This window comes from Pipra filicauda, unplaced genomic scaffold, assembly GCF_003945595.2.
Source record: "Pipra filicauda isolate LSUMZ 115617 unplaced genomic scaffold, ASM394559v2 scaffold23_size5868930_pilon, whole genome shotgun sequence".
NCBI classification, from domain to species: Eukaryota; Metazoa; Chordata; class Aves; order Passeriformes; family Pipridae; genus Pipra; species Pipra filicauda.
In genome coordinates, this window is record NW_024104354.1 from 2,639,166 (window position 1) to 2,696,910 (window position 57,745).

Sequence of the window (57,745 nt, forward strand, 5' to 3'; positions counted from 1 at the left end):
ACAAAAAACAGCATGGGGGAAAAAAGGTTTTCAAAATAGGTAGTGAGTTAAGGGCAGAGATTTGAAAAAAATGCATAAGGAATGTAGGAATGCACATACTGCAGCTCCATACAAATTTATATTCCTAAATCATATAAACAGTTTTGAAATCCACTTTTATTTCACCCCTAGAAGTACAACAACTGCTGTATTAAATTAGGATAAACAGCAGTCAGAGGTCTGCATCTAGAAGATTTTTGAGCCAAAGGGAAGGTCTCCTGCTAAGTACCGTTTGAGATAATTTTTCATCCTGTCTAACCACTTTTTGAGCACATGCACACTTTTAGGATCTACTTTATTGTGCAGTAGAAAATTTTGCATTTTAATGTTTGGTGCCTGAAGAAATACCTCTTTAAATTTTAGTACTTTTTGTCCTCATGTAAAATATGTAAGTCAATGTAATTTGAGGAAGTCCTATGTCCTGTTTAGTAGCATTAGCATGTCTCCTTTCCAACAGCTACAGGCATTGACGTTCACCACTTTTTTACTTGATTTGGAAACAAACGCATGGAATACCAAGTTTGTATTTCACTGCTGAAACAACACCTATTTCAAATGAACATACTAAAACGTCATCAAGACAAGATTCTGGAAGAAATCTTTACTTTAGAAAAGTACCTGGAATGATGCTTTAGGTTGGGCTGCACTGAATTATCAAGGAAAAAAAAGTTTGTGATTTTCACAATGCAAGTTGTTTCTTCCGGTGTTTCAACGAACAACAAATGATCCAGGAACTTGTTTCACATTTAAGGAAACATCTGGTATTGTAAAATATGAAATTACTCCATAAAATGCACACAATATTAGAATACTGTGTTCAGGGATAATGAGAGAAGAAACATGTGTTCTTTTCAGGAAAACAAACAAACAAACAAACAAAAGACCTAATGAAGGTATAAGACAGGATTTTAACATTATTAACATTATTATTAACATTAATATTCAAGTATAACATTAATGTTATACTTGACAAGTATAATGTTAAGGCCCGCTGGAAAACTCAAGAGATAAAACTCAAAGATCTCCAGGAGTGAGGGAGGAAGGGACAGATGGAGAGCAGCACCTGGAAGGAAGGAGAGGGGAATTTTTATCTTTGTTTTTTAATGGTACAGATGCTGTTTCTCATTCATCTGAATTTTAATGCCCTGTATGCAAGCATTGTAAGTTTAAGAGGTGATCTGATTAAATAGAACAAAACACCTAATGAAAACATTTTGTTGTTTGAATCAAATTGCCCCTCCACAGAAAGGACATCCATAAAGCCTTCAAGTAATTTGAGTAGTTTGTGGTATTTCTGTGCTTCAGAGTAAAGACAACAATAAATACTTCATGTTTCTGAAATCTTGACTATCACAGCCTTCACTGGACATCTGGTTTTGTAATCCTGAGAGGTCTCTGCATGAGCACTTTTGAAAGCTTGAACACTGTTTAAGAAGAACATCTGTCTATAAATTTTAAATCAACCATGAATTTTAGAGCTAATAATAGCTAAGTGAGCTGACTAGAATCATGTTTTCTCGGGGAGACTAACTTTTCCAGTGGAAACTACCATCTAAATTAGAGTCTTACATGTTGTCACTGTTAGAAGTAAATGCCTGTCCTTGCACTGCCATGTCAGCCTATGCCTGAGTTCTTTGCTGGCACACATCTCTTGCTCATCTGTTCTGCTTCTGTTCTTTTTCTGACTTGATGCACATAAATAAAAAAATCACCAAGCAGGGGAACACGGTCTCCTGGTAGGAAATGTTCACACTCTCATCTCCAAACAGTCTGAGTGAGTGTGGCCAGCACTTGAGCTCATCAGTCCTTGCTCAAAGCTGGAGTCTTCAACTCTGCCTTGTCATCTAGCTAACCTGTGCTGTTTCCTCTCAGACTCTCACAACAGAAAACTACCCAGAGAAATTCTGGGACATTATTGTAGTATTATTCTTTTGGGCTCCATTACTTGCCTCCTCTGCATTTATGAAAATAGATATTTAGAAATATTTATAAAAATACAAGAGGATGCACAATTGCTTCTAGCAAAGCTGTTCCAGAGTGATAAAATTAAGCCATTTTCTGGGATGTGGCCCAGGCAAGAAGCCCACCAAGAAAGGGAAACAATGCACGCTTCAATAAATATATTTGGAGGACCAGTATGAAGTCTCTAGCAGGGTGCCTACTGCTGAATCCCTGCTATTGTATGGCCTGGGCATATTATGCCTGACCTGGGCATCATCAAAAGACTGTCTAGAGAGTCACCAGAGCTAGATGCAAGGAAGAACAGCTGTTTCTGACTGTGGAGCACACCAGGAAGTACATTCTTCCAAGTTTGAAGCAAGGTCTACTCAACAGACCATGGACATGATCTTCAGAAGCCCAGAAGATCACAAGGAAGGAGAGGGGTAAGGCAACCCCTTCCTTAAGATGAAGTAACAATGTGTTTCAACTAAGAGTCAGAAGTCAATGTCCATGTTCTTCTTGCCATCAAAACTCAATCCACTGCTTTACTTTCAGAGCAGAATTTGAGTATGTTGTTATGAATCATAATATTGTTGATGGACAAAGATATGGTGGACAAAGAGAACTGAAGTCTGCAGGTGAGCCTGACAGACCTCATCTAGGGAACACAGGTTAAACCAGTCCTAAAGGGACACATGGTGAGTTAGTCAATACTGACTCCACAATTAGTATAAAGGAATACTAAAACCACAAGGCTTCCAATCTCTACTATTCTCCTTTCATACCTTCCTGTAGCCCATAAGAGAAATGGAAGGCAATACTCTTGCATCTATTGAGGAAGCAGAATAACAAAAGCCAGAATAAACAGAGCAGCCACTCCTCTGCTGACTACAAGCCTGTACTGGGTGTTTCAGGCAGTAAGATCTCAGCCCATTCACTACTCAATCCACTCTTCATTCCAGCTTAATTTGCAAATGAATCTTTTGAGGAGTAGAGTTAAGTATCCTTTATAAAATTCCCAAATAATTTATGTCAACTTTGTTAACAAACTTCTTTTTGCAATTGTCTACATTCAACTAAATCAGCAATTCCTTATGTGGACATGCCACCACCAGATTATCTTCAGGTGTCAGAGACAGATTTGCTCATTCCATATTTGTTTCCCTTGCCAAAACTTGTTTCTCCTCAGTTTCTCAGTAGTCCATCACTTATGAGAGAGCAAATCTTGGCTAAGCGTCACTCACATGTAATGCAGAGTCTGTGCAAGTGTTGCCTTCTCGTATGAGCTTTTCCTACTAGGACTTAGAAGCTGGAAAAAGGAAAATATCTCAAAATGCAGGTGTATGAAATTTACCTGACAAATAACTCCTCGACAGCTAATTTTTATATTATTTTTTCTCTTTGTATTTTTGTAAGAGGGTGTGAAGAAAAAAAAACCCAAACAATTTTATAATCAGCTCTTTTGTAGGAATGCTTCTTTAGACTAATTAAAAACTAATTTAAAAACTAATATGTTCAACCAAACCAAACTATGTATTTGACTTGAGGGAGGTTGAATTGACTCAACCAGGATGTTGGTGATGTCTAAAAGTCATTTTATCCTTAACCCAGAAAGAAACTTAGTGTATTTTTAGTTAATGTTTATTTTTGTCTGGGGTTCCTTTTTTATGGGAAGTTCCAAGAGCTCTATTTACCAGATATTTTGTAAACAAAGTTTACAAGTTATTGGTAAATCAGTTTGTCTCTGAAGAATTGCTTGTCTCCAGAAGGTATCTTTCTGTAACTCTTTTGGGGTGTTAACTAACCATGGGGTAGCTGAACTTAGTTACCCTAGTAGTTACTCTTATCTTCTGAGTTGCAAGATAATTTGCAGAGTAAGCATATGAACAGTAGTGATAGCTGGCATTTTGAAGATGGCAAAACATTTGTGGTAAGGCACTTCTTTGTTAGTTACCCTTTAGACATGCTTAGTATTGATAATCATGGTAGCATTAATTGACAGCAAGTGTGGTGGTTTGAAAAACCTTTTCTCTGAGGTAGTAATGGTTTGCCCCACTGATAATACTGGACCAATCAATAGTCCACATGTGCCCTACGGAAATTACATGCCCACAGAAATGGAAGAGAAGGTAGCGAAGATAGGGTAGTAGGTAGGTAGCCATGATCTGAGCCACGAGGAGGCAGGGGGCCAGTGAGCCCCTCTGGGGACCAAGGGTTCCCAGTCCCAACTGAGGCTACGGGAGACCCGGTATAGCATCAAAGCTGGACCGGGTCCCATAATCAAGAGCTGGAAAAGTTTCCTTACTGTCAGCAGCAGCAGAAGACACTGAAAGCAGCAGTGGAGCAGTCCTGAACAGAGGCAGCGATGGCTAAAAGCCAAAAGATAGCCAGTAGCAGTGAGATAACGTGAAGCCGGCTGAAAGACACAGAGATGTTCCTGCAGGAGGGAGAGCTGGCAACAAAACAGAGGTAAACTCAACAGAGCTGGTTTGGGGTAAGACTGTATTATTTTCCCAAAACCAGAGACTCACTGAAGAGGAGGGGTGGACTTCCAAACCCTTAGGGAGTCCTGAAATGCAGCAGCAGCTAGAGAGAGGGAGAAAGGAGCTGAAAACCCAGAGTTTGTCCTGAGAGCTGAGCCAGAACGGAATGCAGAGGAGGTGACCATGCCCTCTGCTGCTGCTGTTGCTGCTTCTATCGTGCTGGTGAGCCGAGACAGAGCAAAAGAGCTTTGGTAAGACTGAACTGAAAGCTGCCTTCAATGTTCTAATCCAAGAGGAGTGAAGATCTACAAGGAAATCCCCCGAAGGCTCGGGCTCGGGGTTTGGAATTTCCACAAAGTAAGAACAAAAAAATCCTGACTGCCATACTCATACTTAAATCTGCTGCCTCAGGAAAATGAAGGACACTAACCAGTGCCACAAGAAAACTGAAATGCAGGAAGTGTGGCCTGAGAAGTGACAGAAAGACTTTTCTCTTTTTCTTCTTGGACTTTTATTGAAGGAAAAGAGGAATTTAATTCAATGTAGATATATATATATATATGTGTTTTTGTATAAATAAACCTTTGTAAATATTTTCCCCTTCCCCCAATAACGAATGGTTGTGTTTTGTCTGAAAACTCTCCACATGGGGCAAAAAAGATATCAAGTCCATACCATCACTAAACCATAAATCACTATGGGAGGGGGGCTTGAACTCAGAAATTAGATTCTTGGGAGTTTCAAACCACCACAGCAAGTTAACTCATAGTGATGCCTTGTGACACACAGTTAGAACCACTAATCAAAGAGCCAGACAAGATCTTATATTTTGAACTTCAAAATATGTTTTTAATCTACCTTATTTAGGGGAAGGTCAAGAGTATACTTTTAATTGCTCTCCATGGAGGAGAGGGGTAAGGCAACCAATTCCTTAAGATGAAGTAACGATGTGCTTTAATTGAGAGTAGAAGTGACTGACTGGTTTAGCAATCCACCATGCCCCATAGGTTTTCAGATCATGTACAAAGAATTATGAAACAGGGAAAACTCTGGCCATAGCTCCATGTTCTTTCTGGCATTCTTAGAGAGCAATGGGAGTGTCTAAGAGGATTCTGTAAACGCAGATTAACTTTTCCATAGTAACAACACAGACTGTTTCTCCATGTAGACAAACCGTGGTTTCTTTGCCTGATACCTCACAGAGACATTTCCTCTGGCTTTTTTTACAGCCCTCTTTGCTAGCACAATTTATAATACAGGAGCTGCAACCTTCTCACTTTCCACGTTTCTCATCTTTCTAACACGAGGAAATCCAGCTCAAGAACCCTGAAATCAATCAGGAAAACCAATCTCATAAGGAGGCTGACTTATACATGACCAACTCCTGGAGCTCCCACTGTGATGTGTTCTCTTACAAAACTATGAGTTCCAAAAAAAAAAAGAGCTATTCAACTGGCACCAGTAATAAGGTGGGACGAATCTCAAAACTGATGGTCAGTCCCAGCAGTGCTGCTGCCCTTGTACTCCATCCAGCCTGTACTTTGCTTACCAAAGCCTATATGCCAGCAAGTATTATTTTTTGGATTCTCCGTTAATTATTGGAAGATAGATATTAAAGAAAGGAGTTTTGAGGATGCAAGGAAGATATTACTACACTTCCTTCTGTATGTGAGCCTAAAGTCTCAAAGTACATGCCACACATTGATCTTTTTACAAGTTTTATATAGAGAGCAGAGATAAGTAAGCATTGATTGTACCCTATGAAGTACATAAATACTGAATCCTTGCAAGGCTCACATGAAAACTATTTGGAGTAAACTTTTTAAAGGTAAAAGCTACGAGGCAGTAAATTTGCTCGTTATTCTCCTTTATGGTATAAAAATCCAAAGCTCCAGTCTATCGGTTTATCTCATGCATTGGCTTAAGTGTATAAACAAATTTCACTCTGATTTTCTTTCTGAGGTTGCTTATCAGCCACTGGTGTTTATCTTATGCATTGTGTGTCCCCTAGATAATTGAAAGGTGAACAGAAAGGTAGAATTTATTTTTCAACTACTCTGGAAGTCTGCAAACGATAAAACAGGCAGGTCTTTTCTAGCATCCTAGGATAACAGCTGAGTAGTCTTCTGTCCCTAATGAAATAATTATACTGATGAATAGTGATCAACTGCTGCCCCCTGCATCCAAAACAAAAGATGCAGGGATCCAGATATTATGATATTCACTTAATAGTCAGTCATCATCTCTCACATCTAGGTAATTTAATACATTTAATTGCTTTTGGTCTCTTGCATTTCTTCTCTGTCTTCTAACTGACTGCTCTCAGTGGATATAAATGGAAACGACCTGCGAGGCAGCTTCTCTGAAATTAAAGCTTCTGAGCAGACCACATCCTCCATCATGTGTCTGGTCTCCTTTTAGCCAGGCTGCCTTGCCTCAGTCTCTGTATATGTTCCAACAAAAATTCATATATTTTTCTTATGAGAAGCTGGATTAGGATTTTGGCAAAGGAAGCAAGAACAACAGCATGAGTTTTGGATGTGCTGCAGAGGAAAGTCATGGCAGAAATGCTGTGCTGGAAAAAATTTCCTGTCCTCGGGGAATTTTTAGGACTTCAAAAACTCTCACATTCTGCACCAGGTCAGAGCAATCTTTCAGGTGTGGGGACACATCAGACAGAAAAACAACAAAACAAGTAGCAGATTAGTTGTTAAGACACTCAAGTTGTACAAAACCTGGCATCAAGCTTGTGCCTTCGAGCTGCTCCAACTATGGATTTTGTCAGCTCAGCAGGCCATGGAGCAGTGTGGCTGTCAGCCAGGATTCAATGAGTTCAGGTTGTTTGTCAGCTCAGGAGAAGTCTGAAAGAAAAAGTCATGGAGAGGATGTGTTGGCATCTAACCTTGTTCTGAAAATTGTTTGGCTGACAAGGTTGTATTGGGACACCACTGCAAGCAAATTCACACTCTGCAAAATAATTTTAATTTGGTGATATGAGTAATTCATTAAAAAAAAAAACCCAAACCCAAAACACCCACCTAAACCCTGACTTAGTTTTATTAAGTTTTTTCTGACCAGCTCTGTCCATGCCCTTTTTCCCTCTAATTAGTCAAAAACACTTTGTACAAATATTTTCTGACTCAGCATGACATCTCCTGATGTCATTCCAGAGAGGCTGTCTCATACATTTTTGAAGACGGTGTGCAAAACAGTCAGTAAAATCAATACAGGAAGGACATATTGATGAATTGCATTACAACCCCATCTTGGAATAAAGGACTCCTCCATTTCCCCACTGCCTTTTCCTTTAGTCAGTCATCCGCAAACATACTTCCCAACCTCACACACACAGCTGGAAGTAAAGCAAGTAGGGAACAATTTTCCTGTCAACGTATTCAGGAAGATGTTTCACAAGCAGTCAAAGCAGAGCGGGAGATAGGACTGGTGAAATGGCAGCATGAGCAGCGCTCGTACAAATCCTGGCAACACAGGTAGTTTTTATTTAAATTGCAATAAACCCAGGCAAGTTTCTCAAGTTCCTGGTTGTAAGAACTAGAGGTATTAATTTCCATTAAAACATCCCTGAGTACTATCTCAATCAAACAGATCTCGCATTACCTTTCAAAAGTAAAAATACCTTTTTTTTCTTCATTTAATCATTATTCATTGAAGCAAAGAACATAGATCCATTTGAGTCATCAAGGCAGTTGCCTGCTGTCATGGGTAACTGTGTAATTCAGGCTCATTCAGAGGTTGACCAAGCTCTTTACTTTAAAGTATTTTTGTTCATCCCTTGCAATTTTCGTAGAGTAGCTGTTCCAGAAGCTTACTGATGAGAATCTGTCATCACTACTATCAATCCTAGCAATACGGCTAGAAAGAGTGGTTTATCTCCTCTAAGGTTCTGAGTTTGCTCTGCTGAACAAAAACAAGATTTTAAAATCTCTTATTTTTTATGAAGTGATTTAAGTAGATAACCATATAGGGATTTAATTTTCCATGTCATATCAGAGCCTTCCTTTACTCTGGCTCCAAATTGAAATCACCTCTTCTGTGACTGGAATTACAATGTTCGGCTATGTTTTGAAGCCCTTTTCATGTCCTCAACAGCAACAAAAATGTATCATCAGTGTGCATTAGCCAGCCTTACATTAGCTCTACTCTGTCTCTACCTACAACACTCACCTCTGAAGACCGTGTGGACAACTATTTGACCAGCTACTTAGCTACTGACAACTGGCAATCCAAGACGGGGAGGTGTCACCAGTGGTAGTCATACCCTTCTTCACTTTGAAGCAAGTTTTTTGTAAGGTAAGAGTCTTCTGAAGCCCTGGGTGCACTTTTTGCAGGTTTTAGGATGACTAAGACCACTTTCTTGGAAGTTTCATTGCCACTGATGGTCATTCCAGGTCCACTCACAATCCTTGTGCCATCTAGTCTGAGCTGGCCAAACCTGTAAATAGCTATATATAAAACCACTCAAAATTAATATAGGAAGAAGAAATTATGCCATTCTTTATTTCCTCTCCTTTCCTTGGCCGTTAGGGCATCACTGCACTTGTTACTCAGTCCAGCCAAGTCCCCGTGGCTATATAAACACCAATACACATGGAACACCTCGTTTGTGTTCAAAGCAATGAGTACCAGTTGACAGCAGTTCACAAATCACACTGAGCAGTTAAAAAGCAGACAGATTATGAGAGACTAGGAGGAAATCACAGTTTTCTTCAGTCTAACCTCAAACCTCCATAAACAAGCCAAGATGTCACACAGGAAAATCCTTGAGCATAAACAAGACAGTGGTGTGTCATGTCCTGTGTGTCATTATCCCATGCTATAGTTGTCTAGAATGCTGTGCAGCTTGGTTGGACAAGAAGTAGACTGTGGATTCAGTTATTCATAAAGCAGAAGCTTTATCCAGAACAAACTTTGTTCAGTGCTGGTTTACAGTGCAGTTATTCTGCATTAATCACAGTGCAGAAACATATAATAGAAAATATAAAATCAACTCCTATGAAGAAATGTAATCTTTCTTACAGCAGGTTTCATAACATTCCAAAGTTATTCCAGAAATCAGCTTCCCTTTTGACTTTACGTCATGCATCAAATGTGTTTCACAAGGTCCCATTTTTTTACAGCAATTAATCAGCAAATTTGTCAAGCAATACTGCAGCACTATGTCCATGGTTATATTAGGTTATTCATAAAGGAAAAGAGGGAACTTTCCATAACTGCACTCACAGCAGGTAGCAATTTCTCCCTGCTGTTTTGAAATATGCACTGCTTATTATGCAAGATACAAAAAACTTTTATTCTATTTTTATTTCTATATAAAGTTATATAAATCCTTCACATTTCTTTTATGCACTTTTTTTGGTAACAGTTGGTAGCTTTTAGTAGCTAGAACAGTGGGCAGTACAGCTATCAACATCTCCCCCGGATTATTTCTCTTAAACATTTTGCTTGTGAGGAAGACATTAAAAGAAAAACTATATATACAATTCTGTAACCCACCATATGGTTTTTCAGCATTTCTAATGCAATTATGTTACTTAGAAGTTCTCAACAACAAGTTACTCAGACCAACAGAATTTTTCTAGCTAAGGGTCTTTTTTAGGGTACATTAAATTAAATCTGTAGCTCAGAGAACTGTTATGATGTTAAAATTTATGATTAAAAGTTATGATGTTAAAAATTTTTTGTAATTGAAAATGCTTATTTCTGAGCTTCTCATAGCTTATTCTATTTCTTTGGCAGAAGCCATCTGATTTTAATGACTAAATTAATCACTTTTATACTAAACTTTCTGAAAGTCCTGAGTTGCAGAAGTAGTAGGATTTCTGGTCAGAGAAAGCATGGGTGGCAGTGATCACAGTCCGAAAGACTGAGCATGGAGCTAGTTTACATACTGGCTCTATTCCCAATTAATCGTTTAAGGAGTATGGTTGGCATGTGAACAGTTGAGCCAAATGCTAAGGGCCAAGTTGGAGAAAGGAACAGAGACTCTTTTCCTTATAAGTAGCAACTGCTGGAGAAGCCAAAGATCACATTGAGACACAAGCGCTGAGAAGAAACATGACGGGGGCTGTGAAGAGAAGAAGATACACTGGAATAAGAGAAATGATAAGCTGGAACCATGGGAAACAGAAGATGTTAGACAGAAGATACAGCCAGTAACACATTACACAAAAAATAGAAACTCGTGTGGTTGTTTCTTCTACCCAATGTTATGGACCTCTGCAAAGAGAGGTCACTGGGCAATCCTTGCGCCCTCCACAGCCCACAGTCTCCTAGGGAAACATTACCAGTCCTTTTAGAAACACGCCTCACTGCCATCTCCTTTTTTCTCATTCCACAGCATTTCCACCAGACAGCATCCTGTTTGCTATCACTCCATCTGACAGTGCCTTCAGGAACCAGGATTATAGGGAATTATTTGCTGCCAAACCACCAAAAGCAAGTTTGATACACCAAACAGCACACAAAAATTGTTGAAAATGTTCACCAATACAAATCTACTGAAACAAATATGAGCTTCTATCATGTATGTTTCTTAAGCCTATGCAGCTAAACTGTTTCCAAAACTGTGTACTGCTCATGAGATTAAGTCACATACCACATAAAATGTGGTCTAACTCATAACTGATTAAAAGAAATGAGGCAAAAATTCTCATTCTGTGGAAAGAATTACAGTAAGCAACAGCTTGAACTCATTTTTCCCATGGGTTTACAGTTAAGGTCTTAAAAATACGAAGGAACAAAGATTTGAATATTCATTTTTTTTCTGCATTCAGACAGTGCTTTTTTTCTGCCCTTCTTCTTCCTTGTAACTGAACACTGATCTGGAATGCTTAATGGTGCTAGGGAGATATCTAGCATCTGTAATCTGAATAAAAAATTTAAAAGAATAGAAACTGGTGAGATGAAAAGATGTGGACAATGCCTCTTGGGGAAGAGAGAAAAAGTAGGCTGCAAAATAACCTCTTTGGAATATGCTGCTGCATGAAAATGTGTTCCCAGATACAGAAAAGGCATCGTTTTCCCTCAAATGAAGGAGAAATTCGTGAGGAGAAATTAAAACCAACTATCATTTCTGAATCCTGTTTTGCATTCTTGGCTGATGGGAATATCCTCCAAATGCTCTAGAGATGATAGAAATGGTATTCACAGCTGTAGTTTTGATAGTTAGGCACACATCTATCAACTTTTCCCCTGAAAACAAATAGCCATGGAGAAAAGAGGCCAAACCAGTACAGCTGAATAGAAGGAAATTATATTCACTAGCTTTCCTGCAAAGCAAAGGGAGTATTTCTTTTTAAAATGCTTTTTCTCAGTCATTCCCTGTAAGTCCTCTTTTTTCCCCTGGAGACCTGGTTGCTTTTGAGATTTGAGAGAGAATTCTGTGGATGACCTGTCTCTGATAACAAGAGGACAGAAAGATCGTTAGTTACCATAGCTGTAATGAAAATTTTATTTGGTTGATCAAATTGAGTCTTTTGTATTTACAGATGACTGACATAGCTTCCCTCTGTGCTGACGACTGTTAAGCTGCTAATACAAAAAAGTCTGACATCTGAAATACAGGACTTTGAGAAAAAAAATCATCACAATATATAAAACCACTGCCTTCAAAAAGCATTCCAGAAAAAGCACAGATCTTAGCCTTGAAACTTTTGAGGCATTCCCATTGCTGAGTAGTCACTAGAGGTCTATACTGTATCCAGTAGTGTCCAACATCTGGATGATGAGGCAGAGCATACCCTCAGCAAGTTTACTGATGATACTAAACTGGGAGGAGTGAGTGGTAACACCAGACAGCCATGCTGGTGGACCTCGACAGGCTGGAGAAATGGGCTGACAGGAACCTCAAGAAGTTCAACAAGGGGAAGTGCAAAGTTCTGAGCCTGGGTAGGACCAACTCCAGGTACCAGCATATGCTGGGGGCCATCCAGATGGAAAGTAGCTTGGCAGAAAAGGACCTGGGGCTCCTTGTCCACTAAGTTGAACACAGCCAGCAATGTGCTCTTGGGGCAAAGAAGGCTAATGGTACCCTGGGCTGCACTAGGAGTGTTGCCAGCAGGTCAAGAGAGGTGATCCTTCATCTCTACTCTGCAGTAGTGATGCTGCATCTGGAGTTTTGCATTCAGTTCTGGGCTCCTTGGTACAGGAGCCCAGTACAGACATACCAGAGAAAGTCCAGTGAAGGGCTACTACAGTGATTAAGGGACTGGACTGTCTTTTCTGCAAGGAAAGAGACTGGGAGCCCCTGACAGAGAGAGAGAGACAGAGAGAGAGAGAGAGAGAGAGAGAGAGAGAGAGAGGTCATCCTGGAGAAGAGAAGGCTTGGGGTGGGTCTTAATCACTGTGGACAGATACCTAAACAGAGGGTGCAAAAAGGATGGAGCTAGGCTATTTTCAGAGGTGCCCAGTGACAGAACAAGAGGAAATGGGTACAGACTGAAACACAGGTGATTCAGCTTAAACATAAGAAAAAAATTCTTTCACTATGTTTGCACTGATCTATAAAATGCATCTAGACTAACCTTACAGGTCCTTTCAAGTTTTGCCTCCATCTTACCCTGTGGTGCCTTGTAGGCACCCTGCAATCCTCCTGAATTACTGTAGATATCCTTCCTGGATCTGGCTAAGAACACAGGTTACCAAAGGACAGAATGAGGGTTAAAAAGCTGGAAGTTTTAACGAAATGACAGAACTTAACTTTGGCTTATGCTCCCATCAAAATGTGGAGGCAGACCAATAGCTCATTTTTCTTTCAGCTACGTGGCACCACAGGCAGTTATGCAAATGATTAAAAAACCCTCAGTTGTCTTTTTTTGTATGCCTTGCAAGCACAGCTGGAGTTGATATGGTTGGCAAATCTGTTTGTAAACTGTTGATCTCACGGAAGTTACGAAGTGATCAGGATTCACTTGTCCAGCTGTGGCTCTCCTGAGAGTGGTTTCTAAATAATGTCCTGCTGTCACTGTAACTGTGATTCTGGGATCTGTTGCTGAGGTATGACCAGCCAGAGAAATGTCATCCTTACTGCCAAATATCAGATTAGTTGAGCCTCTTCTTTGGTAGGAAGGAAAGCCTGTGCCCACCACCTGCCCAGATGAGGCCGCCCTGCCTCTTGGCTCTATACAGTCCCTAATCTTGTGCGAAACCACACATGCCTTTAGGGAGTTGTTCCATCTGTTAGGCAGCAATCTAACTCACTGATAAGAGCCAAGCTAGGCAGTAAAGCTCTGCAAGTTTGCCTTTCCTTGGAAAGCCTCTGGAAAACTGATGTCTTCTTCCCTCCAACCATGTTTCTCGCACATGGAGTAAGAACTGGAGATCTGCACTTCCTTGGAAGTAGTCTTGGGAAGCACTTTCTCTCCTTCCAGCTTCAAACCATTATAGGCAAAGCACACTGTGGGTGATGTTCCTGGACTGGGGGCACGTTGGTTTATGCAACACATCAGTTGCCAGGTCTCCTTAATATACATTCATAAGCAATTGGTGTCCTTGGCACTTCTCCAACTTTGTGTCTGGTTATCTCAAACACAAAGCTGAAAGCTGTCCCAAGTCTTGACCCTGGATTTTTCATCCTTCAGAGGACAGTCCTGCTCTTTGATTCATGCTTCAGGGTCTGGGAAGGATTTCCTGCTTTCAGACTGTGGTAAAGAAAGTCATTTCAGTAGTCTTCACTTCCTCCTCCCCATGGGAATTGTGATGGGACAGGGAAGTGCTATTTGATTAAGAGGACACTTCTGAACCTAAATTTTTGCCAACACATTGGGTCCAGAGACATGACAGATTTGCCTGCCTCCCTATTGACATCTTTTTAGCCAGAGATAGAAAATTCCCCACTGCAGAGAAATGGCACAGTGAGGATAGAAAACATCTGTACTTTTTATACATCTGTACACAATTGCACATTTTGCATATGAAAATTCCCATCTCCTATGTACAAACATTGTGGGACCAGCGTAGGAGTTAATTAAAAAACCCAGGCCTTTCTATGTATGTCCATTGATACTATTTTCCTTTAAGGGAGGATGTTCAAGGTAGGAGTAAAGGGTATTCCACGACACTTCAATGTCTGCACTCAGCTTTGAGATAGCTGTCAGTGAGGTACTGACAAAAGGCAGCTTTCTCTATAATAAGTATTAAGCAAACAAAAAAAGGTTGTTTTATATGGTAACAGTCTCACAGAGCCAGGGCATGCTGTTAGAGAAACAGCAGCACGTAACAAAAAAACATAAGTTAAGCTTTTCCTTGCTTTGGCTTTTCTGGACCAGGGTAGGCTGTGGTTCCCTTGCCTGCTTTCTTTTGATATTATTCTGCCTTGCTACAGAGAAAAGACCATATATAGGTAGTGCCAAATTTCTGTGTTTGCTTAGAGGTTTGGTTCTAATACTCTAAAACTCAAAAGGACCCAAGCATAAGAGAGGGAAAAAGCAAGGTCCTCCAGAGTTCGGATTTTCAATGTCTACAGGAGCGCTCAGTTTCTCAGCTTCAATAATGGTCTATGGAAAATCACATTTTAGAGAATTTACATTTTTAATTCTCACACGTTGAGTGGCTATAAGAGCTGCGACTCATCAACATCTGCTTTTACAGGCAGCAGATTTAATTTACATCTATTCTACTTCAGGAGTTTCAAAACTGCCATTTTGGGGAAGTTATACCCACATCCCGTAGGAAACAGAAGTTTGAAACTTTCAGAAGCAGCATTTTTTCTTAGTTTTCAGGATAAAGCAGAGCGATTATCGAAGGAAGAGTATGTTTTTAAATCAAATATGGGGGGGTTATTATGTGTTATTGTCTATTTGTTGTTTCTTTATTTTAACTTTTGAATTTCTTAACGTTTCAGAGTTAAAAAAACAATCTATCTTATACCTTCAATCACTGTTCTTTTGTTCTGCTCTCCTATAGTAAGGAACATGTCCCAGGTAAACTTCTTACAATGTCACGTACACTTTTACTGCCTTTGAAATGCAAGAGAGAAGTTATTCCCCTCCTACACTCCTCTACATACCAGAACTTCCATATATTTGGTAAGTTTAATGCATAAATATTCTCTGCTTTTGAAATGCAACCCAGGACCGCTGGTTGAAAATCTTGAAATATAAATGAGTGAAATGTTCCAGGTCATTGTTATTTGAATAAAATATTTTTTTTAAATTCTCAGAATCTTTTGTAGCTTTTGCACGTTTATAGCTTTTCCTCAAACATGAAATCTGTTTGAGGCAGCCATTCATTTCTATCTGCATGCAAATTGCAGAAGTTACTCTATTTCAAAAAAGGAAAAGTTCCATATAAATGTCTTAGAGAACTGCATAAGCTTCAGGCTATATCTCTACCAGTAATGTAACCGTATGTACACAGTATTGGGTGTTTTCTTATGAATGGGAAAGATGTTTTCATTTCTATAAATGGATACATTTATGTTCACATATAAACAAACTGTTCAAGGCTATGAACTTGTTAAAAATTTTAGATAAGGTCACCAAAGCCCAAACACTAGTGAATTTCCCTTGCACAAATCTCCAGGGTTTGGGAGAGGAGCTCCTCCCATAAGCAGCTTTAATTATGTGATGCAAGGGTTGTACACAGATCCAAATCTGTCCCCTAATCAACATTCTATCAACTTCACTAGTAGTTCTCCCAATCTCCAGCACAGGGACTGGCTCATGCAACTAGAGAAGGGAAAATAAGAAAACTTAGCCCACAGTTTTCCACCAAATTAGTCAGAAATTGAGATGTGTTCTAAAGCAGTCAATGACTCGACACCCTAGTTGAACTTAGTAATGATGAGGGAAAGAAAATTTTTAGACAAACAGGATTGTTTGTCTAAGTAACAAAAAATTCATGAGGTTTAAGGAGGCCCAAAGCAGTTTATATCAGAGTTTATGTTATGAGGCATGACAGAAGCTGTATGATACTGAATAGGGAAATGTCACTTGGAGACTCTGCAACATGAAGAAAGTACCCAGCCAGCAGTGCCAAGGGAAGAATAAAGGTTTCTCATAGAAAAATTTCAGTGGGATATTCCTGTGTAATGTCTATACTTTTACCTGTAAATGACCCACTTCACTTTTGAATGCTAGATATTATGACAGCTGAATGAATTGTAGGGGGAAATAAACATGACTACAGCAAAATCACTTTCATATTTGCTTTCTTAGAATAACTGCAGTTTCAGACACCATTACCACAAAAGTTTGTGTAAAACCCAAATATGTGATCAAGAGCCTCTTGTGTTAGATGCTACACAAATACTGAAAATAAGTACAGTTTTTATCAGCCTGATAGGCAGAGACCTTTACACATAGCGCCTCAACTTTTATCAGCAGGATGGGGTTCTTTTGGGGAGAGGCTAGGCATTTTGATATGTAAGAATATTGAAAGAATATTGTGAAGGAGAACAATGAATCAATGTTGCTGCTATGAATTTTGTTGCTAAATCCAGTACCTGTCATGTGTGAGAACACAGATGAAATTAATATTCAGAAGTCTGCACAAAACTTAAAGATATTATTTTATCATGCAGGTACCCAGATATATATATATAATTCAAAAATAAGTGTAACTGTTCACAAAGGCTTATCTCACCAGAAATTTGCTTTCATAATTGAAGTAGAGTATTGTCCTGAAGCTTGTATTGCTGCCATGGTTGGTAATGTAGGGGTTAATTAAAATTTAAATATATCAAGTCACAAGAACATCACATCGTTCAAGCTAGTTCAAATTGCTAATGTAGACATACCAAATATTATACTCTTAAGAAACTGTTTCTTCTTATCTCTGAAATTCATTTTATGATTTAGACTAGTTAATGTACGTGCCTAAGTAAGTATGTGTTGTGTAAATTTATTGATTAGAGTTAGGTATGATTTACTATGCAGTGAAAAATCAGTTGTAGTCTTAATTGGGGCAGTTTAGCATAAGTCTCTGATTTAGATGGGCAGACTTAGATGCTGTAGTGTTATAGGGTGGTGAAAGACAATTCCATGTTCAAGGAGACAGTGTAGTGGCTTAACCAAAGATAAAAATCTTTGATCCCACATCATGATTTAAGATCAATATTGTTAAACTATGTTTGGAATGTGTGGGCATACAATGATCAAGACTTGGGGGGAAAAAATGTCCCGGAGCGGGTTTGGATTTTTTGTGCAGACTTTAAAGTTTCCCTTTTTAAACAGATATACCTCTTCAGTACACAGTTAGTTACAGATTGAAACACTCTTTGACACGGTTCTTTAAAATGCCCCCACTGTACCTACAAATAAGACAAGTGATCAATTATCTGCTGTTATTCATACCTATATTTAGCAGCATTTTCAATGGAGTAAATCAGCTCAACACTATTAATGGGTGACATTTGTATAATAGCAGAGTCTGGGAGTTTCCACTGTCTTGTCCTACTTACCTGCCCTCAGTAATAATCTGTGTACAGCACAGTGTGAGTTACAGAGTCTCTGTGTACAGTCTCTACAGAAAGGAGTACTGATTTTTTTTGTTTGTTTTTGGATGTTACTTGTAATTTTGTGCTCTAATCTCAGGTTTAACTACTTAAAAATAGACACAAACAGTTTGTCACCAGGCATTTGGAAATTACTGAAAATACAGGTAAACATCCAGACAAAATTCTTCTGGCTAGAGCATTTCTTTTACCTCTTCATGTTCAGAATGCTTTAAGATTTCTGAAGGGTACAGAGTATAGCTCATTTACTCCAACTTCACATTACCAGCATAATGAATTAACCCAAGTGGAAAACACAGAGGATGATCACAGAAGACATTTCCACAACATGCAAACTTTTTGTGACTCTGAATATGTTTTCATGTGAATTAATAGGTGAGAAAGAGAACTTCAGAATATTTAAGGGAATCCTAGTATTAGATAACCATAATCTCTGTGATAAACACAAGGGAAAAACCACACATGCTCCTTTCAAACTGTTTCATTTTCCAATTCCATTATAGAAATATTTTCTATACAGTCTAGAATTCTGGCATCTCTCTATTATAACATACGTTCCTTTTGCAGGTTTGGGTTTTTCCCCATGACTAATAAAATATCTATATTAATATTTTATATTGTGTATTTTATATAATGTTGTATATTAATTTTTATATAATAAAAATATAATCTGTATTTTGAAAGCCTGGCTCAACAATGATGATTCAATTCACTTTAGGTAATTTTTATTCATATTTTTTATTCAATTTCTATTGGCACAAAACCCTTGACCAAAAAACACAAATTTAAAAAAAGAAATTATCTCCTCTAAGTGTGTTTTCCTATAGGAGAGCTGGAGTCATGTTTCCTGCATACTTTAGCAAAGAAAAAAGTGAAATCACTTAAATTTTCTTTCTTCTATATGCTGACACTTTTTTCACAGGTACTCAGTCATTTTCAGTCTCAAATATTGGCAAAAATGTCTTTAGCTTTAAGATCTCAGAGATGGGTTCATTTCTTTCCTGGTAAAAGTCAAGCCCAGTTAGCAACTCCACATCCCGAACACGTGCAGAATGAGCCTGAACTCTTTCTTCGACCCATTCGGAAAGTGTCTTATTTTCCTGTCAAAACAAACAAGAACAACGTTATAACACAAAAAAGGCACTCTGTTGTTTGGTGGTGATGCTAGGCAATTACCAGTGTTTGAACTAGTTTGACAGGCTAAAGGCCTTCAGTTGGTAAAACTTCTTTCGGGTTTTCCTAGGCATCTTTACAGCCTTGCTTTTAGGTATCTCATTTAAACAGAATCAAATGGATGTCTCCTCTTCCCACCTCCCCATTTTCAAAACCACAAAGAAGCAAATTGTGCTGAAATGGCAAGTGTACCTTTAACTACTAAGTACATATGAGTCATGTTTTAAACACACAAGTAGGGATAGTTTTAGTTACAGTATACAACAGCTGCAGTGCTCAGGCTAGTCCAACAACAGGCACCTGACAACCTGAACACAGTCCTTACAACAGCTGTCTTGATTGTTGTACAGCAATAATAGTTGCTAGCTAGACGGAGAAAACAATGAAAATGTAACCACTAATCAATCAAAAATGTTACTGTTCAGCTCTTTTACTACAAAGGGGGTTTTTTTGCAAAGAGATGGCAATTTGCTTTTCCATTAATAATATCTGCTTCTAACACAAATGGCTCACAAAATTTATGTTACTGCAAGATACAATGAATATGAAGTGCAACAATTTTGGGGGGGTTTGCTAAACTTTAGAAATAACAAGTAATTTCCAAATTATAAAGGCTAACTAATTAATTCTAATTATTTATTTTGTACAGTTAGTCAACTCTTAACTACCAAAAGGATCACTGGTAAGTTGTGGATTACAAATGAGGAGACACAGAAGTTGTTTCCAAGTAGCACAAACTTGCACCTGTGTTGAGTTATGAGTTCAAAGTTATAAATAAACTAAAAACTGGCTTTAAGAGCCAGTTCAAGTCCATGCAGCTCTATTTTTGTGTCTGGAGACTCTGTAATACACACACTGAGTTTAGGAACCTTCTGCAATCCAGAGTTTGCAGAATAGATACTCAGCTGGCACAACAATACATATTAGACTCAGATAACTTGTTTTGTTTGCTACAAAACATGGGATTTACACTGTTAGTGCTAAACATAGATTTTATTTAATCCAAGTATGAATTTCAACTGCAGAACCATCCATCTAAATGCCTGCTGTCCAATTTCTCATAGAGATGGAACAAATGATTGAAGGAATTCTTCTAGCTACATTGAAGTCCTTTAACACCTCTGGAGTAAGTTTATGCTATAATCTTCCATAAAGCTATCTCATTACCCTGTTGCCTGTACTGCTGTTCTTGGCTGTTCTAGGTGACAGTGTTTCCAATACAAACCTTGTCACACCTTCCTTTCTTCTTCTTTGCTTCCTATTGGCTGATTAGTTTCAGGCTACCTCTACTGGAGCTTCTTGCTCTTCCAGTCATTGTTTTTTGACTCTCAACTCACTCTCAACCCATTTGGAATGAATTAATTAAAAAGACTCTCCTGATGACTGGATTCCAATGGGAATCAGTTCACAAAGCTCATTGGCACACAGGAGCATAGAACTATACTTACAGCACAGCTTTCAGTGTTGTCAGGTCGGTGAGGAATGATAAAAGATGAAGCATCCAAGGACCCTAAACAGTTCAGTGGAGTATAGGACTTGTTCTTGCAGCTAGTCAGAACCACAAAGTAATGGGTTGGGACAGGGATTTCTGTATTGTTTACATACCTACAAAATAAACATCAATTAAGACATTCATTGCACTATCAAGTATTAAAACCACTGATGCCATTAACAATGTATAGACTTTTTCTCAACATAGATCTTTCAATACCATATGACTAAATTTCTTTTATTTATGGCCAGTCTTCGCGAGCGAAGATTTTTGGGAAAGGTCATTAACCCTTCCAGCCTGCGCAGTGGATTTTTAGGTGAGACACAGCGTGCGCTGAACTGAGCCCACCCTTTAGTCCTGAGGTTCATCTGCCGGGGCCGAGCAAAGCTTGGACAGTGGCAGTGAGGTCCCCAGGATGTAGGTTTGTTTAGAGTGACCTTCTCTTAGGTGGATTGCCTTCCACGGCTGACGAGCTCCACCTGCCCAGGGGGCCGGGAATCGAACCCGGGTCGCAGAGGTGAGAGTCAGACACTCTAACCACTAGACCACCAGAGGCCCCAAATTTCTTTTATAGTTGAAAAAAAAAAAAACAAAAAAAAAAAAAATACCTGATGGAATAGGCAGCTTCACTATCTCTATTTCATGAACAGCAAGCACGCATGGATTATTCCTTCTGCTACAAGCAGTCCCACTGAAACCAATAGGACTGCTTACAGGTCAATACTAATTTTTACAAAACCAGGGATATCTACATCTGGAACAGGCAGGATAGAACATCATATTTGCCCTTCATTACACTAAGAATTTCAACCACATGAATTGGAGAAGAGTGATGAGAAAATTAACTTCAGGTTCCTTGCCAGAAATGCCAAGAAATGCCAGAATTATGAGTTGTGGCTATGTGCTATAGAAACCAGCTTAGGATAACCAATTGAAAATGTCTTTGCCACCCTTTTCTGACTATTCTGTGAACATGGTCACTTTTGTGTATAAACTGATGAGGAGCTGAACGCTTCCCAAGCTTTCTGTATATCTTCAGTATTCAACAAAACACCATCCCTGAAATCATTATGCTGCTTTGTATGACTGACTAACCATGCTGAATAAAACATGCTTATTCCAAACTGTAGGCAACATTATGCGGTCAGCTGGGTATTACAGCATTCTGCTTGGAAGGAAGTTGTAGTTTCTCCTCCCTTCCACGCTCCTACTGCATGGTAGAGCTGATTTTCCTGTTCTCAAACCATTTTTAACAGATGTGGTATGAAGTCTAGCCTTGAATAAAACATCTCCAGTGACAGATTCAGCTGTGCAGATTTGTCAGCACCTTTCTACTGCATAAACGCTCTTACTGTCACAAGGCATTTTCCTTAATCTAAGTTGTAGTTCTAATTCTGTTTTTTCTTCCCTTTGTCCTTATCACTAACATAAATAAACAGTCTTTATCTTTTATGTGTACCTCGAACATGTCAGATGTTGAAGTGAGCTGTGTAAGTCATAGCTATGCAAAAGTACCTCTCAGGAATGCTACATTTTGCATTCCCAGTTACACAATTCAGTGAAGGCAAACACAGAAATCTGATCTTTGATAAAACACACCAGTTAGATACAAAGGAAAAAACAACAAATACGTGAGCAAGCACAACATGAAAGTGAGAAAATTACAGTTAAGCATCTCTTCTGCATAATTAGATGCCATATATTCTCCTATATTTCTGTCGCAGAGGCCCAAAATCTAAGGCATAAAACTTGGGAAACTAATTACTGGTCTGTATCTGTGCCTGTGTAGAGAGATACATATGTATCTGCAAAGCTTTTTTACTCTTTACTGGAGCTTCAACTTCCACAGTAGTGTATCTGTTTGCAAGAGTATTTGCTGTTTTATGAGTAATAGTAGATGTAGGATTATAAAGAGAATATTCCATATATATTATATATAAATAATATCTCCATGATATTTCTTTATTTTTACTTTTAAATAATAACTTGCTTAGGTGGAAACACAGTGGAAATAATACAGAATTTGACTTCTGGCTTTTTTGTGTACTTACTGCTTAATTTCATCAAGACTATCAAAATGGCCATCATTATTGTTATCAAACACTGGTCCACTGATAACATTTACACCATTCCTTTCTCTAGCATACTGCTGAAGAAGCACATTATGGAAATAGTCCCATATGTCTGTCATTAAAAGAAAATGAAAGCATAATTAATATAAATTTGAAGTCATTTCACCACTAAAAAAAAAACATATTTCTCTTTTTGCCATAGATTAATGATAAAAAATTCAGAAGTCAACTGCCTGTAAAATCAACTCTTTGTTACACAAAACTTGGATTTCATCAGAAGGGACATATTCTCACTCACCATTGAAAGAGGCACAGTAAATGCTATTCTAGTTCTGCAAGGTAAATTGCACAACTGGAGATATAATGCATTCAATCTGAAATTGAGCTACAATTCTAGAGCTGAGAGGTCATTCATTTCTGCTCTATTTGTTGGTATATTACAATTGGTAGGAACTGAGATAATGGTTTTGTGAGGAAATATTCACCACCTGAGAGTCAGTTTAACTCTACAGAACTCGCATCTAATATCACTAGACAAATTTGGCCTATTTCACAGATGTCATTAGAGAAAACACAGTTTGTAAGATATAAACTAGTGAGGCTAATCAAATATTTATAACTAGCATGGCAAAAAAGAACAAATGTGTTTTGAGGGTTGAGAGCATATCCTACTGATTTTCCTCTTCATGGTCTAGAGAAATTCTCATAGTTCTACTTGGAAAAAATTTTCATAATGAGGTCTGAATGCATTAGAAAGCTAGTTACATCACTGCTTTTTCTCCAGCTTTTGCCTTACACAATTCCTCTTTTTACCTCTTTTCTAAGAAAATGAGTCCAGGCCTAAGAGTAAAACAGGATGACATGTAGTTGTAGAAAATTTCTTATCAGTGATTACAAACAAATGTGAGTCAGGCTTGATTAGAAAAGTTAATGTAGCTTATTACATTTGTATAATTGAAAGATCTATTATAGAAAAACTATTCCAAGATTAATATGATCTGGTTTGAGTTTCTGCTTGATGAAACAGGCACTTTATCAGGACACTGTTTACAAATTGTGTTCTGCCTTCTCTTGAGATTTTGCAAAAGGAAAAAGTGCCATTTTCATTCACCTTGGGCATTTTCCCAAGGGGATATTTTTATGAGAGTTTCCTAGCTATCATTTCATGTTGGTAGATGAAGAGAAAATTGAAAAGTGAACAGGTACACCTAAGCAGAGATCAGACAGGACTGTACACAGAAAAAAAAATAACTCATGTAAGTGTGTTTCAACATTGCAAACATGTTCTTTTCAAAAGTTTTCAAAAGTTTTAAATGTATTTTCACAACATCTGGATATACAGCAGGCCATACATATATGTTTTTAAGTCCTTGTGATAGCTTTATCAAATCCAGAGTTACAGAAAACTAATCATAATTAATATAAATCTTGCAACCTACCTCTGAAAGCTCTATACATGGGAACAATATTGCTGGTAAGTAAGGCATCATACTGTTCAACAGCAGAGGAATTGAAGTCTATATAAAAAGACCAAAGTATAAATGAATGGAATACTATACAAAGGCAATATATCACTAAGAATTGCAGGTATATGTAATTCAATTACATTTTATATTTGAGCATGAGCATATGATCCTACTGCAAACATATCACCTTATTTGTTTGTACAATCTGTTCAATAAATAATAATTATCAACTTTGACAATAGGAAGTTAATATTTATGCAGAGGAAAAGGCATAGCCCTTCCTTCTAACCCTTTACATCTTTCCAACCAGTTTTCATCACGTTCAAGTTGTTCCATTTTTTAAAGAAAAACTTAAATATTCTAAACTGAAAATATTTGGATACAAGTAGCAGTTGTCCTGCTTTTAGTCAGTCTGCAAACACTGGAAACCTTTTTCTGCCCAACATGCTGATCCAAAAGAAGGTTTTTTTGGTGTTTGGGTATATGTTTAAACATAAACCCACATCCAGCTGATTAAGACTTTCTAAGGTCTAGCTATAAAAAGAACCATGCTCACTGGGAGGATAGAGGAAACTGCGGGTGAAGGTCAGCCCTTCTGGGTAGTTGGAACAATTTTGGCTCTGAGCAGCCGGGATTCTAACATCAGCCCGCAGACAGTCTGAAACAGTGGGAGGAAGAGAAGATGTGTTTTCCTGTGAAAAGGAAAAAAATAAAAAGGTATTACACCCACGGCTGTGGCTAAGCCAATGCTTTGTATGGTTTTAATTTTCTAGAATGGACTTCATTGAATCTTCTCCTATTTTCATAGTGAATCAGGTCACTGCAAGTAAGGGATACTAATGTTTTCTGGATAGTGTTTTTCCTCTACTTCTGTTTTTAGGTAATTCAGGGAAATCCTTATGCAGCATGTAAAATTGTAGTAGCAAAATAAGGTTATACCTTAGGCAAAAACAGATGACATTTGACTCATTTGTCACTTTTACATATTTCTGGAAACACAAACTTGATGTCACATCCTCCTGGAAAGCAGCTAGTATACAAAAATGACACTATCATCTCATCTTAGCATCTGAGGATGCTGTCTCCATAAGAATCTGTGCTGCTGAAGAGTTATATCTAAAGAAATTCATAGTAAATTTGGTACATTTTACTGGCTAGTTTCACTAAGTTCACTGAGACATGTTAACATGCGCACTAGATAAGATCTGGCCAAAAGTGATTCTGATGTGTTTAGTTGTTTCTATAACCTTAACTTTTGTTCCTATAACCTTTTCTACAACCTTTTTTTCAGAATTTTGCAATAGCATTAACTAAATAATCTGAATATGCTTTTCCGTGTTTAACTGCATTTTCTTTTTCATCCTGTACATATAGATTTCATATAATTTATTTTAATTTTTGTTAGAATTGAACATATTTATTTGTTTTATACCTTTATAAACAGAATAAACATCTAAATTGATTTTCAGTAGATTGTTTATTTTGACTGGTTAAAACCAAGTAGAAATAAAGAACTAGAATGTTCTTCTTGTGCCTCTTTGTACTCCTGGATTTAAATTTCTTACTTTCTTTGTCAAAATTCTTTCAGATGCCCATATTATGATCAGGTTGTATATTAATGGAAAACATATATATAACATGGAATGAAATATATAATACAAAAGTCTTTCTTTGCCACCTGAGCACATCACATGTCATTGTTAAGCAAATGTATATCCAAGTGCAAATCTGATATCCAATTCATTTGAGCAATTTGTCCTTTATAGTGTCCAAATCAGTAAGGCAAGCTTAATGGATCAGGGTCACAGAAGAAACTAGTATTTTAAACTTAATGATTAAGCTGTGATATTAAACAACAGCTTTAACTTTTTTATGGTCTGTTATTTCCCCATATTTGTGCTGATAAAATAAGATATCTCATAGACATCAGTAACAGACCTCTTCAGACAGGAAAATCAATGTAGAAGTTATTTCCTCAAGACAACTTAGAAAAAGGGTCAAATTATGGGGGAAGATAAGCCCATGAATGTCCACTAGTTTACTGACCCTGAAAACTCAAACCATTTATTCTGGAGCTACATATCCTTGAACCCTGAGAAGTTCATTCAACTATAATCACATTTTTCAGAAATGATATCATGTAACAGAGAGCAAATAAGCAGAACATACAGAAATATGCATTAGTACAAACTGTCTTGAAGAGTTTGGAAAAAGAAATAGGAAATTTTTTCCGAATTTTTTTCCAAATAGGAAAAAGATCACGATACTCTTAGGAAAGCTTAAAAGCTTCTGATTTTGGAAATCACAGCCTGCTTTTCCTCAGGAACTGATGGGCAAGTTGGAGCACTGTGTTGACAGCATATCCCTTTCACGGAACAGGCTGAAGGGAACCAGCTTATCAGCAGCTCTATTCTTCTATACCTAAAAAATGGCCATTCTCACTTTTTTAAAATTATATTTTAAGGTAGCTGAAATTTAAATGATATCAAAGACACTTTTCATTTTCAGACGTAAGGGCCTTAGGCCATCAGTACTTAACCAGGATTCCTGATGAACGGACCCCATTTTCAAACCATTATATCACATATTTAAGAATAGTACAGATATATGATAACCTACAGGCTTATTCACAGTGTATGCAGTCCACAGTGGCATCCAGATATCATAGCTGTATCCACTCACATACTGATGATGGGATAGAAGGCAGTATACATTTTTCTTCTGAAGAACTTTGGGTCTCCCATATGGCAAATGATGTGAGCTTGCCTTCTTTACTAAAATTTAAACAATAATTATTGATTTATTCTTCTCTAACATATTGGATGGCACAAAAGTTTAGGAGAGAAGAGAAAAGAATTTAAATTAAAATTTTAATAAATAGAAATAAAAAACACCAGTAAACATGGATATATGTTTCTTTAAGCTTTTAGTTTATGAGTGGAATAAAAAATGTAGAAAATAGTTTTCTTATTATGTTTAATGTACAAAAGCCACTGTACTAGATTTTTAAATTCTTGTTTCTTTGAAATCTCATACCAATATATATATATTGAACTTATCTTGGAGTGCAGTGAAAATGACATCTTATTTGGCTAAGAAGCATTACAATGTTTCCTAAAATTTCCAGAAACCACAAAAAAGCACACAGAAATATCTATGGGAATTTTTGATTAGAGAAAGACAAAGTTACGGATACAAGGTAGGAAACAAGAGTTACAACGTATAGGCTGGAGGTACTCAGATTTTCTCCAAAGACCACTGGAACCTGTATAATTTTTTCCAAGATTTTAATGGAATTCAGATCCTATTCTTATATATATATGTTGCTATAACAGTATCCTTTGGCATTCTTTAAAGAAACACAAAGGAAAAAGGAAAAAAGGTATGCTTCTGACTTGGCTTTCCTACTTCACTCCCAACTGTAATTAACATTGCAAAAATCCCCACTGATACCAACTACATAAAATATAAACCAAGTATAGATTTAAAAGTACTGATGTACTTTTCAATTTTGTTACTTACTTTCCTCTGTAGTGAGATTTAACCTCTCATTTAGTGTTTCTTCTGGCATCTGTAAAGTATAAGAGAATCATTCAGAATTAATCCACAGTTTAGGAAAAAACAAAGAAAGCAGAACACACTTGAAAATGATACCAGAAGTCCCTATTTACATGCATGCATGTGCATCCCAGTGTATCTTCAGGAATCAAACTGGAAACTTGACACGAAGAAGGAGGCGATTCTTCTTTTGGATGTGAAGGACTGTAAAAAGGTTTTCTTAAGAGGTGATTCAAGCTGCCATGTGTTCCATTGTTTGGTGCTGGTGTTATACGCAGCAAATCTGTTGGAACATTTGAAATTTGTAAACATATTTGAAGACTAAAATGGCATTTTCAAAAGTCACTCACTTTGCAATTCTACACACCTCCTATGCATTCTAAATGTAGAAGTCATAACTTTTTCCATTATCTAAACTATGATGGTAACTACTCCCATCAACCTGCAATTTTCTAGGTAGGGGGGTTCTTTGCTATCTTCCACTGCATCAAAATTTGGTAATTATAGACTTAAGTACTGTTGGTATAGTTTCATACATTTCCATAACATTCACAAGGTTAGATGATTTAATGTGGAGTACAAATGTGATTGCAACTGCGTTATACTGTGAAGCATCCTAGCCTATTGCATTTTTCTGTGATGCTTTAATCCATATTTCCTGAGGCACATACTTCATAATTGCTCATTGCCAGGACTGCAACGATCCCTCATACGTTACAAGCTACAAGATTCTTATCCCACAATTCCTCAGGCATCATTTCAACAGCAAGCCCACATGGTAGGTATTGTTCTCTCTGATTCTTTAATGGAATTCTTCTGCAAACAGAAAAAACCTTCAAAGCAGAACAACTTTTGGCAGCTAACATTTTAGCACTGTACAGAAGGCATAAGAGCATTTCTTTAGTGTTTTGTGGGAAAAATCTAATTTCTGAATGAATTCACTGAATTTTTAGTTACTCTTCTTTTAGCACTTATAACACTGGTATTTGAAAACAGTTTATTATCTCAAGTACTGGATTGTTTCTACTTACCACACATAAGATTGTAAACCTCTATGTTTTCAAAAGCATCGACTTCTGTTTTCTCTTTAAAGCTTGGGCCATGTGCTAAGAATATAGCCTAGATTATTATTAAAAAAAAAAAAGGTCATCTAAAGGAATCAAAATTCAAAAATAATTCAGTTGCATTTTATGGAAACTGGGACAATGAAACAAAATTGTCTTTCTGCAGTCACAAAAGTTAAAAATACAGGATTGTTCTGGTAAAGAAGGTAAATTTTGGCCATTGCATATAATTTGAAGAAAACTGCAAAACATATATTCATTTAGCAAGATACTTTGAACTATATACTTTGAACTCTTGTTTGGGTTTGGGGGGCTTTTTTTTTAAAACTCATTGCATTCTTAAGTCTTTGGGTCACTCAAGAGTCTATAGCCATGGCTAAAGCATCAGCAGGGAACTGTGGAGACCCATTCCAAGCTCAGCAAAAACTTACATCCTTACTCCTTGTTGGAGTTTGCAAGCATTGTAGCAAAACACTGACACTACATACAATCTCACAGTAGTTTCTACTACTTTATAACCCTCCTAAGCTCTCTGCCATAAGACACAGGAAACATGACTAAAAAGGGCAATGACCTGTTCTAAAGCAATATTATGTTTCCATAATAGAAAAGGAATTTTTAACTTATTTTAGAAAGATGACATTTGCTCCTTTATAAAGAAAAAAATTGCATTGGTCATTGTGCCACCAGCATAAGGTTTTCTATGATTAATGTTTCCAGGGTAACCAGAATTTACCTTTTCTTTCCATACAAACATTCAGTGTCATTCTGATCAGTATACTGACATTTGGTTTTAAAAAAGTTGTGAAGATCTGGAAGAATTTGATTCTTGGACACAGAATATGGGACATGTAGTGGTATGCTTGATAATATTTAAAGGTTCACATCACAGAAAGTACATGAAAAATCAAAAGCTCAAAACCTCAAAATATTTTCATTGTAAACAGAAATGAAAATTAGATGAAACTACACTAACTTTTTTGTACTGATGATATGATTAACTCTTGTAAGATAAGTACAGACAATGAGATTTGGCTTATTTAAGTATACAGGCTTTCAGATGCTTAGGTGAACATCCAGAGCCTATGGAGATTTTTCAGTCATTGTCTTGGTAGAAGAATGAAATAACAAAAGAATTCAGTGTCCCGTAGCTAAACATGGTGTACTTGATTTACTGTAGTCTACCTGGCTCCCAGCAGCTAAGGTAAGCCCAGAGAGGTTTTACTACAGGACCCCAATGAAGTAGCCCTTGTACATACGGATGGAAGGCAACACAAATATGTGGACGTAGAATGTGTGTTAACAGTTTACATATCTTGTTGACATAGAAGAAAAAGCACACTGCAAAAACTGTCATATATTCTGTATTCTGGTGGTTTACCCAGCAAACCATGATTTTGTATTTAATAAAGTGCAAGACTTGAATAGAAATCATCTTACCTCCATACTTTTAAATTCATTGTTATAGCCATGGTTACCCCCATCACAAAATGTGTAACTTTCATCCCTAAGGAGAAACCACCACAGAGTGTAAATAAAAATGGCACAAATAGAACCAGTTAATAACAGTCATTGTGACGCATTGGACTCTGGATCATGTCTTAAGAACTGACTCTGACATAATATTGCAGTACTTACTGCTCATTATAGTGTTCATTTTTATGAAGATGTCTTTCTCCTGTAACAGAAATTGCTATGGACAGAAATAAATTATCCTAGGTGGCTATAAGTGTACAGTGAAACAATGTTTTCAAAATAAATTGAAAAAATGGCTACTTTTGAAACAAGGACTTCACCTAGCTACAAGTTTCAGAACAAGTGTGATCTGCTTAGGAAGAATTCCACAGTTATATTCCCTGGTGTTTGCATTTTAACAGAAAATTTATAAGGGGAGAACTCTGATACCAGCCTCTGCAGAATAATATAGATAAGAATGCAAGGAATTTTGCCTTACAAGACGAGGCATTTTCATCATGGATTCTGAAGGGTGAAGGTGAGATGTGGAAGTATAGGGTTGGATTATAGGATTAATAACATGTCAGAATAGTCTGACATAGTGACTAACACTTATTTTAATTTACCCATTGCTGAGACACATGGAAAGATAAAGAGATAGTCACCCCATATTAATTCAATGCACAAAGCACAAGCATCCTGTTTTCAGAGGATTGAACATTTGAGCATTGTTAAAAAAGAGTGATTATAAGATTTTTCGGTGGACATTTCTTTTTATATGTCCAGGATGATTATTTGGTTGCATCAAAACAATCAAATCATATATTCATTTAGATCAGGAATTTTCTACTCTTTTAGTAGTCTTGAAATTCCAAACTGGATCATGCTGCTTCTACTGCAATACTGTAACTCAGTAAATATAGTATTGCTGCAAACACCACAGATTTTGAATTGATTTTTCAAAGCCTTGGGTCTAAGGCTTGTCTGAACTGCTCTTGACTTGCTCAGAGCTATTTTTTTAATGTTTCACTCTTACAGCAATTTTTGGTAATGACCAGGTGGTTATGTCTAACTTGTTACCTTATCAACCTATCTTTGCACGATAATACAAGTACGTCTGACACTTGTGGAATGCACCACATCTAGTGAACTGAGAAGTAATGTTTACTTGCAGATCAGTGAAGAATGAGCAAACTATAGTGTTAGCACACATATGGGAAGAACCTATTCGGATCACAGAGTGAGGAAGAAACTTGGACACATTCCTTCTGGTGAAGGACTCATAATACTGTCATTGGCCATATCCACACATGCACCAGATGAAGCCATCAACCTTAGAACCCAGAAGGGCAGTGGAGGGGTGACTGCAATGTCAAGAAAAGGGCTAGATACTAGAATGCTTTATATAACAATTTTAATTGCATTATTTCCAACCCAGCATATTCTGTGATTCTGTGATTTTTGAGAATTTTGCTGTGAGGTAGTATTCATTTCTTTACTTTCTTTTTACTTACTTTTTTTTTTTTTTTTGGTAAAAATTTAATCTGAAATAATGATTATTCTTGTACTAGACTATTAAAGTTTGAATCACACTAATAACACATTCTTGGCTTTATGTATGAGGCATGTATCCTTTTTACACATAGTACAGATTTTAAATTTAACAAACATGGAAATGTAACAAGCCTAAAGGAAATGAGGTGTCTGTGAAGGAAATAAAAAGGATGAGAATGGGATGAAAAAAAATAGGGTAACAGTCGCACAAATTATATTACCTCACAGCCAGCCACTGTCGATCCACCAAAAGATGAACTTTATCAATACGAATGTTGTTAGCATAGTGGAATCGTTTTGGCAAGTCAGGCGTCAGATAGGGCTTGAAGTGCTGAGGGGAGCTTTTGCACTGTGCAAGAGCAAAGAGTCCAGTCATGAGCTTCACTGTTTCAAAAAACCACCCATCATTCAAAATTACCACAAACATCTTAGTGACATGAATGTAATCATAGAGCCCATTATTCACAGATAGCTTCTCAGATAATCTGCAGATGTCATTTTTGGTCCAGAAAGCAATGGAAGGAAAAGTGGCCCTTTTTTTGAACTGTTCAAAAATATGGTATATATAATATGTATACCAAGTTCACAAATACTGAGGTAAAGGTACACCCAAGGCTGAAAGACATTCAATAGCAGTGTTTAGTCTATCTGTTCCTACTAATATCGCTGGCATCTAGTTGGTAAAGTTACACTTTACAAGACAAAGTTCCCTGGTAGTTTATTTCTGCCATATTCTGTTACTTTACCATTCAATAAATAACAAAGCAAGCCAAGTATACATAACATAGACTGTGGTCTAGGGTTTCAGCTGCAAGCCTGAACATGTACTCTCGTGCTATGTAAATGTCCATTGCTCAGCTGTTAGCTAAAGGTCTTAGCTTTTACATCCACATTTAATGTGTTAATATCATTCAAAACTGCTGTGTTAGTAGGCATGCCATGAATGAGCTTGGAATTGAGAGCCTAATGATAACCATATGACATATTGCAAAGACTTAACTATACGTGGCCATTAGAAGCCATTCCAGCTGGCTGCAAGCATCATGGCAAAGTTTCAGAAGTGTTGCTCCTGATAAGGAATCCAGCCCTGGGACTACACAGAACATCTAAAATGCTGAGGGAAATGCTGTTAGCAAGGTAGCTAAGCCACAGAAGTGGACCTCTTTCACCACAAAGGCTGTACAAACTATAGCGTGCTTAGAGTCTGATCTGACATCTTCACCTCTAAGTACTTGAGTTGTATGGTCTGCACAGAATGAGATTAACATGTGAAGTACGTGTGCCTCAGTAGTCATCGAAGAAGCATAGAGGAATCCATGCACATGAAAAATAAGGATTCAATGTGTTTGCTAGCCCAGGAGAAGAGGTTTAATTAAAGGGAAAAATAGAGGAAATCAAAATACAACTTTAAATCTGTTGATCAGCAATTAATATACAACACACAATTCCCTTCTCTGTCCAAATACCTCATTCTAAGAACTTGAGAGGGACAAAATACACTAACCATTTGTGAATAGAAAAGAGGACGTATCCTGATACTGGGCTATTCCCATAAGGCAAGAGATATCACATCTCTGCAACTATTAGCAGTAACAGCTTCAACTGAGGTTGAGAGCATGCATTTAGTGATATTCCTCTCACACTAATGCTCTTTGATACGACAGACTCCACGTCATATAGTGAGGTAGGGGATGTAGCACTGAAAAGCTCTTCTGCTATTTCCAACCATTGGTATCCTACTCCTGCATCTGCTTTGGATGCTGGTGAATAAAGGACATGCTCCTAGGCATGCAGAATCAAAAAAAAATTAAACAGGAAGGTTCACCGCCTTTGAACTTCAAAGGCAGGCAAAAGCTAAGTGTAATATTGCGTAACTGAGCTGTTAAACAGGTTAAAGGAAGACATCTAGTGGTGCTTTATCAGAGACATGCCCAATGGGGAGTCCAGAATTTTTCCAAACGGAAAGCATTTGTTCTAAAAGTACTAGAACTTCTGTCTACTGCTTGCCCTAGGACAAGTCACACAAAAGAATGAAGAAAAGAAGGGGAATTTATGCCAGCACATAGAGAGTAAGTAGTTTAAATTATTAACTCACTGTAAATTGTAAATGCAAAGAAATACAAAAAGACAACTGTCCTACAAGTTTTTTAGTCTGTCTACCACATTCATCCCAGATGTATTAATGTATATCTTGAACACTAAAAAAAAAAGGCAGTGAATTATCTATCTAAAACAGTGTAAGAAAAAAAAATGCACTGTCACATCATCTTTCAATAAAAGAAACAGACTTGGACTTCCTTTGTTTGGCACTCTGTTCTGCACTCCTTTGTTTGCATCCTTCAGAGCTCAGCTGTCAAAGTGTACCCACAAAGAGCCATGGGAGCAATACGGGAGAGACAGGCAAACTTGGATCTGCCCTTAAGTGCTACATCCACACAGCATGGCAGAGACCCAAGCAGAAGTACCAGTATGGGTCCCAGGGGTGGTGCAACATACATAAAAGCATGGCAAGTATTTAAGTGATACATCATAAAAATCTTAAAAGAGCCACACTGCCTCATGCTAGAGGTCCATCTCGCCTAGTACTCTGCTTCAAATCAGATCTCCAAAATTCCCAGAATCAGATACTTAGAGGAAGTGTGTAAGAACAAGTATCAAGTATCAAATTAAGCTTCTTTCTTGTACCTGCTCGGTTTCCTGTAGGCTTCAGGAATTTTTTAAGTCAGAGGTTCCTTGTGGATCATGTTTATAAGCCCTTACAGGGTTGTCCTGTATTAATGTGTCTAAAATCCCCCTTTCCTATTTTTATTTCCAGCCTCTACAACACTTGTGGCAACATATTCTACAATTCATTATCTGTTGTGTGGAAAAGTTACTTTAACCAAGCCTAGCTGCAGCAATTGTGGTCCAGTGCTAATAGATGCCTGTCATGTGAAGCATCTCTGTGCTGTACTGTGTTTTATAATGAAGATATATCCTACTTTCTCCATGTAAAGTCCACCACTCCTCTTTCAAAGTGAAGTACAGAAAAATCTTTTGCTCTGAACAGAGGTCCCTATGGCAAACCTTGGTGCATCATCTTTGAACAACTTCCAGAACTGCCTCCTACAGTACACACTGGAGTCAGTACACTATTTAAACAGGCACTGTAGTCTCATTTTTTTACAAATTGTGCTAGTTCTATTAAGAGTAGCTATGAGGAAATGTTATGAAAATATTTACTCACTGTGAGGTTTTTAACAATTCCTTCTGAGTCAACTGTTAAAAAGAAAAGATGAATTAACACACATTCAAACAGCTGAAGGTCCAAAGCCTCATGAGAAAAATTTCAATTTTCTCTGAAATTGATTTTCTTTACTAGCTTGTGAAGACTTAACAGGTAGGAATGTTATGTTTCCAAGAGTAACTGTCAGTAACGTAGGAATGTTACACTTCCAAGGGTAACTGCCTGGAAGCGTGCCTGTGGAAGTGCCTGGCACTTTGGGTACGTCAAGACAGACTGTAGAAAACTGCCATGGTGATGATTGCCAACACCTAAAGCTGATAGATCATCAGACCCAAGGGTTTTTGTTTCATCTAACCTCTGTTTGAAGTATAAATTTTTTTACATTGCGCTGGACCTGGAGTACTCATTTTGTATTCCACTTCCAGCAACAGTCACAGAAAAAAATTTCAGTCTGTCTTAGTACTTTCACCTTCCAAATTTTCAAAGAGTGACTTTGACCATTTGGTATTAGCTTTCTAAAAGCAAATCTGAGCATTTTACAGAAGAAAAATTCCTACAGAAAAGTAAGACTGTTAAAGGAAATAAGTCAACAATTAAATTGAGATTGAGACACATACGAAACATCATTATTTTCTCCTCCCCTCATTACTCTGCCTCTGTCTGACTTAGACTGTTTTCTACTTAAACCAAGGAAAGGCTTATTTATGTTGTATAAATATTGTGCCTACACGTATAAATACAATTAGAAAGGACAAATAAAAATTGCAATAGGGTCCCAGCTCTTACTTGAGATCTGCAAGAAATATGCCTCTAAGAATACTTTAAAAATTCTATAAAGTCTATACACAGAGCACTTCCATGATTTTACCTGCATTCTATTCCCTGACACAGAAAGGTTTGGGACTTTTTTTTTTTTCCAGTCTGGGAGCAGTGGTACCTATTTCAAGTCAGAGTCAGCTCACAGGGTTTCAATTGTCTGTTCTTTTGTGACACTAGCTAAAGGGCTCAACCAAGGCTTAGGTTCCACTGTGCTAAGGTTCAGATTCTATAACTTTGTACACCCAGTTAGAAATATTCTCTTCTTCAAAAAGATCGACTCTGCCAATGTTGTACAAGAAATCTGTGAAGAGCAATGCACTTACAAAGGACCTGAATTCTGGTTCAAAACAATAAAACTACCTTTGCTTCATCTTTCTATGCCAAGAAAATACAAATTAGAGTCTGAAACAAGCTTTTCTAACCTTCAATTTCATCTAAAGGGTCATTCTTGCAAAAAATACCCAAACAACTTCCATGGATGATAAGGTTCACTCTGCTGTTTATTACTGATTATCCATTTTCCTTATTTATATATTTATTTCCTGCTATATTGATTATGCAATCCCAGGATTTATCCCCACTTACAGGTAAAATAGTCCTTTGGAACATTTTGTGCTCGAATGCGGGCTGCAGGCCCATCATACATGAAGAAATCAACCTGTTTGAAGTAATTAGTCATGTATTCTAACTGTTTGCAGTAGGTCTTCTCCATCCCTAAAGGACAATATAGAAACAGTTATTTTTTATGTGCAATATATGGCAAGGAAGATAAAGTTATTATAAAATAGATTAAAACTAGTAAGCACATATATTACACAGAGGAAGAAAACAGTTACTCTGTAAAATTCAGATTGAAAAAAGAAGTATATATATTACCATGATCAGCTAAAACAATGAGGTTTACACAGTTGTGGAGGTTTCTTTGTTTAAGTCCATCCATAAGCATCCCCAGTGCTTGATCTGCTACCTGTAAGGCTTTAATTACCTGTGAGATAAACCAGTTACATTAGAATTTTTCTTTCTGATTTCAAGTTTTCACTTAAATGCAATCATCAAAGTCTAAAAAAGTGAGCTTTTCTGTTAGTTTTCTAGTTCTTAATATTGCTTCCTCTTTTCTCTTTCCATTACCACTAGAGTATAGATCTGCAGAATTCCACTACTTTACCACAGAATATTCAACTTAAAAAGACTCATAAATAATTTTTTCTGCTACTCCAGGAAAACTAAGTGTTAAAACGTGTTTATTGAAAGGAATAAAGGAACACATTCAGACCAAATTTGTTCCTCACTCCCAAATTTATATAAAAATATCATATTTATAACATTAAATACTATTTTTGTGCTACTATGAACATGTCATCATACTAACAATAAGTGGTGCTTCAAAGATATTAACACACGTGTATTATCTGTAAGGCCAGTATAACATCCAAGAAGGCACAGTGCCTTTGTCTCACACATACAGTCCCTTTAAACTTCCTACAAAAAACCACTGACCCCCACTGAAGTAAAAGGAAAGAAATCCAGCACAGCCCACGCTGCAGCCGTTCACAGAGGATGCCTCTTCCTACTTGGCACAGCTGACTTATATTTCTTCTCTAAGTCCTACAGTAAGAGTGATACTCAACTGAGTCTGAGAGCTCCACGTTTGAGCACTTGCACCCTACTTGTTCTCCTAACTGCTGCACTCTTAAATGTCTTGTGTGCCTGGACAATGTGCACATATGCAATTACACGTACAATAAGCCCTTTATGTACAAAAAAACCCTGAGTTCCCTTTCCATTTAGGGACCCTAAAACTATCCTACAAAGATTGGTTTTTCTGTCCTTGTTTACTACAACAAAGCCTTTTGCTGAAGACCATTTTCAAATATATTAAAGAAGGCCATTCCAGGAAGGAGCTGATATCACAAGTCCTAAGATCCTTAAAGGCTGAACGTTTTGACTGCATGCAAGTAGAAATATAATATTTTTGGGTTACAAATTAAGAAACATTGAAGTACAGTGTTAGGAATAAATAAAAGACAATTCTAAGGATTTGTCTGGCCACATGCTTCCAAGTATCACTTGGCAATATAATTAAAGTTCAGTCTGAACTTAACCATTAATATTATTTCTAATAGTATGATCTTAAATTGTTTTCTGCTAGTCTGTTTGGATACAGCTCTTTTGATTCACACACAGTGTTGGAATCATAACAGTGGGCTCAAACACAAGTAAAAGTTCTTAGTAAAAATTCATAAAACAGCCATGGCAATTTTTAATCTACTATGCAGGTATATAAATTGTTTAAATTCATAGTACAACACCATTTTTAGTGTGATTTAGTCTAAGAAAAGTATAAGCTACTTACACCACCACTAACTGGTCCAAATGAATGTCCAGAAGAATCTGGTTCTTCGATATATAAAGTGTAGAAATCAGGCCTCAAGTTAGAAATAAATAAGAATAGCATATTAAGAGGATTTGGAGGCAACATTTGAAAAGAACACTTTTACTTGAAAAATAAATATTAAATGAAACCTTAAAAGTCCATACAGCAAATATAATCATTCAATTTCCTTTGAGTTTTGTAATTAAACAACACAGGCTATTACATTTCCAAAACAGTACCTAGTGTCTTCAATAGTATCCAGAAATCACTCTGAAAAAATTCAGGACATCAGACACCAGAACAAGCTGTTCCTTTTTGAGATGTAAATGGAACTACCATCTAAAGGATCTCTTCCTGACTGAGCAGTGAGGCTCTAGAGAGCATCTCCTACCTGCACATTAGGATTTTGTACATTATCATATAAAAGATTTCACTTCCTTACATGTCACAAAATTAACACCACAATCGGTACAGATATACAATTTCCATCTTGAATTACTTCCTGCAATTACTATCAAATATTTAACCTTTGTTGTGCAATATCTTTCATATGAAATCTTTTATCCATAGATCAGAAACTGAATGTTCCATGTTTCCTCTAGGCCATGCATCAAGAAAAAGGACACAACAATAAAATAAAACTTTTACAACAGTTCACCCCATTCAGAAATATGTTCATTTTTTCATCTTTTGTATTTACAGCCTGATCCTGAAAATTATCAGCTGTTCTTATAGAACAGATTTAAGTTCTGCAAATTATCATTTGAGATGATGATTCATCTACAGAAATTTCAATTGTTAAGCATTAAAACCTTTCTAAGCTATAGTCTCTTGGACATTACTAAGTATTACCTCTCAGATTTGTTATTATCAAGCCATTTCAATATTCTTGAAATTCTCTGTTCATATATAACTGAACTGAAAAAAAAAAAAAAAGTTTATGTTAACAAGACTTTCTGATAAGTGCATTTTAACAAAGGACCAGTCATTAGTTTTATTATTCTCATTTTTGCTTGACTAATGGTAAATTAGACACATCCTGATTTTGCAAACACAATCATGTGATGTTGATGGGATTACTCATATATTTATAAATATATGCAAGCAAAAGAAAGAGATTTCAAATTCAGGAAATAAATCTAAAGTACAAGTCAGAATAATTTTTATTCTTTCTAGCATGTATAAACCTTAGACTTTCATATTTTAAAAGTAAGTAATATCCCCATCAAAATCTTTGTGAGATCATGCTTTCTCTCCTGTGAAAGAAGTTACCCATTAATAGCTCTGCTTCACCTCAAAGTCATGCACAAGCTTCATGTTACTTACAGTACTCAAGTGTTTTCTGAGTACCAATCCTACACATCACTGCAAAGCCTGTTATCTAGAGACTTACAGTTATGTGTTTGCTTTAGATTATCTTTGTAAATGCAAAGAAACAGGGGAATTTCCTGAAATCATCACGAAAATTTAGAAATAATTTACTAATAACAATGCCTTCCATAACAAAAAAAAACAACCAAACAAAAAACAACCAAAAAAAACCCCAAAAACCCCAAACAAACAACCACTACCATCAAATAAAAACCAACAAAAAACCCCACAAAAAAACTATGAAGGTAATTGTTACTTCACATGTGGAACCTATGAGTTAGCTAAAAAAAAACATAGAGAACTATGATTCAGCAGCAGAGTGCACATTATTAAACATGCAAGCAAGACTAGAGGGAGTTGATCTAGAACTCGTCTTCCTTTAGTAACTTCCCTATCCAGCATCCTCTCTTCAATTACTTTCTGTCTCCCATAGCCTCTTGCCATGGCTTCCAAGTTTGTGTTCATTTTGTTAGGTTATAGGTTATCTGAAAGCTTATTCTCAAGTGCAAGTATTTTTAAAGACCTATATAATATGTGTAGATTTGATGCATGGAAATATGGCAGTCATTGGCGCAGCTCAGCAGTGGCTACTAATCGGTTCCAGGATGCTTTCCTAGTGTTTTGCAGTTGGCTGTAACTTTCAAAACCATCTAGGAGAGCAGAATACACAGTACCCTTTGACTTTCTCATTGTGAATCCCCTGAATTGTTTTGAAAATTTCAACTATTTTTGGTAGTTCCATGGCAAAACGTAGATGATGTGACAAGGCATTTATCTGTCAGACTTGTTTAAAAATCCTGTACTTAACTTCCTTCCTTCAAATGTCAAATAGCAATCTGGATTTTTGGAGTAATTTGCAGGAATTTATTACAAGCCCTATTAAATCTTACCTGTTGAATATGGTGTACAAGTTCGGGTATGTTCCATTAATTTGAACATCAGAGCCTGGCCAAAAGAAAGTGCCTGCTTTCAAATTTTGGTACATTGCTGTCAGCCAGATCTATGGGTAAAGATACAAACAAATTATTTTATGTAATTTACATCACTGGAGGACCTCAGATCACTAAAGTAGAAATACATAATTCGATCAGAAATATGTGCTACAAGCATGCATTTTTCTTTTTTCTTTCACACATCACACAGTTGCCTAATGACTATATCTGATTTGAAGTTTGTTTTTGATGTGCACATTCTGAAGAAAAATTAGTAGCATGGAAGAAACAGTGTTGTCATTTCTTCGATATTGTCAGCAAAGAAAAAAATCATACAAGTACTTCCATAATTGGCAATAGGCAATGATCCTTCTTCCTGTGGCAAACGCCAGTAGAATGGATCATGAAGATGGAAGAGTGGTTCAAAGCTGCCTCAGGGATATTCAGACTTGACAGCAGGAAACATTTCAGATACAGTGGTCAAACACTGGAACAGGCTTCCTAGAGTGGTGGTTGCTGCCCTATGCCTGCCAGTGTTTAAGAGACATTTGGACAATGTCCTTAACAACGTGCTTTAACTTTTGCTCAGCCCTGAACTGGTTAGGCAGTGGACTCGAAGATCATTGTAAGTCCTTTCCAATTGAAATTATTCTATCCTATCCTATCCTATTCTATTCTATTCCTATTTTTATTCTAAATATGGTCTAATTATATTATTTGATTATAAGAGAGTATATTTCCATTAATTCTAAAAAGTGCAGCTATGGTTCTGTTACAATCTTGATGGAATCCTTCAAGAATCAATAGCACCAAAATCCATGTATCTGAGTATACTATAAACATGACTACACAGATACACACACACACACACACACACACATATCAATGTATATTAGTAGATGATATTAGTAGATGTACTATATACTGTTTATGTAATTTTTTTTATTTTTAGTACCGTTATTACAGCTTGATATTTCTGCTAAACTAATAATAGTAACCATAGCCATAGGTACAACTGGGGAGTGTTATGAAATGTGCCATATGTTATACATAATTGTTAATTTTTCTGGAAATCAAGCTTTTTGCTATTCCCTTCCTTGCTTTTATACGCCTGAACATTTTAAGTGTATTTGTAAATTGATATAATTTGGAATTAGATTTTCAGATTTCATTTTGTAGTTAGTTGCCAAAAGACTAACAAAAAAATACCCCAAAATCAAATGATACCAAAAATTTACTGTGGCTCCTTGTGGCAAGAAATCCATTCCAATACTAGTCAAAGTATTTAAATCTTTTTTTTTACTAATACCACTTTCAGTGAAAATGTTGTCTCAGAATTAATCTTTTAAGATTCTTTTACTTTCATAATAAGCAAGCAATTTTGTAGGCAGTCTACAGGTTATTTAGTACTAACTGCAAATATATTGCACAGTTTTGCATTTTATTCCCTTTTTATGTGGTTTTATTGTTTGACGCATGAGTCACTCTGGACTTAAGAAAATGCTATAGGAGAAAAAAACCTACTGGTTGCCCTTTCCACCATGAAGGATTGAATTTTTCCATCCCTGAAAGTGAGAAATGCTCATTCAAGACTACATCATACATGCTGTTATCAATGATACCATGAGATTCTGGATACAATCCCTGCAAAATGAAAATAAACAAAATAAAATGCTTAGTCTTGAAATCAAATGGAGCCTAAACTATGTTTCAAAGCAATGCTACAGCACTGCAGGTTTTTTTGGACTTTATTATCAGAGAAACAGAACAAATTTTCCTAATTCACACAGATCATCAACTTCCGGCCAATGAATTTAGTGCGTCTGCCAAGTTTCCTTGAATTTCCATATTTTCCTCCCAGCCCCATTAAAACATGAGGTGCTATAGATTAAGTACCCCATATGTCACGTGGCTGTGTATTAGCTGCTAGACTCATCCTAACACATACTGTCATCCATAGACTGTGTCTGCACCCATACTCACCCGTATCCACTTAGACTGACAAAGATCAAGACTAATGGGCTCACAGGCCAGGGTCAGATAGCATACATTTATAGCCACATAGATCATGCCCGCCTCAGCATCCCTATCTCTCTTCTATACCTATAGCTTGAGTTCCCACGTCCCAGAGAAAGACTGGCACCACAAAATCCTTTCTCTGTCATCCAGATAATGAAAAGGAAAAACAGCAAATTCTCACTTACTGTGACAATAGTATAGTGGTTTGGAAAGGTTTTTGTGGGGTAAACAGCTCTCATGTATTTTGAATGTGTGCCACATGTTTCTGCAACAGATCATGGTAGTAATATAAATTTTTTTATAATTTGTTTAATTGAAAACTAACAGTCTTAAAAACAAACAAAGAGACAAACAAACAAAAAATCACCACAGGCAGCTGCTGTAGTAATAGATGGAGAAATGTGACCCCAAAATAAGATGCCTGCATTCCTGGTGTCTCCTTGTGAGCTAAGCCTACTGTCCCATTGTACTCAGTGGACCTGGATGCTTAATTCAGCTGCCTAAATCCTAGAGGTCTAGGGTTGTTTGAAAAGTCTTTTATGATCCTGCCTGGCCTTAGATGCTGCTCCTACATCCTGTCTGCCAACCCAAACAAGTTTCTCAGATACTTCTGAGGTCCAAAATATCCTAGACATACATCTTTATGCAATGAGATTGAAGCCTGACATCAGACCAAGCAAGATATTCTGCAGAGCTGATTGGTGACCAGTAGGGAAGGACCAGTTGCTTAAGCACTGGAGCTGAGTGCCTTTTCCAGATATCCTCTAATGTCCAAGGCATCTGCATGAAAGTTGGCAGATCTGTGTTCCTCTGACATGGTTGCTGAAGGCCATGGCACTCTGAAGAATACTAAATACATAGGTTAAGGCAAGAATTTGTCCTGTGGCACCCTTTGTCTGTCGGTTGAGCTGCCTTGTTCTCTAGGCTCTTGCACTGCACTGTACAGACTGTACTAACCATGAAGGCACTGACTTCAATGAGCATTTCAACATCTCACATGCAGACACCTCCAAGAATATGTCCAAATGTAGACATATGTAGACATGTAGGTGTCCTGCTATATAGCAAATCCCACGCCAGGTGTCCTACCTGTATTTCTAAACGTTGCATTATTTTTCATGAATCCAAGGTATGTAGCACCTGAGCATCTCTAATGTCAAAATCCACTGTAGTATCCAACTTATTTAACCACAAAAGAAAGATGTGAAGACTGGAAGATGTCTTAATGCCATTTTTAAATCTAACTCAACTATATTAAGCTGTAGCCAGATGATTATTTCATTCATACTCAAATAATTTACTCTTTGATGTACAGAATTTCAGTCAAAGAATGGAAGCTGATTTCAACTAAACAATGGAAATAATGAACGTCTGAAAGTTTTCAACAAAACTGTGCCAGTAGGTACTAAAAAAAAAGGCTTTAAGAGTGTTTGAAGAAGGGTTGAATAACTGACAAATACATGAGAAAATCAGCATAATTTTTTATGGATTTCTCTTGAACAGTAAAGGGGATATATTCATAGTGTACATATTTTGTAACAACTAGCTTGAAAGCTCTATGGAAAGTTCTAGTTTAATGGAGTTAATAAAGAGAAAATATTTTATGCTACAAATCAACATTACATTTTCTCTTTTGCAAAGAAAGGAATTTCCATTTCCTGTAGATTTATGAGAAATATAAGCATGAATGTCCATAAGTAATTGACCACAAAGATGAGTAATGCTGAATAATATCTGTACATTTTTGAAAGTATTTTTTGGAAACATACTCATTGCATCGTATTCGTTCCTTTTGTCAATTTGGCATTTCCTTTTCACCTGTTTCAAAAGACTGGAACTGAGCACTACTTCAGCATGCATGATTTCTTCAATGATTCAGGTTCCTTCAAGTCAGAACGACATCAAAGAATAAACCATTTGCACAAGAAGTCAGGTTTGCACATTGCTTCAAGCTCAGGCTTCTGGATACTGTCATTATCCATAAAGAAGATTGTTAACTATTTAGTAAAATTTAGTACTTTTTAACATTCAGGTGAAGTTTTCAAATGAGCACTATAGAAATGTAATATGACATATTCAGAAGAGATACAAATACTGTCAATTTAGAATATTACTGCTGAGAAGAAATGAATAAATATGGAGACATTTTGTCCATGTACAAAGTGTCTAGAGAGCTCTATAAAGTGAGGAAATTTTAACCAAGTGTACACTAATGGCTCTCATTTTTAGAGCCCTTTAGAGCACAAGCTGAAGAACTTCAACTTACTCTTCCTCCCAATATTGAGTAATACTGGAAAATAGCTACTTGAGTCTTACTGCAATAATATCAAGATATTAAATTATACCAATATTTAATTTATATTTCCTTTAAGTCTAATATAATCATATTCACTGTCAGACTTTTAAACATGGAGTTTCTCTTTAACATCTTAAAATATCTGACTTGAAAAAATCAACCTTTGAGGAAAATTTCCCAATAATCCAATGCATTTTCTCTTAGTATTATACTTTAACTTTGATCTCCTTAACTGGTTTTCAATGCAGAACAGAGAATGCAGGAAATTCTTCCCCATAATTTTTTCTCAGTGTTAAACAACTTATTTAATAAAAAGGTGCTGACCAGTACTAAAGGCCTTATTAAAAAAAAGTCATATTTGCTCTGCAGTCAAATATAAGAATTAATGTAGAATATATAATAATGAAAATATACAACAGATGAGGGAAACCTGATTTCTGTGGTTTTTTATTGCTGAGCAACACATACGAGTGACAGGAGCAAAAGGGACTGGAGAGGTTGCATGCAGATTTTAAAGAATGTAGTCAAAGCACTCTTGGTAACTTACTGAGTTTTTCAATATTTGGCAGCAAAGAACTCCAAGTTTGCAAGTATTCTGCTCTAAACCCATCCATTGAGAAAAGGATAAGTGGTGGCAGATCAAAACTACAAGAAAATAGGAGTTTATCATGATAAAGAAGTTTGGAGTGTTGGTTACTTTTTAAGTCTGGAAAAAGAAACTGGGCTTTGTTAATATTTTAATTAAAGATATTTAATTGCAAGTACGAATAAACAGAAATTCTGCAGACTAGCATCCAAATACGAACCCAGATTAAAGAACAGCCAAAGTACATATGTACATAGAAATGGGATAAATTCTCTCTCCTGAGTCTTAATGCATTTTAAAAAATCTTTCAGGGCAGCTACACAAGGACTGCAAAAGTACAGCAGTCTCCTAGCAAGCAGTTATGGTCAATTAGCCTCAGTGCTGAGAAATGTCATGTATTTGCAATGTCAGGTTTGGCTAACCCCTTACCTTACCACATTTCCTTTATGAAGACATCACTAAGCAGCCTGTGCTCTTTGTGGATTATATCTCTCAAGTTTCCCAACTCTCATGGAGTTGGAGAACACTTCTTTGCCTCCAGGCCCCTGACAAACTAAGTTTAAAGCTACAAAAGAAAAGTAGCAGCTGCTAATGGGCTTAGGGTAAGATTTTAGGTAAAGAAACAAGGATAACAGACTCAGATCTGAACTCACACTGTAAGTACAATAAAACAGACACAAACTGCAGCTGATTTCTAGAACAATATTTAAATACTTGTTATAAAAATTCAAACTAGAAGGTGAAATAAACTTCAAAGTTATTAAGGATGCTTTCTTTTAACCAATGTAAAAGGACTACTAAAGAAAAATGGTTAGAAAAGTGGAAAAAAGTGGTTATGAAGTGCTGGTGCTATAGCACCTCTTTTCTTAATATCGAGTGACAAAATCAATAAGTCATCTAGTTCTGCAAACTCAGTCTTTATTTTAATATCATTATATATTCTGCAGTCTCCTCAGAAACATATAAAGAAACATAAAAATTATGACCATGTAGTAAATGTAGTTTTGTAAAAATGTAGTTTGAAGCAGGCTTCACTACACATAGTATCTTTAAAAAGAATTAAAATCCCTATTTGTAATTTATAGGAATGGTTCATTAAATAAGTCTGGAAAATATTAGAAGATAAAATGATTGATAAAATGCAGTTACTAATAACTGACTCCAAACCAGTTTTTTGAGTAATACTTTGAGTCATAACTATTAAAAAAAAGTTACATATTGACATCAGGCAGTAATCACTACCCTAGTTTGTTTTTCACTCACAGTGGTCTTTCCAAAAGAGAGAACTACACTGGCATCAATAGTTTGCATAAATACAGTTTGTATAAAACAGCTTCCTGATTTGAATCTGAAATTAAAGGGAGTTTTATATCATAATGGTGAAAAGAAACCCTCCTCTCCTAGTTTCTAAGCTTTAGCCTATGAAACTGTGTTAACTCAGCAAGTTATTTGTTAACCTAAAAAGTATATTTTTATACCTATGTCAGGAGGTGCATGCAGGAACCCATGAAGAAGCCACAATACTAATGGTCTTACTGCTATAATTAAACTAAATTGGCAGTAAAATACAATAATGGATAACATCACAAATACCATAACTGAACCAGAAATTTAGTCATTTTTCTTTGAGGACAACTTTAAAATTATGTTTCTGTCTATTCTCTACCTATGATTCTGCAACACAGCAAAAATAGCAAAATTGTTTTAGCATTTCTAGATATAAAGCTACTTTCATAGTTTTCTTTTTCACACACCTTTCTTCCCACAAATAATTGAAGCAAAAAAAAACCAAAACAACCCTGCTGGTTAAAGAATTGCAATCACAGATTCTAACACTTATTACTGATTGCATAAGGTGATTTATCTGAATTGCCACAGATACGATATGCTAACTTAAAATGGACTATGAACAATTTGTGATAAATGAACCTTGAGATAAGTCTAATAATTTTTCCAGGTCTTTGCAGACTGACTTTTAATCTGGATTTGAACTCCTGTACTCTGCTCTAAACTGTAAATGATCAATGAATGTACAACAAAATGACAAAGGTTTTAGAAAGAAAAAGCATTCCTAGCCACAACCACTTCTGTAGAATATTCCTCAGAGCAGGAACCTTACTCTCAGTAAATATCAAAATCTGCTTCAGAACACTGCAGTATTTCTGACCATCACAAGGATTTTATTTGCTCAAAAGACAAAATTTTTTTATCCTACCCAGCTGGACACTGAGGAGTTTCAAGGGACACACATGGTTCTTCGGCCCAAGGTATTTCACCTAAAAGAAAAAGAAAATACTGAGTTAGCATTGAAAAAAAAAACACACCAAAAGAACAAAGAATTTTCCTGAATGATCTTTTTAGAGCACTTCCTGGAATTTTTTCTGCTTTGATACAGAAATGTAGTGCTAAAGATACCTTTGGAAATCAACTTATTAAGCCCTCAGATCCTGGAAGGGCTAACTGCTTATAATTATAAAAACAAAACACATAAACTACAGAGTGAAGCAAACAAACAAAACAGAGAAGAAAGCACTATGAAAGCTTAGCTTAGTTTTTTTCTGGTTTTAAATGAAAAATATTTAAACTGTATCTTGTCCACACTGGATTACTGCATTTTTCTTTTGCAGATACCACTTACACACTTAGAGATGATTGCTAGGGCTCCTTTAGCATTCTTTTTCTTTCTGTATGTCGTGGTTTAACCCTAGCTGGAAGCTAAGCCCCAAGTTGGCCAAAATCAGCACACTGTAAAGCACCCAAATTCCTTCAATCTTTCCTTGTTGACCACGGCTTTCAAATTTCAAGTAATTCTTTCTGTTCTCCTTTGAACATTTTCCATGTACTTCACAGCTATACTTCTGAACTTTGCCCATCTCTTTGTAAGAATAAGGGAGGTCCATAAGATACGAAAAAAATAAAGCATCTTAAAAGGAAAGATTATGAAGAAAATAGAAGAAGCAATGTCTGTTGAAGTTCTCAGTTCACCACAGAAAGCTGGTAATTTCTTTCTTGGTAAGCAGCCAATGGCAGGGATGTACAGTAAACTTAAGTACATCAGCTCAATCAATTTAGCACCTACTCACACACCTGACTGCGTTTAGCTTCAGTTTGTGTTTAGATAACAAATATAATTTGGCTGGGTTGCCTTAAATCTCTGCCACTTCACAATATAACAGAATTCTGATAACAGATACCATGTCATCAGTATACTCCTCAGATATGGTTCCTGTAATCGAAATATACCAGTGCTATCCTTTATGTGTTTAGCTAGAACCTGTATGAAACAATTAGCCATGAACAAAGATAGTCAGAAATAAGTAAAACATAAGAAATACAATCTGAAAATAGAGTTCTAAAAAAACTGATGGGAAATTTTAAATTAGGGATGATTACTACAATATGTACTTTGGATTGCATGAAGTTTGAAGCAGAAAAATGTCTCCATCTGTTCTTGGAAAAAAAAATTTAAAAAAAAAGAAAAAGAAAACAACCCAAAGCCCCCACACTTGGTATACTTCCACAATATTCAAATCATTCTGTCTTTTTATGAATGACACACATTCACATTGTGCTCGAGAAACTGTTTTTCACAGTTAAAAATACCAAAAGCTTTATCTCAAAATACCTTAATTTTCCAAAATGTCACTGTCAGTCTTGAGGAAAAAATGCATTTACATTTATATTTTCCATGTTTGCCCATCTATCTATTTCATGAGATAATTTATAATGAAAATTTTTTTGCATTTTGATTTACCTTTGCAAACGCTGTTGTAATTTACACAGCAGTCTTTTTTCTGCAAGCAATCATCAGAACAAGAACAGTAGCTTCCAGCTATCCTTGTCTCACCACAACGGAAATTAGTGCACCTCCAAGATCGAGCTGAAAACAGGAAGAAAAATATTATGGTTCAGGTCACAGAACCTTATGTAAACTCCTTTGTGTGGAAATCCCCCAGACAGGTAAAGAAAAAAAATTACAATTTGCATATACTGCTTGAGTAGCTTTACAAGTTTTCTTTGAAAGGAAAACTCAACATTATACTTAACACATAAAGCCTATTTCTTTGGCCATTGAATTCTGTAATAGAGTTACAGAATAATTATTTTACAAAGGTGTCCCCAAAGGCATCCTCCTCAATGCCTTCCATCTTTCCAGGAAGATCTCAACCACTTCATATTCTCCTACAGAGAAGTAAGAGAAGGAAACTGATCTTTTTCCAGCTCTTGCACATGATTCCTGGCAGAGTGGAAAAAGGGAAGTAAGGGCTGAAGCCCGCAGAAAAAGTAATAAAGGTGAAGAAATATCTGACCAGCTGCTGGGTTCCCTGTAGGGGAACATACTGGAGAGGAGCCTCATCTTGATGCAGAGCTGGGCTGGTCCCCTGCAAGATAAATGGACTCCTCCAATCCCAGGCCCTCACCAAGGTCTGCATGAGGCTGGAGAGCATAACTGACCAGGAAACACTCAATCATTTTCAAAAGCACAAATCGTTTCAAGGGTTCTGTTTAAAGATAATGTATGTTTTCTGCTCATGCTCATCTACAGCTTTATATGTGCCAGGAAATATGCACAACAAATGCTTTGTTTATCCACAGGGGACAAAAATACAGGAATCTGATTTGAGAAAGACACGAGAAGATTTTGTGTCCTGTCAGGTCACCAAGTTATGGCCTTCTAGCAATATGACTGCAGAGGCAGCTTGACACTGCCACATCCACCTGAACATGAGGAAGAACTTTATGTGAGGGTGACAGAGCACTGGAACAGGTTGCCCAAAGAGGTTGTGGAATCTCCTTTCCTAGAGACATTCACAAGCCATCTGGACACAATTCTCAGCAGTGTGCTCTAGGGGACCTGGCTTGAGCACGGATGTTGGACTAGATGACCTCCAGTGGTCTTTTCCAACATAAACCATTGTGTTATTTTGTGATTCTAAGCCCTGAGGGAATATGACATAACTTCTGTAATAACTGCATAAATACAAGAATTACCCTTTTCCTATTACAGTCACATGAAAAAAAGAAACTCAAAATAAAATGGACACCAGTGAGCACTCCTTGTAGGGGAACATACTTGGCTCCACGCAGGTGTCGTCATAGTCCCAGCAGCAGTCCCGACGCTCCTTGCAGCCACTGTCACACTGGCAGCCAGGCACGTCTTTCCTGCGTGGGTCATGGCACTTGTGTCTGCAGCTAACTGTAAGGAGAAGGCAGCAAAACGGAGTGTTCGGATAACCCTGTCCCAGGTAGGTCGATTAAATGGGTCATGGACATAGGCTGCAGGGAGAAACGTGCTGAATAATTTCCCAAATCCAATTCCCAAGTCATTTTCCAATGCAGTCACTAGCACACAAGCCAACGAGGCAAAATGGAAGCTGTAGAAATTCCTCTGGGTGCTGAAGGTCCTGACAGCTATTGGGACCATGCTGGCCCACAGCCTGTGGCAGGGCTGCTTCTGCAACAAGTCTCTCCAGGAGCAGTGGCACAGGAGGCAATGCCTGGGTGTTCCACACTCCCAGCATGAGCAGGGGGAGACTGGCGTCTCCCTTGCTCATTTCTGGGTCTGAGACAAAACAAGAAGAGTGAGTCCCACTTTGGATGTTCCCTAATATACCTGCCAAGAGGCTTCATGGGATGGGGGCTCCTTCAGGGCTGGGCACCCAGAGCCATGAGGGCTCCCCAGGGGCAGCTGGGTAGGGACCAGCAGCCAGAGCCCACCCCAGCACCATAGCCAGGGCAGGGCACCTGGGGGACACCAGGGCAAAGGTCCAAACATCACCTGCAGGTCCACACTAGCCTCCACATGGACAAACCTTGTGTCCACATTCTCTGTACTGCAGAAATACTGTTTGAACCATGCTGAGCACCTGCATTTCCAGTTTTCTTCTCTACTCACAGTGTTAGACAGGGATAGGTATAAGTAACTACTCCAGTTTGCCAGTACAACTCCCAGAAGGTTTGTGCTTTTGCAGGGTGCACTGCCTACAAAATTTGGGCTTTCATATCCACTGTGTAGAAACCACGCAGAGCTAAAAAGACTTTTTTCAAGCTAGACAGCTTGTTTCACATGTAAAAAGTTCTCATGTTGTACCTTGCACTTGAAGTGCTTAAATCAACAACTACTGTTCAACACAAGAAAGCCTTGCAAATAACTACAATAATAATAAACAATATATGTAATGGTCATAAATGGACATGTCAAAAGTAGGGATGGCGTCCTAGTTAGGACAGCTGAGATCAGTTCATCATGGTATGGGTGTAACCCAAAACTGTGTATTCTATAGCCTTCCATGCCGTTTCCCAGAAACTGTTGTTAATAGACTATTCGCACCCTCTGCCCATAGAGCCTGACTCCTCAGGCTATAAACTAGGTGTTAAGAGGCCTGTGAGATAGGAGGATGCTCTTGTCCTCACACCCTTTGTGGAACTCCCCGCCCTGAGGGAAATACTGAACATTCCATCCTGAACTGGAGGATATATAATCTTAGAGTTTTGGAACATTTTTAACCCATTCGTGGGATCCAGAGGAAGACTGCAGCTCATCGCTCTCAACCAGACTTAGACCACCACCCTATACTGGACTGCAATCACCACTTTTGACCAGACTGCAACAGCTCTCCCACCAGCAGGTTCTTCCCCTCTCCCTTTACTTTGGACTCAAGCGGGGCCCAAGGAACACCACTTTGTTCATGCCCCAGGGTACTGGGTTATACATTTGGGTTTTGTGGGTTAAGACCAATTGTTTGTTTGTATGATTGTACTTACTGTATTGTTGTAATAAATTGTTATTCTGACTTATAATCTCTCCTTTGAGTTGAGTTCATTTCCCCTGCTGGTTAACTCTTAAACCAGCACAGATGGTAAGAAGTAATTGACAGTTAAGTGTGTTATGACTGGAGTCTGTTCTGTCAAGAAGGAGTTAGAATTTTTCACAAATATACATAAGTATATGCTGTGCTTTTTTGGCTAAAGTTTAGAGTACTTAATTTTATTTTTTCTCTATCCAGTGGCTTTAGAACAACATAGAGTTGTTCAGGTGGTCTACGTGATTTAAAATGATACAGAATCATGAGTCTGAGTCAGAAAAAAATAAATACAAAAATATGAACCTTTTCCTCTGTCTGTAATGGAATTGTTCATACCTCTTATAATTTTCAGACCGTGTTTCTAATTCTTCACAATATTTACACAACTGTGCAAGGTCAGGAATTTAGTACTTCATTAACTTTTATTTGATATAGTCAATACTATTACAGGAGCTATAAGGCAATTAACCTTGAGTATATAAACTCAGGTATACAAAAACAATTTTATTATCACCATACACAATCTCTGTGCTAATTTTTAAACATAGAGAATGACAGATAACCCTGATTCCTTTCTAGGCCCATTCTCCCAAGATCACAATCCCCCAGCACCCACCTCGACTGTGACTCCTTTTGTTCCTTAACTGCAACACTCTTTCCCACTGCACTCATAGCAAATGCAGCTGCACAAAGGTGCGTGATGCTCAGGGCTGAGGTTGCACCTCCCAGTCTGCACTGCAATACCATGGGTTGATAATTCATCTTTCCCAAGTAAGTCTGGTTATGAAAATTGCAAATAAAGTTAGTCAGTCCCTACTTAGGGTTGCTCTATAACACCTGCATACAGAGGCACCAAAATCATAACATGATGATTTGGTGCCATTACTTACTTCAGTTATGAGCAAGTTCTTCAAGTAAATGTCAGTGAAGACTCAACCAGCAAGTGTCTACACATTTTACACAGAAAGTTGTAATACAACACACGCATCATCAAAAAACAATTACAGTTCTACTTCACCTTATTTGCTAGGCCTATAGCATTGAAAGACTTCAGAAGGACCTAAGACTTGATAAACTACTAGGTAAACAACTAGAATATGTGTTGGTTAGGAATGAGAAACAGACTGTGCTTCCTTGAACTCCTCCAATGTGAGATTACTGTTGTTCTGATTCTAAAGAAAGTGTTTTATTTAATTCACTGTGTGCTGTGTTTGTTTGTCCTCATCCAGCTCATCAAAACGCTACTTTGTTTTTCTAACTAAAAAATAACATTTCATCAATTCAAACCATTATGCCCTTTTTACCATAGCTTTACAGAAATTTAAGTTTTTAGAGAAAATTGGTGATCAGTATTAGCATCAACCACCTGCAGTGATATACTCAAAGTATGAGTCCTGAAGATGGTCCAATAATATTTCTCCTACAAAATATTGAAAGACATCATATGTAATAAGACAATACATATCTCGAATTTCCCAAAAGTACCAATGTAATAAAACTTTCAAATCTGTTGTGAACTAAGTTTCACATTTCTGGAAAGATCAGCAAGGTTTAGAATAGGTTTTTCGAGTATAGACTGTGAGTGTTCAGTTTTTACAGTCCAACTTGAAAAATGCAAGAGCTTTATTTTCACAGGTGGTGAGTTTCCACAGATCATTTACATTACACTATAAAAGAGCCTTTGCTGAAAGCCTTTACCAGATCCAGCTTCACTGGTAACTATGCTGAAAGTATCATAAACATACATACCTTGCTCCTGGTTACCACGGTTCAGTCCTAGTCCTAAACCTAGTCCCAGGGATACAGCCACCAAAGCACACAGCAGAACCTGTTTCATAGACACAGGAAAACCAAAGTTCACAACTGTGATAAACTGTTAAGTTTATTAGAAATTAACTGTATGATTAATATTTCTATGAACATGTGATTTCTTTTGAACTTATCCCTTCTCTGAACTTGTCAATCAAAAAATCGGAGACATTCTGAGCCTGAAGACAAGAGAAGCACAAGAATTCAGTTCACCTTGTGAACTGCTTACAAGTCAAGGCCTTTTAACCTGTGGCTAGTCCCGTGTTGTAACTGGGGAGATTACATTTGTAATTGAAATTAATAATAAACAATACCATAACTAGATGATACTAAATTGAAAGTACAGCTATTACAGCAGCAAGTAATTCAACTGCTACAAGTAATAAGACAGCTGAAGTTAATCCCCAAAACTTGTATTTGATACACAGAGAAGATGCTGCACTTATTATAACATTTACACAAAGACTCTTGATTTCGGGACATTAATTCTTAAAGTGAAATAGCATTGATAGCACCTATTTAAATCTTCAAGATTTCCACAGTTAACTTCTATGTCTAAATTGAAGATTACAGCTACTTACGGATAGAAAAGTTCTTCCTAATGCATATACTCTGTTCTCTGGAGGATTTATTAGGCAGTGTGATTACTGTTAGTGAGCATACAATTCTCTGCCTAAGCTTTCAGAAAAAAGTTGCCAAGGAAGTACTTCATGCATATAGTTTATCAAAAACAGAGATAAACAGTGTAGAATATTAACAGTTTACACCTCCAGTATTTAGATTTTGGGTTTCATATAAGTAGGCATTTGAAAACTAGTGCACGAATATGCACTTTACTCTTCTAAGTAGCGCTTTAAACATAATTTACTTTCCTTCACAGTCGCGCATTTTCCCTACATTGTTTCTCATGATTCATTGCTCTTTACTGGAGACTTAAGGAAAAAAAGTCATATTTTTCTTCTTTATTTTTTTTTCACAATTTCCAATATTTGCCTAATGTTTTATGCAATCCTTGAACAATGCAGCATTAAATAGGAAATCGTATCATATGAAATTGTTCTGATGTCATAGAGCTGAAAAATATAGTATCTTGATTCTCTTTTTTCATTGAGCTGTTTTCAAAATTAAGTCTTGAGTCTTTCTAAAATATATATATATATCTAATGTTTGTTTCTTGTGTGGTCACAAACAGAAGTTACAACAAAAGGTTTTAAAGCCATAACAAAACACATTATTATTTATAAGGCAACTGCATGACTCTTAAAACCTTGGGAAAGAGGGAAAGTTGACACCATATTTGAGATGTGGGACTGACAATACTGAACGAAATGGTTAATTAGGTTTTTCCCATGCCTTGCTTTCTGAGTGTTTTATGCCAACGTGTTGCCTACATGATCTGTTTTGTTAACGACAAATCGAAAGACAAAAAAGTAAGCAAAAGGAACTGCGGCTGTTTTGGCCACAAACGCACCTGTCTTAACTGAATGTCTAAAAATATTGGAGCACTGTCTTTGCTGAGCAATAAAGCTGTCAGGTTAACGAGGTGAAACAAAAACTGCCAGAAAAAAAAATAAATTGCTTGATAGGTATCAGAAGAACTTTAGAAATTTGCCAGTGAAGCTAGTGCAGTCATGTAGTAAAATTTTAACCACCGATTATCAAGTTACACTGAATGATTATATTAATAGAATTAAACTTCTAAAAATCCTGCAGACTTGAGAATTGTTACACCAGCAGCACTGAAGAGCAGCACCTACTTACCGCACAGATGACTTTGTATTTCAGGACGCTTTTTTTCTTCACGTACTCTGTTGTTTTTAAAGATACTTCCTCCAAAGATCCTCTGTGATCCTTGGTGATATCATCCTCAAGCTCCATTTTGCCGAGATCTGCCCCTCAGCTGGGCGCCTTCTGTCTTCCCCAGCTGGGTTAGCTGCGAGTGAGATGGTACTTCTGCTTCAAGAGTTCTTAGTACTTTGCTCGTAAGTTTTTTTATGAGATCTTAGCTTTTGCATCAGTGTCAGTTTTGCAGAAAGCCAAACTAAGCAGGAAAACGACTCTGAAAGATCAAAGGCTGAAAAGAATTATCTGTGTTCAGGGAACTCTTCAAGATAAGAACGGTACTGGGCAAACTCTTAAACGGAGATTAGGAGTTGCTAAGCGATAAAATGCAAACTCAAGTACTCAGCTATTTGGTTAAAATTCCAGAGAATTGTTATCTTTAAAGAACGTGTTGAATACACGAAAGCAATATGAAAGGAGACAGTTTCTTACTTCGTGTTCTGTGTCACGCCTGTTTTCAGATCCCTTCCCTTATTTAGCACCAGAGGATTCCTCCCGTTTAGTTTCAATCCATCTTTGTCTCACTCTTCTTTCAGCTTCTTATATGTTGGTGTTTTTTTCAGTAGCTGTGGAGGTACTGACTAAAAATGAATGGTATACAGCCAAATCAAAGCCAATAAAAAAATTAAAAGTTTTGTGTAATCTATTTGGTTTTCAACTTGGTGGTTAATGGAAGGATTGGTTGTTATGAAAATGTACCTTTATAGTGTACTAGGGCTACACATGTGTAACTATTCAGATGTTGATCTAATTCTAAAGTTGAGCACCACATGAACTGCAACTTTTAAGTAAATTTATAATTACAAGGAAAAAAAAAATCCAAAACATGATACTATGCAAGCTGGTACGAAGAAAATTAACTCCATTGCAGCCCAAACCAGTACAATCTCTACTACATATTCTATATCATTTGTGTAATGCTCAAGTCCTACATTATCCAGTGCATCCCCATTAATCATACGCATGCACGCCATGTCCTTTAATTTATAGACAGATATCACTTCTTTACTCTATGGTCCACCCCATAAAATGTCTATGAAATGCCCATTGAGCTCCCTCCTTCCATGACTGGGGTTCCAGCTATTATGGTGATTGCTCAGGACAGGAGAGGCAGTGTGTTATGTGGAGCTACTGGTTGCCAAAACCTGTTCAATTTGGGTCACACTTGCAGGTATTCTTGTGAGCCTTGCCCTCTGTTCAGGTGGTTTCTGCTGTAGTACTTCCTATAACACAATTCAAACAATGGGTTACAACAGTTTAAAGTTATATCCATTACAATCTCCACGCTTGGTCCCTTTGAACCAGGCTATAAGTTTTAATATTGCATTTAAATCTTCCCCTTGCTATGCTGGTATGGACTTACCCACAGGCTGCAGACTTTTCCTTGGTTGGAAAGCTACTTCGCAGAAAAGTACCTGGGATTGCTGGTCGACAGTCAGCTAAACACGAGCCAGCGGTGTGCCCAGGTGGCCAAGAAGGCCAAGGGCACCCTGGCTTGTATCAGCAGTAGTGTGGCCAGCAGAACCACGGCGGTCCCTCTGTACTCAGCACTGGTGAGGCTGCACCTTGAATCTGTATTCAGTTCTGGGCCCCTCACTGCAAGACACACATTGAGGTGCTGGAGCATGTTCAGAGAAGGGCAATGAAGCTGGTGAAGGGTCTGAACCACAAATCTTATGAGGAGCAGCTGAGGGAGCTGGAGTTGTTTAACCTGGAGAAAAGGAGGCTCAGGAAGGAACTTTATCACTCTCTACAACTACCTGAAAGGAGGTTATAACCAGGTGAGGATTGGCCTCTTCTCCCAGTAACAAGTGACAGGAGAAGAGGAAATAGCCTCAAATTGCACCAGGGGAGGTTTAGATTGGGCCTTAGGAAAAATTTCTTCCCCAAAAGG

The 57,745-nt window shown here is 37.2% G+C and overlaps 1 protein-coding gene across 1 annotated transcript; it reads right to left on the reverse strand.

Annotated features, from left to right (window-relative positions):
* Positions 1-18,656: 18,656 nt before the first annotated feature.
* Positions 18,657-56,081, reverse strand: ENPP3 (ectonucleotide pyrophosphatase/phosphodiesterase 3). The gene is made up of 25 exons (XM_027752119.2): positions 55,771-56,081; positions 53,950-54,028; positions 50,469-50,591; positions 49,149-49,274; positions 47,610-47,670; positions 45,356-45,453; positions 42,698-42,777; positions 42,018-42,137; positions 40,452-40,561; positions 39,043-39,108; positions 38,170-38,242; positions 36,693-36,801; positions 36,402-36,530; positions 34,998-35,029; positions 31,993-32,120; positions 30,203-30,269; positions 28,730-28,817; positions 27,812-27,981; positions 27,663-27,711; positions 26,760-26,914; positions 24,697-24,832; positions 24,114-24,191; positions 22,654-22,786; positions 20,559-20,715; positions 18,657-19,037 (listed from the first exon to the last, which is right to left on the reverse strand). Exons 1-25 carry the CDS (start codon positions 55,885-55,887, stop codon positions 18,864-18,866), a joined length of 2,658 nt encoding a protein of 885 aa, XP_027607920.1. The 5' UTR covers positions 55,888-56,081; the 3' UTR covers positions 18,657-18,863.
* Between the last annotated feature and the right edge of the window lie 1,664 nt (positions 56,082-57,745).

What these genes read in the sequence shown, in the direction of transcription:
- ENPP3 (XM_027752119.2), bottom strand. Translation starts at nt 55,887, where the DNA reads ATGGAGCTTGAGGATGATATCACCAAGGATCACAGAGGATCTTTGGAG. An exon ending in AATACAAAGTCATCTGTGCG is followed by an intron (nt 54,029 to 55,770) that starts GTAAGTAGGTGC and finishes TCTATGAAACAG; the next exon opens with GTTCTGCTGTGTGCTTTGGT. An exon ending in CATTGTTTTAGCTGATCATG is followed by an intron (nt 36,531 to 36,692) that starts GTAATATATATA and finishes ATTGTCCTTTAG; the next exon opens with GGATGGAGAAGACCTACTGC.